General features: G+C 40.1%; 1 protein-coding gene and 2 long non-coding RNA genes across 3 annotated transcripts; all 3 read left to right on the forward strand.

Moving 5' to 3' along the window:
* Positions 1 to 408: 408 nt before the first annotated feature.
* LOC149462717 (uncharacterized) lies at positions 409 to 5,191 on the forward strand. Its single transcript, XM_089676521.1, has 2 exons — positions 409 to 878; positions 5,070 to 5,191. The coding sequence occupies exons 1-2, from the start codon at positions 588 to 590 to the stop codon at positions 5,082 to 5,084; spliced, it is 306 nt and encodes a 101-aa protein (XP_089532647.1). The 5' UTR covers positions 409 to 587; the 3' UTR covers positions 5,085 to 5,191.
* A 10,656-nt stretch (positions 5,192 to 15,847) lies between these two features.
* LOC149462718 (uncharacterized) lies at positions 15,848 to 21,384 on the forward strand. The gene is made up of 3 exons (XR_016312605.1): positions 15,848 to 16,004; positions 16,886 to 16,945; positions 21,177 to 21,384. It is a non-coding gene; the product is annotated as an uncharacterized LOC149462718 (long non-coding RNA).
* Positions 21,385 to 55,966: 34,582 nt separating this feature from the next.
* Positions 55,967 to 61,760, forward strand: LOC149462719 (uncharacterized). Its single transcript, XR_016312606.1, has 3 exons — positions 55,967 to 56,116; positions 57,683 to 57,724; positions 61,516 to 61,760. It is a non-coding gene; the product is annotated as an uncharacterized LOC149462719 (long non-coding RNA).
* Positions 61,761 to 72,089: the final 10,329 nt, after the last annotated feature.

Raw genomic sequence — 72,089 nt, forward strand, 5'->3', positions numbered from 1 at the left:
CCTCAGCAATGCTATATTGCGTCTATGCACTATATAATTAAAAATCAAATCTTATGACCTTGGGTAAACACTATAACCACATAAAATTTACTGATTAACATAACCTCACCAGGATTCTTTTCAGTAAGAACATCAAAGTGTATATGGGCTATGTCATATATATGAGTTGTCTGTAGAATACTTCTTAATGGATTAACCTTTCATGACAAGCTTAGTAATACTAACAGATAAACATCAAAGAACGCTTGATGAATGTAAAAGAAATCTTACAGTTTTCAAGCCTCTTAAAAGTGTATTGCTCATAGTTAATGTTTACATAAATACACTCAGTTTGGGTGCATCACACAGAAATTGTCTAATTAGCATACATTTCAGTGTCATAAAGTTCAGTGTATTGGTATAAAAAGCACAGTCTTTGGCTGCAAAGAAACAGATCACTTGTTAAAGCCTCTTGCAGACACTACCCTCAATAACTCAAAGAATAATCATGACTGGAGTAAAAGGAGGTCACAGCCAGCAGACCCAGCAGTGTCAGACTCAGCAATGCCAAACCCAAGCTCAACAATGTCAGACTCAGCAAGGAGGTCATGGTGACCAAAGCCATCAAGGTCAATCTGGGCAGCATGGCCACCAGGTTAGTCTTAGTGGTCATGGGGGTCAAGGAGGCCACGGAGGCCAATCATGCCAAGCAAGCCAAGGAGGCCATGGAGGCCAAGGAGGCCACGGAGGCCAATCATGCCAAGCAGGCCAAGGAGGCCACGGAGGCCAAGGAGGCCATGGAGGCCAAGGAGGCCACGGAGGCCAAGGAGGCCACGGAGGCCATGGAGGGCAAAGCCAGGGACAACATGGTGATCAGCATCAAGGAGGACAATGCCATTGTAAGTACCATTTGTTATAGCGTTAATAAAAAAAGAAAACAGTGATTTCAGTAGATTTTTGAAGGAGCAAAACACAGAACTTTACAGGACCTGTATCAGTATACAAAGGCAGTGAAACAGCTCTCAAAATAATAAATAGAGGAACAAGGAAACAAAAGTAGGTACTGTGGTGTGTGAAGGTAGGTGGGAATATCTTTTTTTTGCACTTGCAGTATTCATAGAACTATGACAAATATAGCAGAGAAAGACTTTACTATCTAAATAATGTACCATGTTGTCTTTTTGCTTCATGTAGGGAACAAAAGTCAACATCATACAAATAGATTATAAACCATAGCTATAAAAAGTCATAGGTATCTAAAAAACAGTAGCTTTTAACACACAGATTAAGTTGTCTAAATCTACTACTATTTAAATAAAAAACCGAGAGTAAAATACAAAGTCCTGTCCAAAGATAAAGTAAATAGGGGCCTAAATGTGCCAGATTTTAAGAGATATTATTATTCTGTATTAATATCACAAATACTAGATTGGAAATATAATGCACAAGGGAAAAGATGGATTGAAATGGAAAAGACACTAAGTGAGACACAGTTAGATAGGACTATTTGGCTACCACAACAGTTTTGTATGTTTGCTGAACACACAAGCACTTTAACACGGAATGTATTTAGAATATGGGATGTAATGCATGAGAAAATGGCATGGGAAAATAATTCACAGATAATACCATTGGTGTGAACAAATTATTTCCCACCGTGGAAAGATAATATTTTTGGAAAATTAATTAAAGATAGAAATGCACAGTTAAAAGTTATTATGGAAAAAGAGAAAATATGTTCTTTTCAAGAATTAAAAAATAAAAAGGATTTGATTTTTTATAATAGATGAGTGGCGATATTTTCAATTAAGACATTTTGCTACAGCGTTTCCACAGCCATTAATATCAGTGGAAGATCTGTATCCATTCAAACTAATGTTAAGTTCAGGTATAATAACAAAACACGGTATTTCCCGTATTTATAAGATCCTTATTGCAATATCGGGACCCGCTTCTCCAATGTTTTTGGAGAAGTGGGAAAAAGAATTTGGAACACAATTGGATAAACAGCAAAAAAAGAAAACATTTCAATTAGCACATGGTGCCGTAGATATGACTACAATAGCAATTAACTATAAATGTCTAGCAAGATGGTATATCACTCCTAATGTGGCACATAGGCAACAAGTAGAGAAATCACATTTATGTTGGAGTGGGTGCGGGATATAGTGACTGCCCTAAAATACAGGAGTTTTGGCAGCAAATGATTCAGATAATACAAGAGATCTCGAGGACGAGCACTTTGAAAGACCCTTGGGTTTGTTTGTTTCATAGTACTGAGTTTACAGTGAAATAATATAAGAATACAATGGTATTTCACTTAATAAAAGCAGCAAAATGATTAGTTCCTAGATTTTGGCAGAAAATCCAGGAGATACCAAAAATAAAAGATTGGCTGTATAGGGTTGATGATATATATATAGGATGGAGGCATTATACCATACAGGAGAGAACAAAATGGAAAAATTCAGAATAACATGGGAAAGATGGAGTGAGTTTAAAATCTCAAAGAGATATGTAGAACTGGTAGGAGTTTAAATGGAAAGAAGAAAGAGGGATGGTGCAAAATGAAGGAAAAAGATAGAGAGGAGGAAAGGAGTGGGGAGAAGGATGGTAAAGGGAGTAATGAAGGAACAAGAAGAAAAAGGGAAAAGGTAATTAGGAGAAGAGTCAGGGGGTACATTTTGGGGTAGGGGGAAGGGGTACGGGGGGAAGGGAATGGGAAAAATATGTTTTGGAAAATGTATTTGTCCTGATTTATATAGTATTTTTGATTTTGTAATATGAAATTAATAAAAAGATAATAATCATAAAAAATAAATCTACTATTATTTAGAAAGCTACAGACTTTTACTACATTTGTTTTGGAGCATTATCTGAAATTACTACAGCCAAGAGCCATGATCTAAAAATACTCTACAGCCAATACAGGGCAATTACAAGCAGCAGCCAGGAAAGGAGAAATGGCCATTTCATTCACAGTTATGTATCTGTAACCTCCAATAAAAAGTTGAACTGTTTAACATTTTCATGACCAAAGGTCATTGATGCCTAGATGTCCAATCCAAATTAATTAGTGTCATCATGTGTCGGTTAACTTGACAATAATTGACTAATTTGCATACCTAAATGCATTTTTTAAAGCTGAACAAAATTGTCATTGATCAGCATCTGCAGCCAATCAGCTGCAGCCGCTAATCAATGTATTCTGGTGTTGCTGTCAGAGGACAATGTCCCAGCAGGGATCCTCCATCCACCTTGTTTGCTTCCTCCATCCACCACCTTCCTGCTGGCTGAATGAAAGAAAAAACCCTGCGTATGGCCAGATTTAGTACATGGTTGTGGGGGGCACTCAAAAACTAAGCTTTAACATGGGGACAAGGTGCATTGCTAGGGGGGTCCTCCCTGACAAGGCACCATCTCATATTGAAAGCATATAGGCTGGTGTGGATCAGGAGGGGAGTGCATGCTAGCCCCCTATTTCCTGGCCTGCCAGGCTGCCTAATCTTATAAAGGTCTGGTATGGAGTTTAGGGGGGCAGGCTCATGCAGCTTTTTGTTATGTGGTGTCAACCTTAAAATGTATACCAGACCAGAAAGGCATGGTATGAAATATAGAAGAACCATCATGCCATTTTATTTTATCCCTGGCTTATTTGCTTACATGACTGGATTTTTAGCCATGTAAGTGAATGGAGCCTGTGACATCACTGACTTGAATATTCTCACAGCTGCAGGTGTTGTCCCGGCAGGGATTATTCCATCCACCTTGTTTGCTTCCTCCATCCACCATCTTTCTGCTGGCTGAACGGAAAAAAAAACTAACTGTGTATGACCAGATTTAGTATATGGTTAGGGGGCATTCAAAACTTAAGCTTTAAAAACATATGACATTTGTATTAGGTATACTGTTTTAGTAAAAAATACTGCTTTTTTAGTATATGGTGACAGAAGTAAAAAAAAAAACCTTTAAAGGATAAGTTCACCTTTCCACCAACATAATAAACACACATTGTTTGGCAGTTAAATGGCTGATGCCGTGCAGGTCTCCTGCTGCACACTGTTAGATACTTGATGACAGGAAGACTTAATGAACTACCACAGCGCTCACAGCACCGTGGTAGTTCATTGAGGACTACAAGCCAACAGCCGCTAAGACTAACATTACTATTTTGACATAGTATCACAAGTCTGCGTTAACACTCAGGGTCAATGCCAAGGAGGCCCAAAAATGGCAGAGCAGTGATACTAATACATTTAAAAACATTAAATGAAATCCAATACAAAGAAATAGACTTTGAAGGACACATGCACACACATATGCATGCATCTAGGATATTGAACAGAGATCATGTAACACATATTGGGTATCAATGTGCACACCAAAGAGAGAATAATCATTCTAGGGCTGTTATTTACCACTCACTCTAAACCAATGAACTGTGAACATTTCTTTAAAGCATCACCTACTGACTATTCCTAGTTCCATGCTAAAGCTGGCCAGAAATGCTACAGTATGATTGTACAATTTGCTATAGACTTGCCCACACCTATGTAGTATTTAGGCTAACCTAAACAATGTTTTCATTTTACATTCCACATTTTAGGACATTGAACTACATAGTTGCTGTCCTCAATGAGATTTTAAATCACATTTTAATAGGAGTTGCCAGCTTCACAGCATGGATCATGGTTACTCCCTATTGTGGATTCAGTAGTTAACTAGTAGTCCAAAATATCTAATGTACTTTTAATAACAGTCTTTTTATTTAGAGAGCGGATTTACAAATAAGTATTCCAGTATTTAATTATAGATATACTCAATTTGTTTATTGTACCAACGCATGGTTTTTAACTTGTGTGACATGTAACACACTGCTGTACATATTTAGAAACAATAAAGATGTATACATGTATATACACAACTGATGGATCTAGCATTTTACTCTGCACAAGTAAGAAGATGTGAATTCAGATTTGATATTTTGAGCTTTTGAGAGAGTAAAAATGAACTGACTGATTCCTTGACAAAGCATTTTCAATCTATTCTATATTATTTAGTTTTCTGAATTGTTTGTTTTCTTGTTCTAGAATATGAAAAAATGAAAAAGAAGATTTCGGATGTCTTTGAGAAATGGAATCAAAACAAACCTATGAACGTCAGACAAATGATGTAACTTAGCTAAGACACAAATAAACCCTAATTTATTGCACATTTGTTGGCATTTTTTCTTTATCTTAAAAGTTGAACTCTGGACAAATATAACAAAACAAAAAAATCATTTAATTGCTTCTAATAATCCTTAAAAAATTATTACATTAATTTTTTCATAGAATTGGAATGTGACTTGTTGTCAGACTCCTTTACATGTAAACAGAAAGTAAGATTTCAAGTTGAATTTGTTTGTTCAAGGAAAGGTGAAAACAAGAGTGAAACTAATAATTTAAAAAATATAAATTGGGTTGATCATGCGTAAATGCCATATTATTGGCATAATATCACTGTATAAGTAAACCAAAACAGCCACAAGCAATCAATATATCTGGACAATGTATTTAACACTGTATACTGTATACAGAGGGTGGGCAGGTATCAAAAACATCAGTTGAAAAAGAAGAGGTGTGGAGAGAAATCAGACATAACTGATTGTTTAAGATCTCGGTGCAGCCAGGGGCGGACTGACAAATCATGGGGCCCCTGGGCAATAGGGGATGATGGGGCCCCTGTGTCCTTGCCCAAACTCAAAAAAGCCTATGAAAAAGGTACCAGGGGCATCTCATGGGGCCCCCCACTGACCCCGGGGCCTCGTGCAGTGCCTGTGTTTTCAAATGGTCAGTCCGCCCCTGGGTGCAGCATTGTCAGCTCACTGCAAAATGTCTGGTGAGATGAATAGGTATTTTTTGCACTTATGAAACCAATATAACAAAATGTGTTCAATGGTATACTTACCAAGACCAAAAGACCATTTTCTTTAATATTACATATAAAAAGCAAGTCACAAACCCATACAATGCAGTACAGGTCCCAGCTTTCCAAATCCAATGTTCAAATTGCTGCGGGGATGTGGGAGACAAGTCTCAGGGTGAAGAACAGCCAAGGGATCGTGCAGCTACCAGTGAAGATCTGGGGGAGATCCAAAGCAGCTTGGGAAGGCAAAAAGAACAGCAGTGCAGAATCCTCTTCAGCAATATGTGTAATTTTATTTGAACAAATTCAAATAGTACACTCACATGTGTGGCTCTTGACAAATGGCTCAGATACAAAATTCAGCATAGAAGTGACATCGATATATGTTTGGTACACGGCTGTTCCAAGTTACCCAGCTGGCATATCAGGGGACTAGATTTTGACAGATGTTATAGACCGCTGATGGCCGACACCACTAACTCTTCCTCTTGGACCTCTGTACTCTGACTTTCAGTGAGGACCAATTAAAGATCTGCACACATCCTGCTGGCCCTCATCAGAGCCCCATGGAGAAATTCCTCTGTGGGGGGGGGGGGGAGAGAGAGAGAGAGAGAGGTCAGCTGACCTCTAGTCTCCACCCTCCGGCTCTGACGGCCAAATGCAGTGAATTGAACGAAAGGCTGAAGAGAGGCCGGGTAAGCGGAGCAGGTTCAAAGAGCTCCAGCAGCTGCCTTGGTCATGCGGCCCCAGTGTGCCCGATGATCGGTCCGGGCCTGGGCTTGAACACTTCCTGCTGGATCTTACCAATGTCAGTGGGTGTAGCAGGGAATCAGTGCTTTGGGAAGGCACAGAGAGGGTAATATAGCTGGCTTGCCATGAACTCAGGATGGCATAAGCCAAGCCCACCATCCTCTTCTCGAGAATTGCCAAGCCTGCCTCCCTGCCTAAACCCTACCTCCCGTCTGAGCCCTGCCTCCTGTCCGAGCCCTGCCAAGCTCTCCTGAACTGCCAAGCCCTGGTCTTTTACCCCTTCTGCCTGGGGACAGCGCTACCCCCCTGAAAATGTCGCCCTAGGGAAACACCTTGTTTGCCTAGTGGCAGATATGCCCCTGTATACACATATAGTCAAACTAAATTATCTTCACCCTTTTTCAAGTATCTAACAAAGTAATATAATATTTATCTAGCCATTAATTTAATTTTAATTGACTTTGGTCCTAATACTGGATGCAAGCCATTGATTGAGTTTTTCTTCTTTGCCACCATGGTCAAGTGTGACTCTCCCATCCCCCCAAGTGATCTGACTGAACGTATTTCTCCTATGCATCCTCCACTACCTGTGTATCCAACTTGGGCATTTTAAATCCCATGTTCAGGCTAGTTCAAGAAAACGTATGGTTGCAAAAACTTCATTAGTGTTAAGACCCCTTACATGAAGAGCTGTGCCCAACTTCAGTTCTTCTCTCCCGTCTTCCTGGTCTCACAGACTTTGTTGATAGCAGCGGAAGCCATTGGCTCCTGAGGCTGTCAATCAAATGCAATGAGCAGAGAGCTGGGGTGGGGTCAAAACACATCCTGGCAAAGGAGTGATCTCAGGCGTCTGCCCTCAAAAGCTTGTGCCAAGATCACCAGCACTGGACCCCAGGAGAGAAGGTAAAGAGCTGCACTGTGCAATACTATTTCGCAGAGCAGATAAATATAAACCTGTTGATTATTTTAATTAAAAAAATAGACTTCATAATCACTTTAAATTGTCAGCAAAATGGCAGCCCCCCGGCTGCTTCTGTTTCTAAACAACATTGCCAGGGATTGCATTATTCTATACCAGACCCTTCTGCTAGATGAGTGTCTCACACAGATGTTAACAGAGAACCTCCACACAAGAAAAAAAAATATGGCATGGTGTTCCCCCTCTAGTTCATACAATGCCCTTCAGGTCTGCTATGAATTTTAGGGGCATTCTACAAAAAAAAACAACTGTGTGAAGTACCCATAAATTATATACTAGACCATTTGGCCCCTGTCCTGAACCTTACCAAGCCACTTGCTCTCTGTTGAGAAGGGTACTATGCCAGGGGTGGAGCCTCCTGGCAAAATGCGTTGTCCCTTTGTTGATGACAAGGACCTCCTAACTCACAATCCTAATCACGTGGATCCTAATTACATTATTGACCATTTATATGGTCAATGTATATATATGGTCAAAGATGTCACCTAAGAGACCCTGCCCATTTGTATATATCAATTGTCATCTGCCCAGGGGGCCCAGGGGGCAGGGTTTTTTGTTTTGGCGGGTTAGTGGATATTGGGCCTTGTGATTGATGCAGGTCTCTATCACTGGATGACATTAATGATGGTGGATGTACATTGTGGGATTTTACTTCTCAATAAATGACTATTCAGTCTGTCTCTTAGTTACATTTTTTTAACCATAAACACATTTATTGAGCAAAATCAATGTACAAAAAAGAGAGAGCAAACAGCCAAAATACACACTTCCAATACAAAGCAGAAACTGAGGAGGCTACCAGATATGGTATAAGCCAGTGTTCATCATAAAACACTCAGCACATTAGTTACATTTAAAATGTTTTTGATGACTGAGTAGGGGTACTATTGTACCCCTGACTTATTCACATAGGTGGGGCAGTATCTGGGGTCCCTTATTGTTAAAAGGGGCTTCCATATCCCAATATGCCTCCCACCTGCAGACCCCCACAACCCCCAAGCCAAGGCTGTAGAGAAGGGGCCCTTGTTTTCATCAACATGGGGAGAAACTGCCTTACCAGGGGTTCTCCTCAGAAAGGTACACCCCATGTTGAGTAAATGTTATCTGGTATGATTCAGGAGGGGAGTGTACATGTATGCCTTCCCTTTCTGGCCTGCCAGCCAGCATGCTTGGATAAAGGTCTGGTATGATTTTTTTTTTTTGGGGGGGGCCTCTTTTTTTTGTGTGGGGTTTCCCCTTTATTACAACACCGAACAGAATTTTAGGGGGACCTTGCACCATTTCTCTTAAAATTCATACTAGACCTGAAGAGCATGGTATGAATGATGGCACAACCCCCATGCCATTTGTATACATTGTTTGTTGTCCCCATCTTCTTTGCTTACATGGCTGGAAATTACTAGCCATGTTTGTGAGTGGGAAGGTGACTTCACTGATTGTTAAAGATGGACCTTAACAACCATTGACAGTGGGAAGCTGTCATGTATAATCATAATAGTAATACTGCTATATACATAATGATCAGCTCCCGCTGAACAGGTAAATGTTCAAGCATTTATTCGATTCTGAACCTTTCCCTCCTGCTTTAGCACATTTGGCTACTTTTTTTGGGGGGGGAGCGGCAAGTACCTTTTCCAGCAGATACTTGGTCCTCTTCTTTATTCCTCACCTAGATGAGCATGATGTCTGCTAGCTCCACCATACACCTTCAGCATCCTAACATATACATTACATATTACAGAAGGCTACAGGACCACTGTCTACACTGTCCATGTCTCACTAATGCGCATTGGGTAGGCAATGGAAAGTTGTGAAACATCAGGAAGTTACAGCTGGCTTACAAATTCTAGATGGCGAAGCAGGATCTGAAGGACCTGAGAAGACTTCACGTTGTATGAAGACACCACTGAACTTCTTGGTATGTAAATGTGTGCTACAGTGCTTGCAGCTTCTGACTTTCCTCTTCCAGTTTGGAGAATACACTATGTGTAACCGCTACTCCAATTTATTTACTTTTTACTAAAGCAATAAAAACATGACAAAGCCATGAATAATATTGTAACACCACACCTGTGCATGTGACATTATCAAAACATACAACATATTTATTGGGATACCTATGTCACATAATCTATAAAACATTATACTTATTACAACTTAGCACTAGGGAAGAGCAAACAAAGCAAAGTTTAGTTTGCTGAACGTTTGCCAAACCAAGCAGGAAATCCGCAAACTCCTAATATAGTGCTCAAACTTCATTGATATCTACAGAAGCTGAATATTGTCATTTGTAATGACCTTTAAGGCCAGTTTGCAAGCTTTTGTTTAAAAAAGGGCATGGGTCACTGGGCACTGCCATGGAGGACATGTACTAATGAAAAAAAAATACAGTTTAGCAAGAGGCAGGTATTTAATAAGGCTTAAAGGGCAACATTAAAAATACACAAATATTTTAAATATTATGTATGGGGGATGTGACGTTGTGCATCAGTATGATATACTCCTGAAAAAGTGGTGTGAAAAAAAATATTACTACTGCTAAATGCTGGATCCTTCCTGACCTGCTTCTGTTTGTAAAAATTACATGGGGTCCCGCTGAAAAATTCATACCGGACTCCTTATTCACTGAACCCCCTTATTCACTGTACAAGGGTGTAGTATGAATTTTGAGGTGGCTCTTATGCATTTTTTTCCTTTAAGGAAACATTACATGTACACATTGTTTTGAAAAATGTGAACTGTTCCTTTAGGAAAAAAACTGCATGGGGCTCTCTATAAAATATATACCAGACCCCCCCCCCCCCATCCTCCTTCCCCGAACTATACTGAAGATTATACTGGAGATGAAATGAAGATAAATCGGACTGACTGATGAGTATACATGTTATACCTTACTTTTAAACCATGTGGACTGCACTTTATTCATTATGTGATCTACTATACATGGGTCTTCTGGTAATACTTCTATGTGGTCACTGGTAATATTATCATATTGGTTTGTTCACTTTTTTTAATCATTTTATATTATGTAAAGGGTTGTACTAATTAACTTATTTGACTGTAGGAATTGTGTATTCTGGAGCACTGCACATTATTTATTTATAGCAGGCCACATGACCTTAACATTGGGAGGGCACTTTGCAGGATGGAGGGTATGGGGGCAAAACCTTCCCATGTCTAGAAAGCAGCTTGTGTACAGATGCATACAGCACCTTTTCTTGTATGCATTTGACCATAGGATTATAGAAGTCTATGGGCCCTTTCAGTCAACGGCTCCTAGAGCCATAATTTTGCATTCCACATAGAAGCATGAAAGAAAATGGAACAAAGATGTATTCAGGGATGTCCTTCCAGCAGTTTTTACACGTGTACATTTATTCCTGTGCTGTAAAAAAGAAAAAAAAATGAATATTAATGCAACAATCCAGGAAATCCTAATTAGGCACTGTCTTTACAGGAAATCTCCAGTCCTCTGCAGTGATTCCTGTGTGTATATATGCAATGAACATTCAGCCATGGCAAAGGACCTGACGCAGGCTGATCTTATTGCTGATGAAGAGTACATCAGCAGCCTACCCTGTGTAGCAGAGGAACGCATGGGTTGCAATCAGCAAGGAGCTGAAATGACTCAGCAAATGAGAGGAGATGTACAGTGAGTGCACATCTCTGTATGTTGTAATTTCATTTAAAAAAGTGTGGATATTAATGATATTTGAAAGTGAAGCTGGAAAACTGAATTAGCATTAAGTAGGGACACACACATAATATGTTCCTAGTTGCTTAACTGAATGCGGTTTACATTAGGAAATGTTTGATACAGCTTTGAGCTAGTATGTTCCACTGTCCCTTATAAAGCACATGAAATGTATTGCAGACTAAGTGCAAGGTGGGCTTTGGTAAGTAGAATGCCAAAACCACCTCTTCCAGTCCGGTTTGGATTTGGTAGTAATGGATGTGGTGTTCACTATCCCTTCTAGCACTAACAGTTCAAGAAATGTAAACTATGCCTTAAGAACTACAGTAGTTTGTAAGGTGTTAACCATTATATTCTTCAAAATTTTGCTATCGGGTGGAACTCTCTAATAGACATGTAATGGCGTATACTCACCACAGAGGAAAAAGAGGGCCACAGTGATGCACCACCAAAAGACACCACCACCATTCCAAAGAGTTTGCCTTTCCATGTAAAGAGGAAAGGATTGCTTCTACTGTCGACCAATCCAGGCCAATAAATGATAAGGAGCGACTTCAGCCTTCATGTCTCCATCAAACCACACACCCTGATGTATTTTTCCTGGCCCAACAGGGCTTCATGATCCTATGACTAAGCCCCAGTGGGCGGTGCGAAAGGCATCAGGGATGTAGGCTGAGGCAGCTCATTTTTACATTTACTAGCCCTCTGAATTGGTATCAGGATAAGCTTACACCCCATGTACTTTCACCTCTACTTTGACGAGCTCCAAAAGCAATATAACAAGTTGAAGTTTTCCCTTCTATGTTGGCCCATTAAGGCAAGCGAGTAAATACAGTATATTAAGCTATTTACAATATTAAGTTATGCATGCCTTTAAAAATTCTAAAACCAGGGTAAGAGACTATCCGCAAAAAGTTTGCACATCAATTGATAACGTAGTAATTACTAACTTTTGCAATTCATATGACAAGATCCAGTTGGGCTCAGGAGCAGGAGGGTGAACGTAGTGAGGCTGGTCCTTCCTGGAATCCACATCTTTGATGCCGGTAGCATCTAGAAACAACACTGATTGATGAAGACATCCTACAGATGCTCTTAGAACTTCATGAGAGGCAGGGAGATTACTACAACAATCATAAAAATAAGCAGGCAGTGTTTGGCTACAGTCTAATAAAGATGCTGGATGGCTTTTCCATAGAGAGGGAAAAGTACAAGAAAGGAATGGAGGGAAAGTATTATAAAACAATTGCACAATCATAACCCCTTACCATGAATCTGCTGCTGTTTGTGATTTGTAAATAATAAATGATTCACTAATTAATACCCCAAAGGAGTGTCTAAATATATACTTTGATTTTGGGCTACAGGATCTTTTTTCCACCTTTGTCGTGGACATTTGTATAAATGGCGATATGAATATTCCTAGATTGTAAGCTCCAATGAGCAGGGCCCTGTGTTTCCTCTTGTACCAAATTTTATTGTAACTGTAATGCCTACCTTCATTTTGTAAAGCGCTGCGAAAACTGTTGGAACTATATAAATCCTGAATAATAATAATATGGAATGAACTTGCAGAATATCTATGTTTGGACAACTGTATTGGAGCTGGGACCCACATTACAGGACGGATCAGTTTGGGAGCAGATTTTTCTGACCAACAGGTGGACCCAGGATTTATCATAGAGGGTCTCTTATGGGGTTTGTGCGATGACCATAGTTACTCATTTCATCAACTCTAAGTGCACATACACATTGCAATAAACATATCCATGAGTCAATAAATATTGTCCAAGCCGGGTTTGGTTTTATTTGAGGAAGTTAATTTCACAAGGTCACTACGTACTTTGAATGGACTTTAAAAAGTTTTCAGGACTGTAAAGAATACTATAAGAATGTGCACAGATTAAGGTCAATCATTACTTTGTGACAACAACCTACAAAAATGTTTTTATGTCAATTTAACCTCCTTGGCGGTGTTCCCGAGCGTGACTCGGGGTTAATTTTCATGTCCAGGAGCGGTAACCCCGAGTCACGCTCGGGGTAAACTGCAGAGCATGCAGCGGACTTCCCCTACCTTCTCCCCGCGATTCAGCGATGTTCCCCGCTGTGATTGCTGGCGAGAACGCTGTCCGGCATCTGACTTCCTGGTTCCCCTCTCTGCGAGCAGCCGCGGTGCACGAGAGCGGAACTGGGAGGGAATTTTAAAATTTAAAGTGACACACACACATACATATAAAAGAGATGATACATTGTAATCTGAGAGGATTACAATATATCACCTCAGATCACCTCAGATCTGACATTTTACTGGCATTTGTGCCCATAAAAATAAAACATGGCATCAAAAAAGTGCCCAATTATGTCCAAAGCACTTTTAGACCAACTGAGTGACATCGACAGCGATGTGGAGGTGCGTGCAAAACTGAGCGAAAGTGAATCGTGGGGAGATTTGTCGTCTGACACTGACACCGATCTGGCAAGTGACAGCGGTGATGATCCTGCTCCTGACCTCAGCAATGTGCGCACTTGGTGCCCTATTGCCTGCGATACGGACCATGTAGCTCCCCCCAAGATTCCCATTTATTGGATCACCTGGGATGAAGGTAGATGTTGAGCGTAACAACCCTCTGGCCTACCTGCAATTATTCCTCACTGAGGAGGTAATTCAAAAAATTGTCACGGAGACCAACCGCTACCAAGAGCAGCAACCCGCTACGCTGCAAGCCAGGTTTTCCAGAAACCGAAAGTGGGAACCGGTGAGCAGAGAGGACATCTGGAAATTTCTGGGACTCTGCAGGGCGTGGTAGGAAAACCGCTCCAGAAATGGTACTGGACCACCAATAAATTACTGGCCACTCCGGTTTTTGTCACCGTTATGTCCGAATATCGGTTTTCCCTCATCATGAAGTATTTACACTTCACTAACAATGAGGAATTTGATGAGGCCACGCATTCTCAGCCCAAACGTAAAACGTAAAAACCAAACATCTGGGAGGTGTACCAAAATATTGTGTTCAATTTCCAGCAGACCTACGTGCCAGATAGGGACGTCAGTGTGGATGAAAGCTTGATGGCCTACAAGGGTCGCCTAAGCTGGATCCAGTACATAGCGTCCAATGAGCACTGTGCATAATTTGTCCACTGGCATGGTCCACACAAGAGGTGGGAAAGATGTGCTGAAGCCGCAACTCGTGATAGACTATAATAACACCATTGGAGGTGTGGACAGAGCCTATCAGGCAATGACATTTTACCCGGCTATGCGCAAACAACAAAAAAAATATTATAAGAAGATATTCAGGTATCTTCTTGAACAATGCCTTTGGAACTCGTACATCCTTCACAGAGTAAAGAGTGACAAGCCTCTTATTCATTCTGAGTTTATCTGGAAGGTGGCTGAGCAGATTTTTATCAACTACCAAACGCCATCAGTAGCCATGAACAGATCTGGACGTTGTGCTGTTGGCGTTGTCAATCCAGAACGCCTGACTGGTCGCCATTTCATGGACTACATCCCGCCAACCACAAAAAAGGCAGCACCTACCAGGATGTGTGTGGTGTACTGCTCAAGGAGAGATGGCAATGGAAAGAAAGTTCGAAAAGAAACCAGATTCCATTGCCCTGACTGTGACGTTGGACTGTGTGCAGTGCCATGTTTCAAAATTTATCACACTCAGGATGTTTACTGAATTTTCTTTGTTTGACAAATTTCATTATTTTAATTACATTATTGAATAAAATTATATTATTTATTAGATTATAATTCATGATTCTGTGTTTCATACTTTATCACATCCGGGTTGTCTACTAGAGTCTTCTTTGCTCAGGTTTAAGTAAGTAATTACTAAGAATTGCAGGCCTACAATACATAACACCAAATTTCCATGCAAAAAAATGGTACCGCTTTTGGTACAAAATTCCTGACATAATCATACCGCCAGGGAGGTTAACATTTAGTAATAAAGTGCTGCTTTTTTTTAATTTTATCTGAGAACCTGGTTGGTATTTTGATAGTAATAAATGATCCATAAAATATTCGCTTTGTGGTAGCAACTATCAAAAATTATATTATCAGACTATGTTTTTGTTTGGTTTATACATTTAGCCATTGGTGACTATAGAAAATGTGACTCCTTTGAAACATATATAGAGTGTTTTGCTGATTGCTTACATTACAAATGTGTCCAGTATTCAAACCTATTTAATTTTTACTAGAAGCAATTACATTTTAAACAGACATGAAAAATAATGTCAGCATAAAACCTGTGCATGTGACATTGTCAAAATAAACAAGTTATTTATCAGGATACCCATGTCTCATAATCTATAAAACGTTCCACTTATTATAGCTTAGCACCAAAATACAACAAAAAGGCTAATAATACATTGTAGACTTTATTGCAGGAAAGAGTATATTTATTCTTCTTGTAAAACTAACCATGACCTAACCATTTGGTATAAGAATTTGCCCCAATTCTAACTCCACTATATAAAAAGACCAAACCCAGGTAAACTTAACAGCTTCAGAGAACTATCTCGGCTTCTCTTTTTTGTCCTGAGGGATAGACACAACCAAACTTGCACCTACAATGTCTGGAGTTAAAGGTGGATGCTGCAGCCAGAAGATCCAGTGTAAGGATCCCTGCAAAGACCCTTGCCAAAAGCCACCTGTCTGTTGCAATCCTTGCCAGGACCGTAAGTGACTTTCTAAGTTCATTATTTAATATAGTCAAAAGAAATGGTAAAACCATATATACAGTATATATATTTTTCTCATTTTTTTGTTATCAAACAGGTCAGTCTTGTCTTGTAGCTCTTCTCAAACCGGGGCAATTTTCCCCAATACTGATACTAAGGGGTTTATTTACTAAAGCTGGAGAGTGCAAAATCAGACTCACTTCTGCATAGAAACCAATCAGCTTCCAGGTTTCATTGCCAAATCTTCATTGAACAAGCTGAGGTTAGAAGCTGATTGGTTTCTATGCAGAAGGGAGTCTGATTTTGGACTCTCCAGCTTTAGTAAATAAACCCCTAAGTGTCCATTTAAGTAATCTATATATATGCCATTATTTGGCATCTTGTTAGTAAAGTAGTGAATGGCCAAAAAAGGGATTGTGAAGGCATCTGGCCTCTTGGCAATATATTTCAGTATGAGCAAAAGCAATATTCTTTATACTATTTAATGTCAGTTATCTTTCCTATCTGTATTTTTCACTTAACCAAGTAAAGAACTACATTTTCAGTTTGCTGTGATATACTGTATTATAAATGACAACACTAAAACTTGACTTTGATCTATGTTAGGTTTCAATCTCTATCTGATATTCCTAAATTAATCTCCACATTTTTCAAAATCTTTTTTTAGCTATTGTTGTATTAGGATTGAATGGTTCAAATAAAAATAAGACTTTGAGAACAAAGTTTATTCAGTGGAAAAAAAAAACATGAACTCCACTTTTTGATATAATTTTCTTTTTTTCAATTGTAATTTATCAGCTTCTTGTTGCTGGATGGCTTGCATTCATGAACACGTTTTCTTCAACCTGACTAAATGATCTAATCTGTTGTCTCTTTAGCATGTAAACCCAGTCAACAACATCATCAACATGGCCAGCATCACCATCATGTCCAAAGAGGTAAAGAGCATTACCAAGTCTTTAACAAAGTCCAATTTCATCTAATACAATAACTAAACTTAATTTCAGGTGCTGAGGTATATTTCTTTAATGTTATGTCATCTTTTTTAATGGCTTATACACTTAACTACTGCTGTACTGTAAAAAATGAAGGAAATAGCAGTCTTTTTCTAGAGTGCCCTTTATTAACTTCACTGCAGAAATAAGGCATGGGAAGCCAGGATGCCTGTGTAATGTCTCTGATCAAGCCATCATTAGATCTCAGACAAAAGACACAGAGATCCAAGTGGCTGTGTCTTGTGATCACTGTGATGGACAATCACAGTGATCACAAATGTAAATACAGCTTGTGTATACACATGAGAGCCTGCCCTTTCCTCCACTGCCACCAATCCTCCTAATTCTCTTCTTTCTTCCTCCTCTGATTGATTCTCCTTTGAATACTGTGAGTAACACTCTTCCCACTGACCAACAATGAAAGGGGGCACACTGACCACCACGGAAAGGAGGTTACGGGGGGAACCACCACTGACCACCAATGTTAGGGAGGAAACCATCACTGTTGACTGATGTTATGGGGGGGGGGGGGGGGAACACCACTAGCAGTCACAACTGATGACCAACATTTAAAGGGCACAAACCATTGACCACATACATTTAAAGGGTCACATACCACCAAGCACCACTATAAGGGACACTAACTCCTGACCACTGAAATCTTCAAGCTGTTCTGAGCATTACATACAGTTGCAAGAAAAAGTATGTGAACCCCTTGGGATTACGGGAGTTTTGCATGAATTGCTGAACATAATACTACACAAACATTAGATGCTGCCATGGTTTAACAGCACATAACATGTAAACATTCACAGTGCAGGGAGGAAAAAGTATGTGAACCTTTGGACTTAATAACTGGTTGACCCTCCTTTGGCAGCAATAACCTCAACCAAATGTTTCCTGTAGTTGCAGATCAGACCTGCACAATGATCTGGAGTAATTTTGGACCACTCCTCTTCACAAAACTGTTTCAGTGTAGCAATATTCTTGGGATGTCTGGTGTGAATCGCTCTCTTAAGGTCATGCCACAGCATTTCAATCGGGTTGAGGTCAGGACTCTGACTGGGCCACTCCAGAAGACGTATTCTGTGCTGTTGCAGCCATTGTTTTGTTGAATTACTTGTATGCTTTGGGTCATTGTCCTGTTGCATCACCCATCCTCTGCGAAGCTTCAGTTGGCGGACAGATGGTCGTACGTTTTCCTGCAAAATGTCTTGATAAACTCTGGAATTCATTTTCCCATCAATGACAACAATCCGTCCAGGCCCTGAGGCAGCAAAGCAACCCCAAACCATGATGCTCCCTCTGCCATGTTTTACAGTGGGGATGAGGTTTTGATGTTGGTGTGCTGTGCCTTTTTTTCTCCACACATAGTGTTGTGTGTTCTTCCCAAACAACTCAATCTTGGTTTCATCTGTCCACAGTATATTTTGCCAGTAGTGCTGTGGAACATCCAGGTGCTCTTTTGCAAACTTCAAATGTGCTGCAATATTCTTTTTGGACAGCAATGGCTTCCTCCGTGGTGTCCTCCCATGTACTCCATACTTGTTTAATGTTTTCCTTATTGTAGATGTGTCAACAAAAATGTTAGCATGTGCCAGAGATTTCTGTAGGTCTTTAGCTGACACTCTGGGATTCTTCTTTACCTCATGCAGCATTCTGCGCTGTGCTCTTGCAGTCGTTTTTACAGGACGACCACGCCTAGGGAGAGTAGCAACAGTGCTAAACTTTCTCCATTTGTAGACAGTCTGTCTTACTGTGGACACATGAACATCAAGGCTTTTGGAGATACTTTGGTAACCCTTTCCAGCTTCATGCAAGTCAACAATTCTTCATCGTAGGTCTTCTGAGAGCTCTTTTCTGCGAGGCATGGTTCACATCAGACACTGCTTCTTGAAACCAGTAAACCGAAAACAGGTGTGTGTTTTAAGGGCAGGACAGCTGTCAGCAACACATCCAATATCATCACACTGATTGGAGTCAAGGTTGGCTCACTCCTGGCTCCAATTAGCTCTGGGAGAAGTCATTAAGCTAGGGCCTCACATACTTTTTCCTCCCTGCACTGTGAATGTTTACATGTTATCTGCAATGAAACCATGGCAACATCTAATGTTTGTGTAGTATTATGTTCAGCAGACTGTGTTCTTCTATTGTTGTGACTTAGATGACATTCAGAGCACATTTTATGCCCAATTCAAGCAAAACTCCACGTAATCCCAAGGGGTTCACATACTTTTTCTTGCAACTGTAGTCCCAACCACTGCACCCTGACTGCTGTACTGTATATACTGTGCCTTAGGCTCAGTTTACATCTTTGCACTGTGGGAAAAGCACATATTAGTTTAAAGTGCAAAAAGATGTGTTGTGCATTGGTATGCCGTGGTGCAATTTATTCTTAATGCCACTCTAAGAAATGTGCATTGAGGCACACCACAGCACATAATAATGCACTACCATGACATGTGGTTTACTGCATTACGAATTTGCAATTTGGTGTGGTAGGAAACTCTTTCAAATGAATGGGCTGTCTTAACACAATGCATATTAATGCACTGAATTTTGAGTTCTTGCAATGTGAAAATAGCCTAAAGCTAAACAATTTTAGAAGGAATTTTAGGGCTACAAGAAATGCAAAAAAATAAGGTTTTTCAACAGTTTGGGTCTCTTCTCCTTTATTTAAAATGGTTGTAAAGGCAGATGATTTTTTTTTACCTCATGCATAAAGGTAAATAACCTTTTGCAAGCAGCTTCAACCCCAGCCCCCCCTAAATACTTACCATAACGCAATCTCAATCCAGCACTGTACACAAGAGCAAAGGCTCTCTCGCTCTTCATTGGCTCAGACATAGCAGTGGAAGACATTGGCGTTTACTGCTGTCAATCACAGCTACAGAGGAGAGAGTGGGAGGGGGCCAAGCTGTGCTCTGTGTGTTTTATGGACAGACAGAGCCGCCTCGGGAGCATGCATGTTTGAGTGCACCAGTAGCAAGAGGCTTGCTATGGGGGCACTCTGCAGAGGGAAATGGCCAGAAGCGCCAGTGGGGGACCCAAGAAGAGGAGGATCAGGGCTGCTCTGTGCCATTGAACAGAGCAGGTAAGTATGACATATTTGTTATTTCTAAAAAATAAAAACTGAGCCTTTAGAATCACGTTAATTAAAATGTAAAAACCCACTAGTTATTAAATACCACAAAAAGATAGCTCTGTCTATCTCCAAAAATGACATAACATTTATTTTTGGGTACAGTGTTGCATAACTGAATGATTGGCAGTCAAACTATACCAGCACTGAAAAATGAAAAATGGCATAGTAATGAAGTAGTATATGCATGCCAATACTCAAGTGGTTAAGATTTTTAAATCTCTGTGCACAAATCTAACATTAGACAATGGTGTTGACTATAAGAATGGCAGATGACTGCTTGAAGGAGGCACACTTGCCAACTACGGGCCCTACTGCATGTTGTTCTACTTCTCTTCTTCTGGTCAAAAGCATGGCAGCTTTTCTATCCAAGCTACCTACCGACATTACTTTTTCATCAAACCAATAATTGTTTAAAAGAAACTTGTAATGTGGTAGTATGGAGGATGCCATAGGTGACTCTTCCTTCCAAAATGCTAGTTGCTTGGCTCTCATGATAAATCAAAATGTTCAGTGCTTTCTGGGTTTGTGATTGATTACAATATGCAGATGAGGAAGTTTGACCACACAGCAATGGAGCAAGAATTTTCAGAAGGCAGTGTAGGCTGTGCGCACCCCATGTTTGTCTAACCTCAGATTTCCTTTTAAAAGCAGTGAATAAGCTATTTGTTGGAAAATGAAAATGCATCAGATTAGAGGCAAATGCTTATATAGATCTAATTGTTTCCCCATTGCACCTGAACACACATTTTCCAATATGACACAATCTTGTTTAATACTCAGAGGTGAAAAGCAAAACCACCTATAGCAACCATTCAAAATTCAATATATTGAAGCCATACAACGTCAGCATGGATGCTGATTGATTGTCATGGGTAGTGTAGAGTTTTATTGAAAAAGTGTGCAAATCCATGAACACTCCTAAACGTCAAACCAAGTCTGGGAACCTCTGCTAACTGTCTAAATGAATGCATATAAATGTCTAATACTTGGATGTATAGTATTCTAACATATAGTTTTTCCCGTCTGCAGATCCATGCAATCCTTGTTGCCCAAAACCCTGCTGCTGTAATAAGTGAAGATATCACATCTAATCCTATGCTGCCTGAAGACCTTTTACAAGCCTGTTTGCTAAGCCTTATCTATCAAAGCCTATGCATATGAATTGCTTCTCAAATCAAACTGCTGGTATATACCGTATATAAAAAAAGCATATAAAATACCAATTTTTGGAACCATATCTTTGCTCTCTCTCTTGTTTTCTTTGAGTCCAATGATGGTTATAAATATTTTTTACATGCCCAAGAGTAAGCTTAATTGGGGCCTATAGGAAGGTTGATTAGGTTCCCCTCTGAACACCCAACTCAGCCTCCTCTATATAAAAATTGAGAAGCTATCGCAAGGGTGTTCAGGATACATGCCCAGGACTCAGTCCCTTCCCAGGTGACATCACTAGTGAGATGGCAGCACCACCTGCTGGACTTGCTGGGACAGAGAAGACAGTATATTAATGTACCTACTACACTAAGGACAAGTTGGAATCATAGTCAGTCTGGTTATTAGAATGAATTTAATAACAGTTTATTTTATATTGTTATCATGAATGATAGGGCATCTATTTTTATATTAACCAATATATATGCTATATTAAGAATCCCTGTATAATATATAAAACATTAGGCTGTATGGTATGTAATATTAATTTCAAATTACATAAATAATAAGAAACTTGATATTTCTTTCTCAATATCACAATGATAAATACAATAGAATTTCCATTCCAATTACATTTTAGGCCAATGTAACTGTTTATAGGTTTATTGTGTAAAGTATTGCAGCTAGCATATACTGTGCTCCCACATGTAAACCATAAAAAAAAAAAAAAAAAAATGCAGCGCAGTACTATGAACTCAAATATAGTGCTAAATAAATCCAATGTGCATATGTGAATAGTGAAACATACAATAGTGCTTTGTGACAATAATATGTGCTACATCAAAATAAATATCAACACATATATATAAATAAACATATGCAGTTTATGTATGTATATGTGTTGATATTTATTTTGATTTATATTTGATTTATTTAGCATTATATTTGAGTTTATAGTACTGCGCTGCATTTTTTAAAAATGCCAATGAACCATTCCATCTCTTTCTAACATGATGGACTTGCACTATTATTGTGTATTTGTTCATTTCTCTGTATTCCCATTTTAAGAAGATGTTATGGCATTTCTGCTTTAAGGGCTAGTTGACACCATAGAAACACAGTCCAGATGCGTTCCTGCGTGCGTTTTATGCATTTTTGGTGTGTTTTTGATGCATTCCCGTGCATTTTATCCCCTTCTTTATTTCTTCACCTTAACAAAGGGTTTTTGGTGTGCATTTAGGTGTGTTTTTTATGCATTTTACCGCTTTCCACTAAAGTTCAGTGCAAAAAAAAATTGCAGAATGTTCTATTTTTTTCTGGAACTAACCACACTGGTGTGAACTATGCCATTTGAAATCATATACCCCACTATCCATTCATTTTTGATGCAGAAAAAAAAACACAATAGGCTGCATTTAGTGTGAACCGTCCCTAAGAGTTTAAGGAGAGAGTAGGAAGAGTTGGGGTGATTAATAAAGGTGGTGTCCTGTTAACAGTCTGAATTACTGAGATACAACAATGGCAACAAGGACACTTGAACCCTGTGTGCAGCCTCCAGTGAAATTTATACAGTATCCTGGTGAGCCTGCAGTGCCCTGGCATCTCTGGTATGAATTATTTTCCAACTACTTACTAGCATCTGGCCTAGAAGAGGCCTCACCAGAGGCCTTTGCTGCTTAGCTCATTAGGGTCAGAAGGCTATAGGATTTTCTCAACTCTGGAAGCTGATTCTTCATACACAGCTACTACAGTACAAGCCCTGGAACAGCAGCTTAAACCAGCTACACATGCTTTAGTGGCCAGAGTTCATTTTTGCAAACACTGTCAGAGTGAGGGAGAATTTATTCACCTCTATGTAGCTAAGCTGAGACAGCTAGCGGCACCCTGCAGATTTGTACCTTTACATGATGAAATGAATAGATATCAGCTTACGGAAACCACTACATACCTAAAACTGAGGGGAAGGTGGCCTATGGATCCAGAAACATTTACTTTTCTAAGAACTGTGGATTTGGGGTCTAAGATGAAAATGGCTGTGCAGGAAGCCAGTATTATACTGTGCCCCACAGCTGGTAATAAAGCGCCTTTTCAAGTACAAAACTGAATGACAGAACACCATATGCGCATTGCTTTAAAGTATACTGTATGTAAAACCTCACCTTGTAAAACAATCCATTCAGTTTAAAATTGAAATGAAAGGCAAAACATTATATATACAGTTGCAAAAAAAAGTATGTGAACCCCTTGGGATTATGTGGAGTTTTGCATGAATTGGGCATAAAATGTGCCCCAAACAATGATGCTCCCTCCGCCATGTTTTACAGTGGGGATGAGGTTTTGATGTTGGTGTGCTGTGCCTTTTTTTCTCCACACATAGTGTTGTGTGTTCTTCCCAAACAACTCAATCTTGGTTTCATCTGTCCACAGTATATTTTGCCAGTACTGCTGTGGAACATCCAGGTGCTCTTTTGCAAACTTCAAACGTGCTGCAATATTCTTTTTGGACAGCAATGGCTTCCTCCGTGGTGTCCTCCCATGTACTCCATTCTTGTTTAATGTTTTCCTTATTGTAGATGTGTCAACAAAAATGTTAGCATGTGCCAGAGATTTCTATAGGTCTTTAGCTGACACTCTGGGATTCTTCTTTACCTCATGCAGCATTCTGTGCTGTGCTCTTGCAGTCATTTTTACAGGACGACCACGCCTAGGGAGAGTAGCAACAGTGCTAAACTTTGTCCATTTGTAGATAGTCTGTCTTACCGTGGACACATGAACATCAAGGCTTTTGGAGATACTTTTGTAACCCTTTCCAGCTTCATGCAAGTCAACAATTCTTGATCGTAGGTCTTCTGAGAGCTCTTTTCTGCGAGGCATGGTTCACATCAGACAGTGCTTCTTGAAACCAGTAAACCCAAAACAGGTGTGTGTTTTTTAAGGGCAGGACAGCTGTCAGCAACACATCCAATATACTCACACTGATTGAAGTCAAGGTTGGCTCACTCCTGGCTCCAATTAGCTCTGGGAGAAGTCATTAAGATAAGGCCTCACATACTTTTACCTCCTTGCACTGTGAATGTTTACATGTTATGTGCAATTAAACCATGGCAACATCTAATGTTTGTGTAGTACTATGTTCAGCAGACTGTGTTCTTCTATTGTTGTGACTTAGATGACGTTCAGAGCACATTTTATGCCCAATTCATGCAAAACTCCACGTAATCTCAAGGGGTTCACATAATTTTTCTTGCAACTGTAGATATAAAAAAAAATTACAAATACATTTTCCCTCTTTTTATAAGTGATCACATACGCTCTGTTCTCAGCTACATAGGAAGCTCAGGGAAGAAAAACAGCAGACACTGAGCTTCCCAGTGAATGGCTGTGAGGGGGCAGCCTGTCAGAAGAAGTCTGATTATTGGAGGACAGCAGGCTAAGTACCAGCATAACCAGAAAACAGACCATCATCTCATGTTAAACAATATGTAGGGAATTTAGAGGCGCTACCACACACATAAACATAATGTAAAAAAAATTGTATTTTCTTTATAAAGTCCACCAAACCAAAGTGCAACAAATGTTGTGTTTCAAAGAAATTCTTGTGTCTGTGCCACCAATCTCCACACCACCGTGAGAAAAAAACTCCCTCACCTACACTCCAATGACCCTTATATTACTGAAGGTCAAACAGCGCTTGTGGATTTTTGTATCGTTATCCAACCATAATGATCATCTTTGTTCTTTTCTCTAAATTGTATTTATGTAGAATCACATCCCAATGGAAATGAACCGTGCTGCTAAAAAAATAGAAGAGGACTATAGTGTAGTATGTTTATTTTGCCATTAAAATATATAAAAGTAACAAAAATGTAAAATATTGCACCAACATACACTATGCCCGAACTGGCACAGTTGTATACAGCCTGGGTTTGTATTGCGATCCCTTCTGGGACCACTGGCTGGAAAGAGGGAAACCGGAAGTGACGCCACTGAAACAGGATATGAAAACTCTTGACGGACTAAACTAGTTTTGCTGGATCGCGAAAACTTTATGTATAGATACAGGTATAATAAAAGCATTATAAATACCTTTCCCCCTTGTTATAAGTGATCACATAGGCTCTGTTCTCAGCTACATAAGAAGCTCAGGGAAGAAAAACACACTGATCTTCCCAGGGGCGTATTTACCACAAGGCAAACAAGGCACTTGCCTATGGCAGCATTTTTTAGGGGGGCAGCACCTCCCCCCCCAGAAGAAGGGATGAAAGAAAAGACATGTACACCATAGGAACCAGGTGGGATCTGAGAGAGGCTGCAGGCTGATTGATGGTGTATGTAGAGCCTGACTCTCATTCCCAGGGACGTCCGGAGCTGTGATGATGAGTGTCTTTATCTCTATTGCTAGGGGAGGGGGGTAGTGGAAGGCTCTCCCAGGTGGGGGCAGGGCTGTTGTTGGTCAATGTCAGGCTCTCTCTGCGGGAGGAGGAAGGGGGGGGGGGTGGTGTTGGTCAGTGTCTATGGGGGCAGATGATTTTTGTGTTGCCTAGGGCAGCAAAAAATCTAAATACACCACTGGATCTTCCCAGTGAATAGCTGTGAGGAGGCAGCCTGTCAACAGAAGTCTGATTATTGGAGGACAGCAGGGTGAGTACCAGCACAACCAGAAAACTGACCATCATCTCATGCCTAGTGTGGTCGGCTTTTGATAGGAAAGCAGAGGGAATGGCAGGAACATCAGGTATGTCACACAAGGGAAGCAATACAAAGAGAACAGGATCCTTTTTTTATGCAAGTACATGGGATAGCAGTCACATATCAGGAATGTGAAATGTTGGGTTTACATATTTTCAACCGTGGAGGTAACTGCATAAAGCTGTACCCTGCACAAGGCAATTTCTGCAGGTGATGTGACAAACGGAATCACTTTGTTAAATGTTGCTGTCCTACCCCAAGTATATTTGTTCATTACGTAAAGCAGGCAGACCATGAGCTTGTTAACCAGCAGATTAACACATTTGAAAAGGATTAGACAACTTTTAACCTCTTCCATACAGGGCACTTTTACCCCCTTCCTGCCCAGGCCAATTTTCAGGTTTCAGCACTCTCACACTTTGAATGACAATTGCGCGGTCATACAACATTGTACCCAAACTAAAATGTTATCATTTTCTTCACACAACTAGAGCTTTCTTTTCGTGGTATTTAATCACCACTGGGGTTTTTATTTTTTGCTAAATTAACAAAAAATTTTGAAAAAAAAAACAAGTTTTTCTTTGTTTCTGTTATTAAAGTTTGCAAATAAATAATTGTTCTTCATATATTTAGGCCGAGATATATTCTGCTACATGTCTTTGGTGAAAATAACCCAAATTAGGATGTATTATTTAGTTTGTAGGAAAGTTATAGAGTTCACAAACTATGGTATAGATCTGAATATTGATCAGTCCTGAAGTACTGACAGCCAATCTAATTTCTTGAGGTCCGAGAATCTCAGAACAGTACAGATATCCTCCAAATGACCCCTTTTTGCAAAGTAGACAGTTCGACGTATTTCATAAGAGGCATGGCGAGTTTTTTGAAGTTGTATTTTTTTTGTCATAATTTTTATGAAAATGAAAAAATTTTAAAAATTATTTTCACTATTTATTTTTTACATACTGTCACCAGTGCAGTACAGCGTCATCATATAACTGGCATGGCGATGATCAGGGACACTGACTGGTGACAGTATGAAAAAAAAATTATAATTTTTTTTTTTTTTAATTATTTTTAATTTTTTATTAAATTTGTTTTCTTTTTTTTAAGATTGTTTTTTCATATTTCACTATGAACAAAGTAGTACAATGTTACCATAGTGACCAAGCTTGTAAAATCAGAAGAAAACAGCTGTTCCATTAAAAGTCAGACATTTTCCAAAAGGTCCATGGAATACAAACCAATTGTCTGTAGAAAAATCACAGTAGCACTGAAACATCAAAGATACTATATGGTAGCATATGATTTTTACTGGAAATGACCAGAGGTGGCTACTAGGGTTGCCACCTCATCCCTTTAAAACTGAACACATAGTAATTACACAGGTTCTGTAGCTGATTAAGGTGGTAATTAAATTCACTTAGTGTCTTATCTGAATTAAATTTGCCTCAGAACCTGCATAATTAATATCTGTTTGGGTTTAAAGGGATGAGGTTGTAAGCCGTGTACCGGGGTGGGCTCCCCAGGATACAGTGAAGTCACGAACGAGGAAAGCAACCCCAACACCAGCTTTTGCCACAACAGAATTTTACTTAGATGTGGCAAATAAACACAACCACAAATGCTAAAAACATACAATAAATTGACATACTCCCAGCCCAAAGGCTGAGACCCTTGTGCTGCACAGCACGGCGCCTTCTGATGGATGAAGGTAGAAAGTGAAGTAATTTACCTACTGGCGGGCACAACTAAGCTGCCACACCTTACCTGTTATTACCCTAAAAGAGCAGGAATCAGTGTATGGGTGTATGCCATAGGCTAGCCTGCGGTGCAGCACAACAGCTTACAATCTTACACAACTCTACAGTATTCCCCCTCCCATAACTGGTCCGATAGCATGTGCCTGAGTATTCCTTCTGAGCAAAACGCCAGTCTGGCTTGAGTTTGTGGGATTTTATCAGCTCTCCAATGTGAAATGTCACTTTAAGTTGTGGAGTCCTTCCAATAATCAATAACAACACTTGTGGCCTGACACAAACACAGACCCAGAGACACTGGCCTCAGTCTCTAGGCGCCAACACTGAAATGAGGTGCGTGCACGATCTTACCGACCCGGGTCTGCTTTGCATCCGCCGGTGAATCTGAACAGAAAAAATGTCTCTCCAACAAGCATGCGGTATTGCAGTATATGCTGCTTAGTTCCTCTGCTCTCATCAGCATTCCTGGCAGCAATCTTCCTTTCTTTGAACAGGATCAGGGTCTTGGACACAATCAGCTTCACTTAGCTGCAGCTCTGGTTACTAAGGGACGCTTTCACACCTGGATGTCATCAGATTCTCAGCTCACACGGCCCCTTATTCACCATGCTCCAAAACATGGCTTCTCTCTCTCCTTCCTGTTCTCTCCAACTCTGTGTGCAAAACCCCACCTCTTCATGAATATACAAATATCTATGCAGTATGAGGCTGTGTTAGAAAAACAGTGACATCTTGTGGCTAAACCGCAGAATGTCAGTCAAAACATTAATTTACTTCCACACAGTGTTCAAACAATGAAAGCTGTTTCCCCATCTCACAAGGTGGCAACCCTAGTGGCTACAGCAGAAGTCAGGACCAGAAAATTTGTCATTACTGCCTTGATGGGATGGTTCTCAAGGAGGAGACTACCACTGGAAATCAGTACCAACAATAGCATACAATTTATTTCAAGAGTTTGAGACTTTCCTTAAATAAAAGGGAATAAAGCACATCTTAACACCATGATACCATCCACAGGCCCATGGATGCGCAGAATGTTTTAACCAGACATTTCAAATTGGCCTTAAAGCGGTAGTAAACTGCAAAAAAACCACAAAAATTCCCCTGCAAAATAATAGCATAATGTGCTAGTATGCATCGCATACTAACACATTATGAAAGACTTACGTTAGAATGAAGCCCTCCAGCGGCGCGCTGTCACTGCTGTAAGCACATCCATCTTCACCTGATTTTCCATCTGGGTTCACGGGCTTCAGCTGTTTGACAGTCCGAACCACGATGACATCACTCCCACGCATGCACACTGTTCATTGAGAGCATAGTGCGCATAGGCCAGTGATGTCACCAGCTGCTAATATAGTAAATATCTCCTAAACGGTGCATGTTTAGGAGATATTTACTGTACCTACAGGTAAGCCTTATTTTAGGCTTACCTGTAGGTACAAGTAAACAGGTAGGCTTTACTACCAGTTTAAGACACATCTGCATGAGGGACTCCTCAGCAAAGCTATAACCAGCTCCTCATAGCACCACTGGGGAATCACCAACAAAACTGATGATAGGTTGTTGATGATAGGTTGTGATTAGAGATGAGCGAATCGAACCAGGCGAACCGGAATTCGAGTCGAATTTCAGGAAATATTCAATTCGCGTCGAATCCGAAATTTTGCCTACTTCAGGTGCGCGAATCGAACATTTCCCGATCAGCCGGCAAAAGTGTCCCTGCAGTGAGCTCCGCTATTTCTGACAGCTCTCTGACAGAAGGAACACATGTTTAGCGGTTGAAACATTGTATCTATTAGTTTCCATTTAGGATACAGATGTTTCAACCGCTGTACATGTGAAGAAGCTGTCAGAGAACTGTCAGAAATAGAGGAACTCTGCACATACACTTTTTGCCGGCTTGGAATTATTCTTCTTTTCATCCTACTTCTTCTTCTTCTTCTTCTTCTTCTTCTTCTTCATCCTCATCCTCATCCTCTTCTTCTGAGGATGAGGATGAGGATGAAGAAGAAGAAGAAGAAGAAGAAGAAGTAGGATGAAAAGACTATTTCTAACAGTTCTGTGACATTCCTTCCATACAGCGGTTGAAACATTGTATCTATTTGTTTCCATAAATGGATCCATTTATGGAAACAAATAGATACAATGTTTCAACCGCTGTATGGAAGGAATGTCCCATAACTGTCAGAAATAGACTATTTCTGACAGTTCTGGGACATTCACTCCATATATCGGTTTCAACCGCTGTATGGAGGGAATGTCATAGAACTGTCATAAATAGACTATTTATGACAGTTCTGGGACATTCACTCCATACAGCGGTTGAAACATTGTATCTATTTTTTTCCATAAATGACATTCTGCAAATACACTTAGAGGAGCGCTGCAGATACACTTTTTGCCGGCTTGGAATTAATCTTATTTTCATCCTACTTCTTCTTCTTCATCCTCATCTTCATAAGAAGAAGAAGAAGTAGGATGAAAATAAGAATAATTCCAAGCCGGCAAAAAGTGTATCTGCAGCGCTCCTCTAAGTGTATATGCAGAATGTCATTTATGGAAAAAAATAGATACAATGTTTCAACCGCTGTATGGAGGGAATGTCATAGAACTGTCAGAAATAGACTATTAATGACAGTTCTGGGACTGTCCTTCCATACAGCGGTTGAAACATTGTATCTATTTGTTTCCATAAATGGATCCATTTATAGAAACAAATAGATACAATGTTTCAACCGCTGTATGGAAGGAATGTCCCAGAACTGTTAGAAATAGTCTATTTCTGACAGTTCTATGACATTCCCTCCATACAGCGGTTGAAACCGCTGTATGGAGTGAATGTCCCAGAACTGTCAGAAATAGTCTATTTCTGACAGTTATGGGACATTCACTCCATACAGCGGTTGAAACATTGTATCTATTTTTTTCCATAAATGACATTCTGCAGATACACTTAGAGGAGCGCTGCAGATACACTTTTTGCCTACTTCTTCTTCTTCTTCTTCATCCTCATCCTCTTCTTCTTCTTATAAGGATGAGGATGAAGAAGAAGAAGAAGAAGTAGGATGAAAATAAGATTAATTCCAAGCCGGCAAAATGTGTATCTGCAGCGCTCCTCTAAGTGTATTTGCAGAATGTCATTTATGGAAAAAAATAGATACAATGTTTCAACCGCTGTATGGAGTGAATGTCCCATAACTGTCAGAAATAGACTATTTCTGACAGTTCTGGGACATTCACTCCATACAGCGGTTGCAACCGCTGTATGGAGGGAATGTCATAGAACTGTCAGAAATAGACTATTTCTAACAGTTCTGTGACATTCCTTCCATACAGCGGTTGAAACATTGTATCAATTTGTTTCCATAAATGGATCCATTTATGGAAACAAATAGATACAATGTTTCAACCGCTGTATGGAAGGAAAGTCCCAGAACTGTCATAAATAGTCTATTTCTGACAGTTCTGGGACATTCACTCCATACAGCGGTTTCAACCGCTGTATGGAGGGAATGTCCCAGAACTGTCAGAAATAGTCTATTTCTGACAGTTATGGGACATTCACTCCATACAGCGGTTGAAACCGCTGTATGGAGGGAATGTCATAGAACTGTCAGAAATAGACTATTTATGACAGTTCTGGGACATTCCTTCCATACAGCGGTTGAAACATTGTATCTATTTGTTTCCATAAATGAATCCATTTATGGAAACAAATAGATACAATGTTTCAACCGCTGTATGGAAGGAATGTCCCAGAACTGTTAGAAATAGTCTATTTCTGACAGTTCTATGACATTCCCTCCATACAGCGGTTGAAACCGCTGTATGGAGTGAATGTCCCAGAACTGTCAGAAATAGTCTATTTCTGACAGTTCTGGGACATTCCCTCCATACAGCGGTTGAAACCGCTGTATGGAGTGAATGTCCCAGAACTGTCAGAAATAGACAGAAACTGTCACAGAACTGTCCTTCTTCTCATCCTTCTCCTTCTTCTCATCCTTCTCCTTCTTCTCATCCTTCTCCTTCTTCTCATCCTTCTTCTCATCCTTCTCCTTCTTCTCATCCTTCTCCTTCTTCTCATCCTTCTCCTTCTCCTTCTTCTCATCCTTCTCCTTCTTCTCATCCTTCTCCTTCTCCTTCTTCTCATCCTTCTCCTTCTCCATCTTCTCATCCTTCTCCTTTTCCTTCTTCTCATCCTTCTCCTTCTGCTTCTCCTTCTCCTTCTTCTCATCCTTCTCCTTCTTCTCATCCTTCTCCTTCTTCTCATCCTTCTCCTTCTTCTCATCCTTCTCCTTCTCCTTCTTCTCATCCTTCTCCTTCTTCTCATCCTTCTCCTTCTCCTCATCCTTCTCCTTCTTCTCATCCTTCTCCTTCTTCTCATCCTTCTCCTTCTCCTTCTTCTCATCCTTCTCCTTCTCCATCTTCTCATCCTTCTCCTTCTTCTCATCCTTCTCCTTCTGCTTCTCCTTCTCCTTCTCCTTCTTCTCATCCTTCTCCTTCTTCTCATCCTTCTCCTTCTTCTCATCCTTCTCCTTCTTCTCATCCTTCTCCTTCTCCTTCTTCTCATCCTTCTCCTTCTTCTCATCCTTCTCCTTCTTCTCATCCTTCTCCTTCTCCTTCTTCTCATCCTTCTCCTTCTTCTCATCCTTCTCCTTCTCCTCATCCTTCTCCTTCTCCTTCTCCTTCTCCCCATCCTTCTCCTTCTTCTCATCCTTCTCCTTCTCCATATTCTCATCCTTCTCCTTCTTCTCATCCTTCTCCTTCTTCTCATCCTTCTCCTTCTCCTCATCCTTCTCCTTCTTCTCATCCTTCTCCTTCTTCTCATCCTTCTCCTTCTTCTCATCCTTCTCCTTCTTCTCATCCTTCTTCTCATCCTTCTCCTTCTTCTCATCCTTCTCCTTCTTCTCATCCTTCTCCTTCTCCTTCTTCTCATCCTTCTCCTTCTTCTCATCCTTCTCCTTCTTCTCATCCTTCTCCTTCTCCATCTTCTCATCCTTCTCCTTTTCCTTCTTCTCATCCTTCTCCTTCTGCTTCTCCTTCTCCTTCTTCTCATCCTTCTCCTTCTTCTCATCCTTCTCCTTCTTCTCATCCTTCTCCTTCTTCTCATCCTTCTCCTTCTCCTTCTTCTCATCCTTCTCCTTCTTCTCATCCTTCTCCTTCTCCTCATCCTTCTCCTTCTTCTCATCCTTCTCCTTCTTCTCATCCTTCTCCTTCTCCTTCTTCTCATCCTTCTCCTTCTCCATCTTCTCATCCTTCTCCTTCTTCTCATCCTTCTCCTTCTGCTTCTCCTTCTCCTTCTCCTTCTTCTCATCCTTCTCCTTCTTCTCATCCTTCTCCTTCTTCTCATCCTTCTCCTTCTTCTCATCCTTCTCCTTCTCCTTCTTCTCATCCTTCTCCTTCTTCTCATCCTTCTCCTTCTTCTCATCCTTCTCCTTCTCCTTCTTCTCATCCTTCTCCTTCTTCTCATCCTTCTCCTTCTCCTCATCCTTCTCCTTCTCCTTCTCCTTCTCCCCATCCTTCTCCTTCTTCTCATCCTTCTCCTTCTCCATATTCTCATCCTTCTCCTTCTTCTCATCCTTCTCCTTCTTCTCATCCTTCTCCTTCTCCTCATCCTTCTCCTTCTTCTCATCCTTCTCCTTCTTCTCATCCTTCTCCTTCTTCTCATCCTTCTCCTTCTCCATCTTCTCATCCTTCTCCTTCTCCTTCTTCTCATCCTTCTCCTTCTCCTTCTTCTCATCCTTCTCCTTCTCCTTCTTCTCATCCTTCTCCTTCTTCTCATCCTTCTCCTTCTCCTTCTTCTCATCCTTCTCCTTCTCCATCTTCTCATCCTTCTCCTTCTCCTTCTTCTCATCCTTCTCCTTCTCCTTCTTCTCATCCTTCTCCTTCTTCTCATCCTTCTCCTTCTCCTTCTCCTTCTCCTTCCTGATCTCCAAGGGCATTTAAATTAAAGGTACAGTGTTCTGCACTAATTTAAAGGCTCTCTGAAGCCTAGAAACCCTTTTTATAAGCCATCTTCGTAGCGAAGAAATTCGCATCGAATCGAATTTCATACTGGAATTCGCCGAATCAGCCGAATCGAATTTTTCAATACTTCGCTCATCTCTAGTTGTGATATATGAACCCCCCTCACAAGTTTGAAGCCACCAAATAAGGAATAAGAACCCTTCTACCTGTGAGCAAGTGTTGAGAGTTATCAAGTGAAAGTAAAAACTTACAGAAATGCCAAGACACTCATTCCTGGCCAGTGGGTGAGGATAAAGAAGCCACCAACAAGTCAAAGTTTAACTCCAGTCTTTCTAATCCTGCATGAATCCAAAACCAATTGGGACCAGTAGCATATAGGCTGGAGGATGGATCAATTTGGCACGTGAGCAGGTTGTGCCGGTTCAAGATCCTTTGGTCAGGCAGAACTCTGCTTTTAATTTGTTTACTTGAAATGATACCACACAGCAGCAAACTTCTGGAAGTCTGAACAACAACTCCCAGTCAAGTCTAATGAACTGAAGGGTGGGAGTGCTCAGAAACTCCACCCCCCAGCTGTCATTGGTTGTTAGTACTGCAGGAGTCCTAAGAACCAATGACATAACATGTTTGCCCCAACCCTAAGCTTTCAGAGAAGGAGAGAATCTTTCCCATTCTGACTTGCTCCACCAACTAGCTCCTGTCCTGCTTCTACATCTATGCTGTGTAACACATTGATGTTGGGGGGCACTGATGTAAGGGGGTACTCTGATGGATGTAAAATCGCTTCAGATGCAAGGAAAACAAATTGATGTAAAGGGGGCATTAATGAAAGGGGTACTGTAATTTAAGGGGGGCTCTGATGTAAGGGGAGCAGGGGCGGTCTGACCATTTGGAAACTCGGGCACTGCCTGAGGGCCCGGGGTCAGTAGGGGGCCCCATGAGATGACCCTGGTACCTTTTTCATAGGCTTTTTTGAGTTTGGGCAAGGACAAAGGGGCCCCATAATCCCCTATGGCACGGGGGCCCCATGAGTTGTCAGTCCGCCCCTGACAGCAAGGCAACATTTCGGAGTCTCGCAGGACCCCTTCAACATGCCTGATGAAAGGGTCCTGCAAGACTCCGAAATGTTGCCTTGCTGTAACTATGTGATCGTTTATTAAAACTTTTGGACCCATATTGGTGATCCTTGGTGTGCTGGTGACATTCTCCCTTGCTGATTCTGTTCAGTTCCAGCCAACGGTCACTGCAGCACCCACTTATACACACAGCCATTTTTAACGCAGGAACGTGTGCGTTTGGATTGTACACTTGCATTCTAATGTAGGGGGGGACTCTGATGTGAGGTAGGACACTGATGTAAAAGTGGGCACTGATATAAGATTGTACTCTGATATAAGAGGTGCACTGATGTAAGGGGACACTAATGTACAGGTGTGTTCTGATGTAAGGGGGCACTGATGTAAAGGCAGGTCTTTTTTACAGTAGGAACATGGGGGAACACAGTTCTGGCACCTCCAGCACTGAATGTATGTAATAGCAAGTGGTGACTGGGTAGGCTGGAAGTTCTATTGATGCTGGCTGCTGGGGGATCTATTGTTGCTGGCTGCTGAGAGATCTGTTGCTGCTAATGGGGGTCCAGGGGTGGACTGACAACTCATGGGGCCCCCGGGCAATAGAGGATCATGGGGCCCCTGTGTCCTTGCCCAAACTCAAAAAAGCCTATGAAAAATGTACCAGGGGCATCTCATGGTGCCCCCTACTGACCCCGGACCCTCGGGCAGTGCCCGAGTTTCCAAATGGCCAGTCTGCCCCTGTGGGTGTCTATTGTTGCTGGGGTGGTATTTAGTTGCGGGGGTCCATTTTTACTGGGGGAATCTATTATTGCTGCTGGCTGCAATCTATTTCACTGCTTTTCTTGTTATCATTAGTAAATTCTATACAAATTACTTAGCACCACAAAATGATACTTGGCTCTGTATTCTCTTAAAGGAGGGGTACTGGGAGGTTGGTAGGGGGTAGAGCCAAGGGGCAGTTCTTGGAGGTGGGTAGTGGGTGGAGACAAGAAATAACCCAGAAAGCGGGAGTTCCTGCACTGAAAAAAAAGCCCTGTGTTGGGGCTACTCTGATGTAAGGGGGGCACTGATGTAAGGGTGTACTTTGATATAAGGGAGGATATTGACATAAGGGGGTACTCTCATGTAAGGGGGACTCTGATGTAACTCTGATATAAGGGGGAACACTGATGTGAGGGAAAATTGATGTATAAGGGGTCCTTTGATGTTAGAGGAACTCTAATGTAAGGGAGGACACTGGTATAAAGGGGACTCTGATGTAAGAGTGGACTTCTTATATAAGGAGGGACAAGGGTGACTCCTGATATAAAGAGGGACTGTTGATGTGAAGGGGGTCTCCTGATGTAAAGGGAGCACTCTTGATGTAAAGGTGGGCTCCTGATGTGAACAGGGACATCAGATGTAAATGGGGGTTGCTGATGTGAAGGTTACTAAGTAGTTATTGACTGACTTCACAAAGTTCTGTAGATAGGCTTACAGGCATATTTAATGGGAAAAGTTTCATTGTTCTAAATGATTGTGCTGAGTGTTGTACATGTCTGTTAGACTGTTTTATTTAACTATGCCTATTTAAGAGCCTTCTGCTGAGCAATCTAGCTACACCCACCATATAGCACAGCGTGCTGAGTATCCTACTTTACTCCTTTAAGTTGGGGCCCAAATTATGATCTTGAACATAGGCCACCTGCCTTCCAAAAATGCCCTTCATTATCAAGTCTTGAAATGTGTGGCTAATAGAAGGGGTGGACTGACAACTCATGGGGCCCCCGGGCAATAGGGGATCATGGGGCCCCTGTGTCCTTGCCCAAACTCAAAAAAGCCTATAAAAAAGGTACCAGGGGCATCTCACGGGGCCCCCTACTGACACCGGGCCCTCAGGCATTGCCTGAGTTTCCAAATAGTCAGTCCGCCCCTGGCTAATAGCATCCTGCAGCTCAGCAAACTACTGTATATAGATATTCTTTACTTTCTAGGGGCAGGCAAACTTGGGCTCCCCAGCTGTTGTGGAACTACAAATCCCATGAGACATTGCAAAAGTCTGACATATGATTCCCAGACACATGATGAGACTTTTAGTTAGTTTCCAACAGCTGGAGAGCCACAGTTTGTCTAACACTGCCATAAACCAGTCTGAAGAGCCACTTCTGACCACGTCTGGCACTACAGTCTTACTCTCTACTCTAAATACTGTATATGGGCCTTTAATTGATGTGAAAGAAAAACATGTTCACACAGAGCTTTCTGATGATAGATATAACAATATTATGTCTTGAGAACAAATTAAGCAAGGTTAAATAATTATTTAGCACAATGCTGCAAAAATGGCAGTAGATGGCAGTAGATGGCAGCAAATGTGTTCAAATCACTTCCAGTGAAATGTGTCAGCTAGACTAAAGCAACATAAACATATTATTAGCAGTTGAAAACATGTATTACTATTTCTGATTAGTTTTTTTAAAATGCTAAAAGACACAGCCTAGTCCTGACTGTGTCACTGCAATAGACCCATAAGTATCGTGTCAGATACACAAACATAAAATCATATGTGAACAGGGGCAAACTGACAACTCATGGGGCCCCTGGGCAATAGGGGATCATGGGGCCCCTGTGTCCTTGCCCAAACTCAAAAAAGCCTATGAAAAAGGTACCAGGGGCATCTCATGGAGCCCCCTACTGACCCCAGGCCCTCAGGCAGTGCCCGAGTTTCCAAATGGTCAGTCCGCCCCTGTATGTGAACGTCTATAACAGTCCATATGTGAATAAATCTTCAATCAGAAACAACTTAATCCCACGTGAATGTGCAGGTATAACTATCTTCACAGAAAGATTGTGTGGAGAGGACCACATCTCATCTGTTGGCTAATATTGCATACTGAAATTTGAAAAGATTCCAGCACCATGTGTCACCATTGATAGAAGCCTCTTACCAGATCTGATGGACCATAAAATTATAAATGGTCAAACTCGCTTAGGCTGTATATCCTTTCAATGGCTCCCACCATAGGATCAGACACCGCAGCTTCACTTGCGGAGATTAGCATAAAAGGAAAAACACATACTCCCATAGTGTAGTATATTTAAAATCAGTATCTTTTATTACATTCACAAATGTGTTAATGCAATATCACAATTAGACCCTGCAGCTTCACTGCATATGAAGAGCATTTCAAGCAGTAGCATTACTAGGGTTGGTGTCACCTGGTGCAGTAAAGGATGGTGTCACCCCCCATGGACATGATACAAGAGATAGCCAGAGATAGTGGACATGATACAAGAGCTGGTCAGAGACTGCTGACATGATACAAGAGATGATCAGAGACTGCAGACATGCTACAGGAGATGGTCAGAGACTGCAGACATGCTACAGGAGATGGTCAGAGACTGCAGACATGCTACAGGAGGGAGTCAGAGACTGCAGACATACTACAGGAGAGGGTCAGAGACTGCAGACAAACTAGAGGAGAGGGTCAGAGACTGCAGACATACAACAGTAGAGGGTCAGAGACTTCAGACATACTACAGAAGAGGGTCAGAGACTGCAGGAATACTTCAGGAAATGGTCAGAGACTGCAGGCATACTACAGGAGAGGGTCAGAGACTGGAACACTCTACAGGAGATAGCCAGAGGTTATGGCCATAGCTGCGCCTCTACTCGGAACTGCAAAATCATGTATATATACGTGATTTTGTGCACCCGTGCCGCCCTGTAGCAGTATTTCTGCTACAGGGTGGATGGGAAGCAGTTAAGTAAATCAACCCCAATGATTCTGTGTTTTTCATATTTAGGTTTCTATGCATTATTGTTGAGGGAACTGATTCAAAAAGGTAGAGACTACTTAAGATTGGCTATTATATTTTTACGTTTCTGGAAAAAACGTATTTCTGGACCACTACTTAATTACTTCATGCATTTAGGTATTTATTTCCTCTTTGGGAATATACTTTAACCCCTTTTTTTGCTGTATTTAACAAGCATTTTGAGTGCTTTGTAGTAAATACCACAAAATGGTTTAGTGGATTTTATGAGATATTTAGGGAAAATGTGTCCAGACACCTAAATATGACATGTGATCTGTTTTAGTGAATGGAGCCCGATGTCCACTCCTTCTACCTGCAGGTGCCATTGACACAAACACACTTTTTTCTTCATTAAAGTGATATTAAATATACATTTAATTTAAAATAAAAACTGCGCCAGCATTGTCCACTCCTCCTTTCTGTTTGTGGCCCCTCAGCAAGCCATGTGCGAAGGGACACCCATGTGGGTGCATTCTCAAGTCAGGCTGTGTGCATCTATAGACACACAGCATGGCTTTGTCATGCCCCCCAATCTCTCCTTACAGGATTTGACTGACAGCAGCAGGAGCCAATGGTTCCAACTGGTCTCAGAGCTTCCTGTGAGAAGAGGAAGAGAGAGCAGCAGTGCTGCAGATGGGACAGCACTGGATCAGTGGAGGAGCCAGTTAAGTGTTTAGGGAAAGATGAGGGGAAACGTATTCGGGAGTTTTTATGTTAATACATGTTTAGCGTCAGGGCTTCTCTAAGTTACCTCAGGTCAGGAAAAATAATATTGTCTCTAGTCATGATTCATTTAATTGGGCTTTGATCACAGCCTTTTCCAATCAACATTGTGCCATAAACCATATTATTAAAAAACACTGTCCGGTGTTGAAAAATGATCCTATTGTGGGCCCACTTATCCCACATAGACCAGACATAGTATATAGAGAAGCACCCTCTTTAAGGAAAATGGTTGCTTTGAATGTCATAGATCCTCTTAGTAATCCAAAATTTGTCCATGATTTAAAGGGCTGTTGTCCATGCCATAAATGTGAGGTCTGTAAAATCAATCAACTGAAAGCTAGAGAGATCAGTACTTTTAGTTCTAACCAAACATCTGAGCAGGGGCGGGCTGACAACTCATGGGGCCCCCGGGCATTAGGGAATCATGGGGCCCCTGTGTCCTTGCCCAAACTCAAAAAAGCCTATGAAAAAGGTACCAGGCACATCTCATAGGGCCCCCTACTGACCCCGGGCCCTCGGGCAGTGCCAGAGTTTCCAAATGGTCAGTCCACCCCTGCATCTGAGGTATATGACATTGAAAAATTTATAACCTGTAATACTAAAAACGTATATATGTTGATTTGCCCATGTGATCAACAGTATGTTGGAAGAACTATTAGGACACTACAGACTAGATTAGTAAGTACCGTAAGTAACGTCAATGCAGGTTTTCCAGGACATAGTGTACCAAAGCATGGGACCATGAGAAGGACCCAACTGGTACTACATTTATAGTGATCAATGGCTTTTCCCCACAGAAAAGCTATTTGGGGAGGGAAATTTCACATTTGGAAACCAGATGGATTTATGATTTGAAAAAATATGTTCTGTTTGGGTTGAATATCGAATATTGAAAGCTTAATACCAGTTAGTCAGGTGTTTTAGAAATCCAGTATTTACATTTATTGTTGACGTGTTTTTGTGGTTTAATATTTATTTTAAAGATATATCCCTAATTATTGAGGTTTGATTCAAATATGCTATGTTTTTAAATTAATAGGAAAAAACATTATTGTGTTGCCATTTGATCTGTTTTCAGAGCTGATTGAATGCCCTTCTTAATGTTTTTTTGCCAATCAGGAAAAAGGGGAGAGACAATAACTTCTGGTGAGTGTGGTGACATATTTATACAATGGTGGAGGATTGGAAAATTGTACAAGTATTGGAATAAGAATATTGATTGGTCATGCTTATGAAGATACCACAGAATGATTTGTGTATGCACTTATAACCCTTATATGTTCTTTGTGGACTCCTCTGTTATAGACACTTTGTTCTGGGTGTTTTATGCACTTTCACATTTACTATATACTAAGTTTGGTTGTGCTACCAGAGAGTACATATAGTGGTTATATTCTCTCCCTCTTTATAAGCCAAAGATATTAACTGCAATTTAAAAAAATGTGAAAGTATGAAATAATACCTTCCTCATTTGATAGGTACAAAGGTAGTCATAGAAAGAAAATAAGGATGGCATTTTTGTTTACATAAGAATCATACTACCAAAAAAAGTAAGACAACTTCAAAATCCCTGTAAACATAATAATTAAAAAACACACTATATTAATAGTTAAATCACTAGTTCTTCTAAATAATATCACTCATTTGGTCAGTGGGGACTAAAAAAGCAAACCTATTAAATTAGCTCCATGTATAAAGGTGGTGCTGATGTACATTATGAGGAAGGTATAACAAAAATGTAAATGCACCATATTGGGTCAACATTGTTATAGTCTAGAAACAATTAGACAAAATAAATAGTAACAAAGCTGCTGGACCAAATGGCCTACACCCACAAGTCCTCAAAGAATTGAGCTCAGTTATTTCTAAGCCATTTTTTTCTAACTACAGAATGTTTTGATGATTGTTTACCACAGACCTACAAGTTAAACTTTTTATTACATTTAAAAAATTGGTAAAGGAAAATATACAAGGTCCTTAACCTTGTTACAATTACATATATCCCCAATGGATTGTCTCCAGAACTCTTTTGCCATAATGTCAGAATTGTCATCACCAGCCATACTTGGTACCAGTATGATTTCAGATAATGTCAGTAGACTTCAAATAATGTTCAGGCATGGATAGCTGGAAACTGAACAACTGAAAAGAATCATAATGATTTTTAATATATTTATATGAAAACAGCAATTGAAAACAAAACATAGAGTTTAGGTAAACTTACAGAAATGGTTAATCACATGTCATCTGACACATAGGTCTAGATGACATAGGTTTATAGGTTTATTTACTAAAGCTGGAGAGTGCAAAATCAGGCTCACTTCTGCATAGAAACCAATTGGCTTCCAGGTGTTAATGCCATAGCTTTATTGAACAAGCTGAGGTTAGAAGCTGAATAGTTTCTATACAGAAGTGAGCCTGATTTTGCACTCTCCAGCTTTAGTAAACAAACCCCATACAGTTAATTTTTCCACTTTGATTTCAGGTTAAAAAATGCAGAGAATCCAGTTTAAATGTTTTACATTATTCAGAGACCCAGTCCCGTACACCCATCACTTGGTTCCCATACCCCCAATGGGTATGTATAACCCCAAATAAAAACTCCTGTGCTCAAAAGTAGTCTCAGAAGATATTTTGCACATGCAAATCTACTTTCTTTTTTTGAGGAAGTAAGCAAAAACTTAGACAAAAAGGTTGTCTGTCTATGTTATATTTTTGGACTTTGCTGAAATACTTGACCTGATTCCACACATGACAAATGTGAAAGTTACAATCTACAGGCTGAAACAATTCAGTCTGGTCTGTAAATGGTGAGAAAATGACTGCACATAATTATTTATGTGGCTATTAACAGTCCTAGGAAATAACACTGTGGAATGTTAATTTAAGGAGTACCTGATTGTCTTTGGAGATTGGGAATGAAGATATTCCCTGTTAGAGAAAACTGAATCATACTTTATAAGTGTTTTATGCATTCCTCTGTCTCACCTGCAGATTTAAGATTCCGATTAAAGTTTTTGTTTCTTTTTTAATTTTCCTTTTCTCTGTTTATTGACTGCTGTGGACATTTATCTTTATTTCAACATGACAAAAGATGTAACTGGAAAAGATAACATTTATTGATGAATAATGTTTTTACACTCTGAACATAGTCTGGCTGAAAAAAGACAAAAGTCCATCCAGTTCAACCATAAAAAAAAAGTTATAATCCTTTACCCACAGTTGATCCAGAGGAAGGCAAAAAAACCCAGCAATGCATGATCCAATTTGCTCCTGCAGGGAAAAAAGTTCCTTCCAGCTCTCCCGAGAGGCAATTGGATATTTCCTGGATCAACTTTACCTATAAATGTTAGTATCCAGTTATATTCTGTGTATGTAAGAAAGAATCTAGGCCCTTTTTGAAGCAATCCACTGAGCTGGCCAGAACCAACTCTTGAGGGAGTCTATTCCACATTTTCACAGCTCTCACTGTGAAGAAACCTTTCCGTATTTGGAAATTAAATGTCTTTTCCTCCAGACGTAAAAAGAGTGCCCCCTTGTCCTCTGTGATGACCTCACGGTGAATAGCTCTACACTGAGTTCACTATATGAACCACTGATGTATTACTTATTTATGTTGATCCTATCCCCCCCTTCATCTCCTCTTCTCAAGAGAGAATAAGTTCAGTTCCTCTAATCTTTCCTCATAGCTGAGCTCCTCCATGCCTCTTATCAGTTTGGTTGCCATTCTCTGTACTTTCTTCAGTTCCCCAATGTTCTTTTTGTGAATTGGTGCCCAAAACTGAACTGCATATTCCAGATGAGGTCTTACCTATGATTTATACAGGGGTAATATGATATCTCACTCTCTGGAGTCTAACCTCTTTTAATACAAGAGAGGATTTTGCTCGCTTAAGAAGCCGCAGCTTGGCATTGTATGCCATTATTAAGCTTGTGATCTACCAGAACCCCCTGATCCTTCTCCACCATTGATTCCCCCAGTTGTACTCCCCCTAGTATGTATGATGCATGCATATTCTTAGCCCCCAAGTGCACAACCTTACATTTATCAACATTAAACCTCATTTGCCACATAGTTGCCCAATTAAACAGTGCATTGAGGTAAGCTTGTAAATTGAAGACATCCTGTAAGGACGTTATTCCACTGCAGAGCTTGGTGTCATCTGCAAAGACTGAAATGGGATTTTTAACCCCAGACCCTATATCGTTTCTAAATATATTAAAAAGTAAGGGTCCCAACACTGAACCTTGGGGTACACCACTGGCAACCCTAGACCATTCAGAGTTTGAATCATTAACCACTACTCTTTGAATACGATCTTTTAGCCAGTTTCCTATCCATTTACATATGGATTTTTCCAAGCCTGTAGACTTTACCTTACACATTAGCCGTGAGTGGGGAACTGTGTCAAACGCTTTTGCAAAATCCACGTATACCACGTCCACCACCACCCCTCTGTCCAAGGTTTGCTCACCCCCTCATAAAAAGAAATCAGATTTGTTTGACAACTTCTGTCTTTCATGAATCCATGCTGTCTGTTGCTTAAAATATTTTTCTCCAGCAAGAACTCATCTTTTATTAAACTCTCCAGTATCTTCCCAACTATAGAAGTTAAACTAACAGGCCTATAATTACTTGGTAAAGATTTTGACCCCTTTTTAAATATTGGCACCACATTGGCCTTACGCCAATCCAGTGGTACTATGCCAGTCATTAAAGAGTCCCTAAAAATTAGAAACAATGGATTTGAAATTTCAGAGCTCAATTCTTTAAGGACCCGTGGGTGTATGCCATCCGGTCCAGGTGCTCTATTCACCTTTATAATGTCTAAATATTTTTGGATCATATCAAATGTTAGCCAATATGGATCATCTGGAGCTGTGTCAATACCATGCCCATTATGGACAAGAGCTCCCCCATTCTCCTTTGTATACACAGAGCTGAAGTCACCCACTCTAAGTTATTTTGTAAAGGGCCTACATGCTCGGACTGGACCTTTTTACTATTAATATATTTGAAGAATATTTTGGGGGTTGGTCCTGCTATCTTTTGCAATCTGTCTTCATTTTCAATTTTTGCTGCCTTTATTTCCTTTTTGCATATTCTGTTATATTCTTTGTAATGTTTAAACGATGATAGTGTTCCTTCATTTTTATATTTAATTGATCTAAGATTTTAAGTGGTATACCTCAAAGTTATAATACATATATAAAATGATGTAGCGCTACTCACATCCCTAAATAAACACATACACATGAATGTAAATAATGAATTACTAAAAATCCGTGACAAACTGTGTAAACAAACACAATAGTGAAATGAAACTGGAGCTGAAACTCCAAACATGTGCTGCAATCTTAATTAAATCAATAAGTGAAAAAACAGTGAAACAACGCACATTCATATAATGTGACACATAAACTGAATGACAAAAGTGATTATATCCTAAGCAGGATATGATGGTGATAGTGAATAGTAGTCCAAATGGAACTAACATGTGATGGGTCTATACCACTATAGACTCAATAACAAACACATAAATATGCTCCTTTGTGTGCATGAAAAATAATAACTGCACCCACCATATATCTACTAGTGCCAAAACGTAAATCACAAATATATATACCACAAATAAAATACAATATTAAATGAACATATAAAATATACCAATGAATGAAAAAAATATATATAAAAAACAAAATTAAGGTGACAAATATGTGCTAATATTGTGAAAAACCACACACTCTGATCAAACTGAAAATGTCTGATCTGTGCAACAAAGTCCAATTCGGTGTTGGTAACACCACTTAATTCAAATCCATAAACACACTCGTGCTGATGTTACTGACTGTGGGTAACTGCTGCCAAAATCCAACAGGTGGCTAGATTAGCCTCTCACCTCAGAGCTTCGACCTGTAAGGGTTAAAGCATTTTATGGGATCACACCCTCAGATCCTCCAAGCATACAGTCTCTCCGCTTGTCTGCTCTCCCCGCAAATAGATCTCCCTCTCTGGGGTCAGCGCAATGATGGAGGCTCCTCTCCAAACACAGGTATGGGGTATGTGCCAATATCTCATTTAGAAAAGATAAATACAGCTTCCCATAGTGTAATATTGTTTATTCCAAAGAAGTAAAAGAAGTATAATCAAATTTGCACTCACATGTATCCTTTGGAAACAAATAGATACAATGTTTCAACCGCTGTAAATGTGAATGTCAGAGAACTGTCAGAAATAGCGAAGCTCTGCAGATACACTTAGCGGAGCTCTGCAGATACACTTTTTGCCGGCTTGGAATTCTTCTTATTTTCATCCTACTTCTTCTTCTTCTTCTTCTTCTTCATCCTCATCCTCAGAAGAAGAAGAAGAGGATGAGGATGAAGAAGAAGAAGAAGTAGGATGAAAATAAGAAGAATTCCAAGCCGGCAAAAAGTGTATCTGCAGAGCTCCGCTAAGTGTATCTGCAGAGCTCCGCTATTTCTGACAGTTCTCTGACATTCACTCCATACAGCGGTTGAAACATTGTATCTATTTGTTTCCATTTATGGAAACAAATAGATACAATGTTTCAACCGCTGTATGGAGTGAATGTCAGAGAACTGTCAGAAATAGCCTATTTCTGACAGTTCTCTGACATTCACTCCATACAGCGGTTGAAACATTGTATCTATTTGTTTCCATAAATAAATCTATTTGTTTCCAAAAAATTCTTCTTTTCATTCTTCTTCTTCTTTTCATTCTTCTTTTCATTCTTCTCATTCTTCTTTTCTTCTTCATGAAAAGAAGAATGAGAAGAAGAATGAAAAGAATGAAAAGAAGAATGAAAAGAAGAGGAAGAATGAAAAGAAGAATGAGAAGAAGAATGAAAAGAAGAATGAGAAGAAGAATGAGAAGAATGAAAAGAAGAATGAGAAGAATGAAAAGAAGAATGAAAAGAAGAAGAATGAAAAGAATGAAAAGAAGAAGAAGAATGAAAAGAAGAATGAGAAGAAGAATGAAAAGAAGAATGAAAAGAAGAATGAGAAGAATGAAAAGAAGAATGAAAAGAAGAAGAAGAATGAAAAGAAGAATGAGAAGAAGAATGAGAAGAAGAATGAGAAGAATGAAAAGAAGAATGAGAAGAATGAAAAGAAGAATGAAAAGAAGAAGAATGAAAAGAAGAAGAAGAATGAAAAGAAGAATGAAAAGAAGAAGAAGAATCTTTTCATTCTTCTCATTCTTCTTCTCATTCTTCTTTTCATTCTTCTTCTTCTTCTTTTCATTCTTCTTCTTCTTTTCATTCTTCTTTTCATTCTTCTTCTTCTTCTTTTCATTCTTCTTCTTCTTTTCATTCTTCTTTTCATTCTTCTTCTCCTTCTTTTCATTCTTCTCATTCTTCTTTTCATTCTTCTCATTCTTCTTTTCATTCTTCTTCTTCTTCTTTTCATTCTTCTTCTTCTTTTCATTCTTCTTTTCATTCTTCTTCTTCTTCTTTTCATTCTTCTTCTTCTTTTTATTCTTCTTTTCATTCTTCTTCTTCTTTTCATTCTTCTTCTTTTCATTCTTCTTTTCATTCTTCTCATTCTTCTTTTCATTCTTCTCATTCTTCTTTTCATTCTTCTTTTCATTCTTCTTCTTTTCATTCTTCTTTTCATTCTTCTCATTCTTCTTCATGAAAAGAAGAATGAGAAGAAGAATGAAAAGAAGAATGAAAAGAAGAAGAAGAATGAAAAGAAGAAGAAGAATGAGAAGAAGAATGAAAAGAAGAATGAGAAGAATGAAAAGAAGAATGAAAAGAAGAAGAAGAATGAAAAGAAGAATGAGAAGAAGAATGAAAAGAAGAATGAGAAGAAGAATGAGAAAAATGAAAAGAAGAATGAGAAGAATGAAAAGAAGAATGAAAAGAAGAAGAAGAAGAAGAATGAAAAGAAGAATAAGAATGAAAAGAAGAATGAAAAGAAGAAGAAGAATCTTTTCATTCTTCTCATTCTTCTTTTCATTCTTCTTTTCATTCTTCTTCTTCTTTTCATTCTTCTTCTTCTTTTCATTCTTCTTTTCATTCTTCTTCTTCTTCTTTTCATTCTTCTTCTTCTTTTCATTCTTCTTTTCATTCTTCTTCTTCTTCTTTTCATTCTTCTCATTCTTCTTTTCATTCTTCTTCTTCTTCTTCTTTTCATTCTTCTTCTTCTTCTTTTCATTCTTCTTCTTTTTCTTTTCATTCTTCTTCTTCTTCTTTTCATTCTTCTTCTTCTTTTCATTCTTCTTTTCATTCTTCTTCTTCTTCTTTTCATTCTTCTTCTTCTTTTCATTCTTCTTTTCATTCTTCTTCTTCTTTTCATTCTTCTTTTCCTTCTTCTTTTCATTCTTCTTTTCCTTCTTCTTTTCATTCTTCTTTTCCTTCTTCTTTTCATTCTTCTCATTCTTCTTTTCATTCTTCTTTTCATTCTTCTTCTCATTCTTCTTTTCATTCTTCTTCTTCTTTTCATTCTTCTTTTCTTCTCATTCTTCTTTTCTTCTTCATGAAAAGAAGAATGAGAAGAAGAATGAAAAGAAGAATGAGAAGAATGAAAAGAAGAATGAAAAGAAGAAGAAGAATGAAAAGAAGAATGAGAAGAAGAATGAAAAGAAGAATGAGAAGAAGAATGAGAAGAAGAATGAGAAGAATGAAAAGAAGAATGAGAAGAATGAAAAGAAGAATGAAAAGAAGAAGAATGAAAAGAAGAAGAAGAAAAATGAAAAGAAGAATGAAAAGAAGAAGAATGAAAAGAAGAATGAGAAGAAGAATGAAAAGAAGAATGAGAAGAATGAAAAGAAGAATGAAAAGAAGAAGAAGAATGAAAAGAAGAATGAGAAGAAGAATGAAAAGAAGAATGAGAAGAATGAAAAGAAGAATGAAAAGAAGAAGAAGAGGAATGAAAAGAAGAAGAAGAATGAAAAGAAGAATGAAAAGAAGAAGAAGAATCTTTTCATTCTTCTCATTCTTCTTTTCATTCTTCTTCTTCTTCTTTTCATTCCTCTTCTTCTTTTCATTCTTTTTCTTCTTATTTTCATTCTTCTTCTTCTTCTGAGGATGAGGATGAAGAAGAAGAAGAAGAAGAAGAAGTAGGATGAAAATAAGAAGAATTCCAAGCCGGCAAAAAGTGTATCTGCAGAGCTCCTCTATTTCTGACAGTTCTCTGACATTCACATTTACAGCGGTTGAAACATTGTATCTATTTGTTTCCATAAATGGAAACAAATAGATACAATGTTTCAACCGCTGTAAATGTGAATGTCAGAGAACTGTCAGAAATAGCGAAGCTCTTTCATCCTACTGGAACCAAATAGATACAATGTTTCAACCGCTGTATGGAGTGAATGTCAGAGAACTGTCAGAAATAGCCTATAGCCATAAATAGCCATAAATGGAAACAAATAGATACAATGTTTCAACCGCTGTATGGAGTGAATGTCAGAGAACTGTCAGAAATAGCGGAGCTCTGCAGATACACTTAGCGGAGCTCTGCAGATACACTTTTTGCCGGCTTGGAATTCTTCTTATTTTCATCCTACTTCTTCTTCATCCTCATCCTCATCCTCAGAAGAAGAAGAAGAGGATGAGGATGAGGATGAAGAAGAAGAAGTAGGATGAAAATAAGAAGAATTCCAAGCCGGCAAAAAGTGTATCTGCAGAGCTCCGCTAAGTGTATCTGCAGAGCTCCGCTAAGAAATAGCGGAGCTCTGCAGATACACTTTTTGCCGGTTTGGAATTCTCCTTCTTCTCATCCTTCTTCTTCTTCTCATCCTTCTTCTTCTCATCCTTCTTCTTCTTCTTCTCATCCTTCTTCTTCTTCTCATCCTTCTCCTTCTTCTCATCCTTCTTCTTCTTCTCATCCTTCTTCTTCTTCTCATCCTTCTTTCTCTTCTCATCCTTCTCCTTCTTCTCATCCTTCTTCTTCTTCTCATCCTTCTTCTTCTTCTCATCCTTCTCCTTCTTCTCATCCTTCTTCTTCTTCTCATCCTTCTCCTTCTTCTCATCCTTCTTCTTCTTCTCATCCTTCTTCTTCTCATCCTTCTCCTTCTTCTCATCCTTCTTCTCATCCTTCTCCTTCTTCTCATCCTTCTTCTCATCCTTCTCCTTCTTCTCATCCTTCTCCTTCTTCTCATCCTTCTCCTTCTCCTTCTTCTCATCCTTCTCCTTCTTCTCATCCTTCTCCTTCTCCTTCTTCTCATCCTTCTCCTTCTTCTCATCCTTCTCCTTCTTCTCATCCTTCTCCTTCTCCTTCTTCTCATCCTTCTCCTTCTTCTCATCCTTCTCCTTCTTCTCATCCTTCTCCTTCTCCTTCTTCTTCTTCTCATCCTTCTTCTTCTTCTCATCCTTCTCCTTCTTCTCATCCTTCTTCTCATCCTTCTCCTTCTTCTCATCCTTCTTCTCATCCTTCTCCTTCTTCTCATCCTTCTCCTTCTTCTCATCCTTCTCCTTCTCCTTCTTCTCATCCTTCTCCTTCTTCTCATCCTTCTCCTTCTCCTTCTTCTCATCCTTCTCCTTCTCCTTCTTCTCATCCTTCTCCTTCTCCTTCTTCTCATCCTTCTCCTTCTTCTCATCCTTCTCCTTCTTCTCATCCTTCTCCTTCTCCTTCTTCTCATCCTTCTCCTTCTTCTCATCCTTCTCCTTCTCCTTCTCCTTCCTCATCTCCAAGGGCATTTAAATTAAAGGTACAGTGTTCTGCACTAATATAAAGGCTCTCTGAAGCCTAGAAACCCTTTTTATAAGTTGAATTCGTAGCGAATAAATTCGCATCGAATCGAATTTCTTCCTCAAATTCGGCGAATCAGCCGAATCGAATTTTTGAATAATTCGCTCATCTCTAATACTAATCACTACTAATTATTTATGAGCATTAGGTTATTTTTATTTATGGGGGATCATTTAAATGCGTTTTAGTTGAGGGTTATTAGTTGGTTTACTATTTTTATTATATTAAATGAGGGTATTATGAATATAAATGAAATTGAGGGTATTAGTAAGTACATCATGTCACTAATAGATGATTTATGAGCACTTGGTAAAATATTTGTTTTAGAGAAGTATTTCATGTGGAATTATTTTGATATTTATTTGGAGGAGATTGATTAGTTGAAACTATCTATTTAAATATTTTTTGGTATTTATACACTTTTATTAGTTATTTGTATCATAATTTGAATTAATTTAATTATAATAATTTAATTATTATTTATTGAGAAGTATTTAGGAGCGCAACATATATTTGTAGATATTTAACCCCTTAGCATTGTAGGTCGCAATATTAACCTCCTCCATCATTTCTAATACGTTTTTCTACTCCCTCCCCCAGGATTTTTCCTGACTAGCATACACCATCCTTCACGAGGAGCACAGAGCTTACCCCTGCCCCCCTACTTATTCCTCTCCCTTCCCCCCACCCATAGCCCTCCCTAACCCCCCTTAGTTTTTAAATTTGCCTGCAAATCATTTGTAGTCCTAGCCCCACCATCGATTCAGCCATAAGGTGGGGCTTTGACCATGCACACCTTTCAGGTTTGCATGTCCCGCCCCCCCATGTCCCGCCTTTCAAAGGGAGCCGAGGGAGACGCAATGTGACGTGTTTCGGAGCATGCACGAGGCCAATGAAAGGCAAAGGCATGCTCCCTTCTCAAGTATAAGCTGGAACAGAGGACATGAGTGTATACATACGTAGAGAGGGTTAATCATCATTAAGCCTTCCCCTCTCTATATATGTATACATTTATGTCCTCCGTTCCAGCTTGTGCTTGAGAAGGGAGAGCACCTTTGCCTTTCATTGGCCTTGCACATGCTCTGAAATGCATCGCATTATATGCTGGACATCCCTACGTCATCATGTTGACGCTTCAGGTTGGATTCCGGATGCCATCTTTGTCTCTCACATGCCGGCCGGCTCCCTGTGATACATCCCGAGCCTCCTCCAGCGCTGACTATGGTGCACACATCGAGGATGCCGCTTTGTCCCTCGTCTCCACCACATATGCCTAAGCCTGTTGTTTTCTCTCATCATGTGAGCGGTTCTCATTATGTTACTCAATAAATATACAACATATTGCACTTAGAGGTCCTGCTCACCTAAATTGTAGCTACAGCGAGCAGTTCTCCTCTCCCACTCACCTAAATTGTAGCTACAGCAGCAGTTCTCCTCTCCCACCCACCTAAACTGCAAGTACAGCAGCAGTTCTCCTCTCCCACTCACCTAAACTACAACTACAGCAGCACACCTCCTATCCCACTCACCTAAACTGTGACAACAGCAGCAGTTCTCCTCTCCCACCTACCTAAATTGTAACTACTGCGGCAGTTCTACTCTCTCACTCACTTAAACTGTAACTACAGCAGCAGTTCTTCTCTCCCACTCACCTAAACTGTAACTACAACAGCAGTTCTCCTCTTCCACCCACCTAAACTGTCACTACAGCAACACTTCCCATCTCCCACTCACCTAAACTGTAACAAGAGCAGCACTTCTCTTCTCCCACTCCCCTAAACTGTAGCAACCGTAGCAGTTCTCCTCTTCCACTCACCTACACTGTAACTAAAGCAGCAGTTCTCCTCTTCCACCTACCTAAACTGTAACTACAGCGGCAGTTCTCCTCTTCCACTCATCTAAACTGAACCTACAGCAGCAGTTCTCCTCTCTTACTCACTCAAACTGTAAACACAGTGGCAGTTCTCTCCCACTTACCTAAACGGTACCTACAGCAGCGGTTCTCCTCTCCCACTCACCTAAACGACAACTAAAGAGGCAGTTCTCCTCTCCCAGTCACCTAAATTATAACTGCATTGGCAGTTCTCCTCTTCCACTCACCCAAACTGTAATTACAGCAACAGTTCTCCTCTCCCACTCACCTAAAATGCGACTACAGAAGCATTTCTCCTCTCCCACTCACTTTTAGTTGTAACTCAAAGACTAAAAGGTCATTCTTAATAAATCTTCAGTAAGCCTAAAAAGAGGTCATGCAGTGTCTAAACAGTCTGTCTAAACAAATTGTAGTTGATTGGCTTTGATGGGTTAAGGTCGACTTCAGAAGTATATATTGTGGTTACTTGAGCGGTGCATTGCAGTATCATTCATCCTGAATAGCACCCCAACACATTAACCCAATGGACCTTTGTTGCAATACACCTCGACACACAGTAATGCACTACTATGCACTAACATGCTTTGTGATGCATTGGGGTGGAAATAAATTGTGAAGATCTGATTTTAGTTCTATTTTGTGTGTTGATATTTCATTCAAATGAATGAGCTGCCTTAAGACAAAATGGCTGCATTGATGAACCACACTGAAGAAGTCCTTAACTGGTGATATCCTGCAGCATGTGCCCAAGACTATGCTGGCTGAAGCAGCATTTTGTTTTTTGGTCTACTCTCAATCTTTGACCTTTTCACAATACACATAAAACAGTCCCAGGAATCTGGTGCATATGAGATGGGCTCAGCTACAGCTCTGGCCACGGCTGACGTGTTTCGGCCTGTCCATCCTAGCTTGATCACAGAGGCAGTCTCCACCTGCCTATTGTGGTTTTAATCTGGCGAAGACCCATTAATTTCACTACTGCTGACTTGCTGTTGCAGAGAGAGGGAAAGCTATTTCCTGGGTCCCAGGGGATGCTAGAATTGATAAGAAACCAATATTACAAAAAAGCATGTGTTTGACAACCAAACCACACGAATCACAGTGGTGCGCCATATTGATTATCTACCCCTGCCTGCCTCAAGTGAAGCAGCCCAGTTTCCCAAAAACTCTGACTTGTGCAGGTCACTATTCAACAATTTTACATTATGGCATAAAACATACCACAGTATTAAAAGAATTGATGATCAAGATGCAGTGCAGATAATCCATGCATTTCGTATGAAGCTCAGTGGAATACAGTTGCAAGAAAAAGTATGTGAAGCCCTTGGGATTACGTGGAGTTTTGCATGAATTGGGCATAAAATGTGCTCTGAACATCATCTAAGTCACAATAGAAGAACACAGTCTGCTGAACATAATACTACAAAAACATTAGATGTTGCCATGGTTTAATTGCACATAACATGTAAACATTCACAGTGCAGGGAGGAAAAAGTATGTGAGGCCCTAGCTTAATGACTTCTCCCAGAGCTAATTGGAGCCAGGAGTGAGCCAACCTTGACTCCAATCAGTGTGATGATATTGGATGTGTTGCTGACAGCTGTCCTGCCCTTAAAAAACACACACCTGTGTTGGGTTTACTGGTTTTAAGAAGCACTGTCTGATGTGAACCATGCCTCGCAGAAAAGAGCTCTCAGAAGACCTACGATCAAGAATTGTTGACTTGCATGAAGCTGGAAAGGGTTACAAAAGTATCTCCAAAAGCCTTGATGTTCATGTGTCCACAGTAAGACAGACTATCTACAAATGGAGAAAGTTTAGCACTGTTGCTACTCTCCCTAGGCGTTGTCGTCCTGTAAAAATGACTGCAAGAGCACAGCGCAGAATGCTGCATGAGGTAAAGAAGAATACCAGAGTGTCAGCTAAAGACCTACAGAAATCTCCGGCACATGCTAACATTTTTGTTGACACATCTACAAAAGGAAAACATTAAACAAGAATGGAGTACATGGGAGGACACCACGAAGGAAGCCATTACTGTCCAAAAAGAATATTGCAGCACGTTTGAAGTTTGCAAAAGAGCACCTGGATGTTCCACAGCACTACTGGCAAAATATACTGTGGACAGATGAAACCAAGATTGATTTGTTTGGGAAGAACACACAACACTATGTGTGGAGAAAAAAAGGCACAGCACACGAACATCAAAACCTCATCCCCACTGTAAAACATGGCAGAGGGAGCATCATGGTTTGAGGCTGTTTTGCTGCCCCAGGGCCTGGGCGGATTGTTGGCATTGATCGGAAAATGAATTCCAGAGTTTATCAAGACATTTTGCAGGAAAACGTACTACCATCTGTCCGCCAACTGAAGCTCCGCAGAGGATGGGTGATGCAACAGGAAAATGACCCAAAGCATACCAGTAATTCAACAAAACAATGGCTGCAAAAGCACAGAATACGCCTTCTGGAGTGGCCCAGTTAGAGTCCTGACCTCAACCCGATTGAAATGCTGTGGCATGACCTTAAGAGAGCGATTCACACCAGACATCCCAAGAATATTGCTACACTGAAACAGTTTTGTGAAGAGGAGTGGTCAAAAATTACTCCAGATCGTTGTGCAGGTCTGATCTGCAACTACAGGAAACGTTTGGTTGAGGTTATTGCTGCCAAAGGAGGGTCAATGAGTTATTAAGTTCAAAGGTTCGCATACTTTTTCCTCCCTGCACTGTGAATGTTTATATGTTATGTGCAATTAAACCATGGCAACATCTAATGTTTGTGTAGTATTATGTTCAGCAGACTGTGTTTTTCTATTGTGACTTAGATAACGTTCAGAGAACATTTTATGACGAATTCATGCAAAACTCCACGTAATCCCAAGGGGTTCACATACTTTTTCTTGCAACTGTATGCTATGCATAAAGAAAACCAGACACTGCATATATAACAAAACAATAGCAAACATTTTACTCTATTAACAAAGCGCACACCCAGCTAATTGGAGGAGTTTTAATCTAAATGTACATTACATATCTGAGGTTAACCTAAATTACACTAAGGGGTCATATTTCTTACCACAACTCGATATAAATGATCCTAGCAATAAATTCCTATATTGAAGTTAAGATGAACTAAAGTACTGTTTGTGACCACACTTATGGATCTGTTTTTTTTTTTCCTGTTCCTGCACGTGTAGTCATATGTGCCTACAGATAATCATCTCTGCATATAAACACTATCTAATTATTTATGCATATAACTATAAATTGGTATGATTCATAGATTCCAGTTGCACTTTATTTCCATAATCTTTTAAGGAAAGGAATTAAACAAAGGCTTCGTTTACAGTAATGATTTAATGTATAATGCAGTTTTAATTGTGATCAATCCTGGTTACAAATAGTTGTCCTCTTTACTATGATACATCTAAATGGATTTTTGGGCACCATGCTCACATGGAAGAAAAATATATTTGAAATATATTTCAAAAATATTCTTCCCAAATATATTGCCATATATTTGAAATGCTACAATTTTGGCCGTATTCAATATATTTCAAAATATATTTCAATAAATAAATATATATATATATACACTGAATGATGAAATGCGTTTTTATTAAAAATATATGAAAAATATTTTTAAAAATAAATTTCAAATATAATGTATGTCTTTAAACATACAAAGCTGCATTTTTGGAATGCATTTGCAAATATATGTTAAAATTACTTTTTTTATATGTTAAAAAAAAATCTGAAGAATACATTTAAAGCAATATATTTTCAAATATATATATATTTTTTTATATATAAGTACAGCTGTATTATATCTTAACAAACATCACAATAAACAATTTTAAATTATAGATAATAAAGGAATAAATAGCACTGAGCAAGGAACACTAATTAACAAATAATAAACAAGTGGATGTCATGCGTTGAAACAACTTATAAATTTGCTGTGACCAGCCAGGGGAAGAATGTTTCCTCATTCCATTTCCTCCTACAGTTAATACAAATAGGCCCCACTAAAAGATATTCAAACAATCAAAGATTCTCTTCAAGCTTCCAATTTTCTCCAGAAGGCAAACCAACTCTAAGAGCAGATATGTCTGGAACCAAAAAGTGTGGTAGCCAGAAGATCCAATGCCAAGACCCATGCAAGAACCCTTGCCAAAGGACAGCAGTCTGCAAAGATCCATGTCAAGACCGTAAGTGATTTGTTTATAAATACTATATAATTTTTATACCCGTGACTGAACCTTATCTTTAAAATGACTAACAACCTTACACTCAATTTTAGTAGCTTTTTTTACAACTCATGGCGTTTGATTTTAAGTGCAGATAATTGCTTGGGAATGGAGGTAGGGGGCGCTGTACTGGACATACTACACAGGCTATGTGTACTTTGATTAATTCTATTTTTGTATGTGTAGCATGTCCAGTGTCTTCAACTGGTTAAGCATGTTAAAGCAGCCAGACATTCCAACTTCACGTATAATAGACTTCTTGCTGTCTCCCAAAACACAAAAAAGGGTTAGTTGAAAACACAGAATAATATTGTGGTGATAGTAGTACCACTTAAGCACAGGCAAAAGGCTTTGTGAATATACATTAAGCCCCCGGTCACACCAGCGCAAATTGTCATGTGATTTGAAATGATCAAATCAAGTTGCACCCTATTTCCACAATGGAAACGGTCCAAAGGAGTCGCACTGATTTTGAGAGTAGTTCATGCACTACTTTTTGCAAGTTCAGGTGCGACTTGCATAGACATCTATGCATGAAGTCGCACATATGTCTTCCAAGTCGCACCTGAAGTCACACTGACATCCGACTTTGAAATTGTGCGAATTCAAGTGAATTTGAACGATTTCAAAGTTGGATTCGGTGTGACTGAAGACTAAAGGAACTATGCCACTGTTGCAATATTTTTTTCATTTAAAAGCTTGATAAACTCTAGGTGTTGTGGGTTAAAAAACACAGACAAATGTTACATTTAAAGAGGTATTAAACCCAAAAGCAAACATTTATTAAATTGAAGCTAGATATGGTGGCTGAATTTGTTTTCCTTTTTAGGGTTGCTGACTTTTATTTTCACTTGGTGCACCAATTCACAAAAAGAACATTGGGGAACTGGAGAAAGTACAGAGAAGGGCAACCAAACTGATAAGAGGCATAGAGGAGATCAGCTATGAGGAAAGATTAGAGGAACTGAATTTATTCTCTCTTGAGAAAAGGAGATTAAGGGGGGATATGATCAATATGTATAAATACATCAATGGTTCATATAGTGAGCTCGGTGTAGAGTTATTCACCCTGAGGTCATCATAGAAGACAAGGGGGCACTCTTTATGTCTGGAGGAAAAGAGATTTATTCTCCAAATATGGAAAGGTTTCTTCACAGTGAGAGCTGTGAAAATGTGGAATAGACTCCCTCAAGTGTTGGTTCTGGCCAGCTCAGTGGATTGCTTTTAAAAAGGCCTGGATTCTTTCTTAGATACACAGAATATAACTGGATACTAACATTTAGAGGTAAAGTTGATCCAGGGAATATTCGATTGCCTCTCGGGGGATTAGGAAGGAACTTTTTTCCCAGAAGGAGCAAATTGGATCATGCTTTGCTGGGTATTTTTGCCTTCCTCTGGATCAACTGTAGGTATAGGATTATATGTTTTTTTTTTTTAATGGTTGAACTGGATGAACTTTTGTCTTTTTTCAGCCAGACTAACTATGTAACTGAAGTTCTTTATTAATACATGTTTGTATTTTTTCAGAATGTAAACCTCAACATGGCAACTACTATGTTCGTCAACAAGGTAGGAGAAGGAGAAATGCATGACTGCCTTTAAAATTAGTAAACAATGCATTCTCTAATATAAGTAATTCTCACAATATTTAGAACAGTGTTTTCTAAACCAAGAATCAGGACCCAAATTGGGTCGCAGATGTGTTTATGATGGGTCACCATATGACTATATAGGAAACATAGCCTAGTTTGTCCAAAATCAGTGGCAAGTGATACAGCACACTTTATTCATGTTTTAAGTCATACACTTCTGTGATATGAGACATAGCTCATAAACAATGCAGGTATTATATTTCAGAAAGGGTACATTTTTATAGAATGAAAATTTGATAAATATCCCCCTCTCACAATACACCCCCTCAAAACCTCTGAAATGATGAGCTGTGCAGACTATGTATGGGAGAATGTCACTAGGGCATGTGCAAGACAAAGAGCATAGAGAATTGGAAAAGCAAAGTGAGGAAGTGAAGAGGCCCCTGCACTAGATGTAAATTAAAAAAAAGAAAAATAATTTATTGCACTCTGCTTTTCTAAAGCTTAAATAAATAGTGGAGAGCATCCAAAAGGTGTTATATTGCCATTGTTATTTGTTTTTCTATGGCTTTGCTGGCATTTCGGTAACAAGTCTCTTCTTGAATACCACTACAGTAATGTTTTTCTTATTTGGATCCTTGCATTTAAAGTTTAAGAATTCAAGCTTTAGATGCTCTGCTCTGGTTTACATGGGCCACTAGTAGAGCATCTTTTCAAGTGTTTGACATTTATGTCTTGTTTTTGATTTTTCTAATCTATTGCTAAGGCCACTTTCACACTGCCAGTCCAATCAGGTCTGCCTGTCAGTTTTTCAGGCAGACATGACTGGACTATCCAAAGACCTCTGTGGACAGGCGGGTGTCAGCGGACAAGTGTCCACTGACAGCTACTGGCATCCAATCCGATCCTGTACACCAAAAACAGATGGATAGGGATCCGTTCCCCATCCGTCTGGTGGATTGGGGTTGACAGTCGGGTTGACAGTCCAGGTTGAAACGGACAAGGTGTCCATCCTTCCACCCTATAGAAGTCGGCGGGCTGTGTGTGTGTCCGCTCTGCAGCAGTGGAGTGGACATAGACCTGTCATCCTTCTGCTAAGTGGGGATCAGTGGAGAGATCCCCTGCTGAGCAGGTAGATCCGCTGATGGTCCTTTCCATCTGAAAGGGGCCTAACACAGTACAATACTCTACCATTGTCTTTGCTTGGTACAACTTCAAGGACCAGAGTTAAAACAGCCATTTTTTTAACAGCTCATTTGTTATTGGTTGGCTGCTGCTGAAATTTTATTTTAAATAGATAGCTTCCATTTAGGATCATTAGTGCTCAACAAGTATTTTACTACACTAGCCAATGCAAGAACTGTTCTGCCTAACTGTGTGCAAGAATGACAATTTTGCCTTTTAAAATATAGATGCCACTGTTTTTTCCACAAATTCTCTAAAAACATAATACAATAAAACACACCATGCTATAGAAAAATATAAAATACTACAATTTCCATATAAAATAAATATATAAATAATTGCAAATGCTGCATGAGCTCCTAAGTGGAGTGCTAACGTGAAATTGTTTGAGAACCTCCGCTCTTACATAATATGAAACTTTTGTTTCATATTGCAAGGGTAAAAACCTGATTGTTGTCAGTTTCCTGTTTGCTGAGAATTCCCACCACTTTAGGCTGATGGACATTTGCTTGCATTAAATGGATTTTGCATTCCTAAATAAATATATAGAAATGCAGACCTGGCTGAAGCAGGTAAAAAGAAAGTCAACCTCTGGTCAAAAGCACCTGCCAAATTTTGAATGATCCTAGAAGCTCTCGAACTGATGCCATTAACACAGCCCAAAACACACCAACACAGGCCCTTATGCAGGCCATACATGGGTCGAATTCTGAACGATTTTTCATTCGAAAATCGAAAACGTTGTTCGCTTGGTAATCCGATGGTGCCATCAATGATTTCGAAAGTCAGGCCAACCAAGTCATAAAGTTCACCCCATATAAAAGGCAAAACTTTTGTTCCTTCCAGGTCACAGGTCAAGCGCATATTCTTTTCGGAACAACGATTGTACGATTTGACCATCATTGAGTCGAAAATCAGTTGTTTTTCCTGAATTTTTCCAACATGCCCGATCACCGAAAAAGGGAAGAACCACGAAAATCAGCCGGAGCCATTGACCCACTAACAGAGTGAAAATCGGCCGATTATTCTTAGATCCGATTTTCGGACGAAAAATCGGTCGAATTTCAACCCATGTATGGCCAGCATTACACAGGATTTAACGCTTTCACCATCTATCCAAAACTAGAAAAAACATCTTTGCTGGACTTTAAGGTGGAAGCTAGTCATTTAGGTAAACTCACCTACAGCTCCTCTTTCTGAAATGAAAAATGTTAAAATAAAACAGTGCAATTTACCAAAGATATACGGCACAGAATTGATACACAATGGCATTTTAAGAAATGTAAACTACATTTGGTGGGTGGATTGCCCAGCTCCTGTGAACCATAGATCTCATGTATTCTATTGCAATCAGCATAAAAAAAATAGAAAATCAGATTAAATATTGCATTCAAAGTAATCATCTGTGCATTGGTAGATAGTAGCCATGTATCATTTGTTAACAGTTATCCTACAGCATGAGTTCTTCAACCAGTTCACTACTAAAATCTACAGTTGTAGTATCGCTACTACAGTTACAGCAGAAACAGAAAAATATAAATCAGGCATATTACATTATTTATTTATGGTACTTATATAGCGTCGTCAATTTACACAGAGCTTTATATATATTGTACATTCACATCAGTCCATAACCCTCAAGGGGTGTACAATCTAAGGTCCCTAACTCACATTCATATACATACTAGGGCCAATTTGGACAGGAACCAATTCACCTACCAGCATGTCTTTGGAGTATGGGAGGAAATCAACGACCCTAGTACTACCAGGCGGACGTGCTAACCATTTAGCCACTGTGCTGCCCATATTACATTATAACTGATCTGTGGAATACCAGTCTCACCTTGTGTGTCAGAGTTATATCAAAATTATTTTGACTTGAATAAGTCACACAAGACAAAATATAAAACACTAAGTGTTGGGTACTTATTAAAGCCACACATTTTGGTAAACCCTTCTTCTACTGCCGTGCATTGAAATGTTCTTCTCTCTGTCCTGAAAAGGCTCTGAACTAATTAAATTTAATTTAATTTTGAGGAGTTCTCCATTCCTTTAATAAATTAATTTGCATCTGTTAAGCTTCATGTTTAACTGTTTTATTGAACCTTTCTGGTATTATCAGCTTGCCGCTGGCTTGGATGAAAAACATGAAACTGCTGCTGGAGACAGGCAATTGACAAGGATACATTTACTAAAACTGGAGCACTCAGAATCTGGTGCAGCTGCACATGGTAGCCAATCAGCTTCTAACTTCAGCTTTTTCAATTGAGCTTTGACAATAAAACCTGGAAGCTGGTTGGTTTCTATGCAGATCAGTTTTAGTAAATCTTCCCTTTAGTGTTTATTTCATCCCAGAGATGTTTCCACAACAGAAAATTGATTAACACACGTTTCCGCTGGCTGAATAATGAATACACTCGTGGAAAAAGAATCAATGGCTAAATTTAATGCACTAGACTTAAATCTCATATCTATTGCTTAACAGCTGCTAGATTAAAAATAAATTTTGACTTTGGTCAATTGTGAAATTATATTATGAAGTAAGAAGTAGCATGTTACTAATGAATGATTCCTTCTTTGCAGATCCATGCAACCCATGCAATATTAGCGTTCTCCCCATCTCCTGCTGTCCTGATCCCTGTGATCCCTGCCAGGGCCAAGGAAGTTTTTGCTGTGATAAATGAAGACATTTTGGCAAAAAGTCTGAGATAATAGTTTTCATTGATGCAAATTAAACACCATCCATACTATTTTAATGTGTTAAATCATACATCTTGTATCACTTGTTAATTAACCCTGCTGAATTAAAATATATTACTTGCTCTAAATATATTTATTGGTCTTATCTTGCAAACTGTAGAAAAATATGACAAATATTTTCAAATATACCAGAGCATTCCTGATGTTCTATTCAATGCTGTAGCAGTTCACATTCATAATATTATGGTCAGGGCTGGTGCAAGGATTTTTGTCTACACAGGCGATTGGGCATTAAACAGAAGTGGGCTGCACAGTTATTGATCACTGTGATAGCCAATCAAAGGCTATCACAGCAATCAGGTGACCAGAAACCAGAAGTCCTGGGTCCCATCATTAGTACGAGACCCAGATCTCACAGTGAGCACAAACCCAGGCACGCATATACTGCACGTTGCACTTCTTTATTGATGTGATCTTTTTGCAATAAAAATCTTTTTTGGACCATATTGAAGATCCATGGTGTGCTGGTGAATATGTACGTTTGGACCCAGTGTCACTCTTGTTGCCACTCTCGTAGTGAAGTCATCATGCTACTGCAGTTGTCTGAAGCATGAGAGGACCCTACAACAATAAGCCAAATGGGAATGTCCACGTTAACCAGGCAGTGACATGGACATCCAAAGAAGGCCCCACCCAGTCTGAAGTCCAGCAGAGAGAAGACTCAGTACACAGTGTTTCACATGTCAATGGATTTATATTAGTTAAAATAGTTTTTTGGTGGCTCTTTTTTTTAACGCATTATTCAATTTGGGACACCTAGGTCTATATATATTGGGGAGAGCAGAGGTTCCAGACACTATGTTTAAGCAAACCTGAGAGAAATCTTCAATAACTCTTTACATAGTAAACATCACAAAAAGTAAAATGCTCTGATTTAGCACAGAGTTTGCTTATTGTCCAGCTTTGTAATAGGTTTAGTAGTAGTAATGTTTTTATCTAGATTTCATATGATATTAAGTTTCTTAAATACTAGCAATTATATAAGCATACTGTATAATGTATGGCATAAATCATGTATAAACTGAAATTGTGGTTCAAATCAAATTCATCTGTCATCTGTTTAGAGCAGTAGACCCAACTTTAAAGGGCCTAAAAGTTACATTTTCATCCACAAGTTTGGTGGAGGGCTGTATCTAATTTGTTTTTTTTACTTTTCAATTTAAAAATATTAGGCGACAGCCTAAACAGTGAAAGTCATGTATATAACAGTGAAAGCCCTTTTCAGGTAGCTCCATCCTCAGGGCCTGATCACCTGATACTGCTGCTGTCTTCTCCTTTCACATTAACCTGTATTGAAGTGACACCCTGCCCACACAGCCACAGACCACACAACGGTTTTTGGAAAGTTGTATTTATCTCAGAGACAGCAATAATAGAACCCCCTTTATTAGTTTCAGTATGAATGAACATCCCTATATAGTTGACAGTAACAGCAATAAAAATTCACCCTTTCATTTGTGTCAGTGACAGCAACTATAGACCTCTCATCAGTAGTAGCAATAATAACTCCCCCTTCATTGGTGCTCGATGGCAGCGTCAGCAATTAATACCTTCCCATGACTAATGACCAGATCACTCTGGCCATCAGGCAGTGGCAGGTGTGGAACACAGACAGTGTTTCAGTACTCAGCACACCACTGACAATCTGCATTGGTGATGGTCTAGCTGGGACTTTGTGGGCCAAAAAAGAAGGCCACTGATTGCAAAGCCTTGGTCTAGGGAGTTTATTTACATACTATCACATACCTGGTGTTGGAGGCCAGTAGAGAGAGGGCTTCCCCTGAGGCTAAGTTCCAGGCCCCCCTGGAGATGGGACAGAAGGAGTCAGGCCCAAAGTATCACAGGTAGTCTGTAGGAGTGCTTGTCAGAGGTACACCCAGGAGCACAGCTGATTCACTGGATTGGTGTCTGCAGACAGATGGTGCCCATGAGAGGTAAGCAGGCCTTCACAGTAGAAGAAGACCACAGAGTAGTCGGTTCAGAGCCAAGGTCAGATGCCGGGTGGGGATTGGACCAGACGTAGTCAATAGGATAGCCAGGGTCGTACACAGGAGAGCAAGTGAGAATATCTGTTAGCCAAGCCGGGTTCATACACAGGAGAGCGGATGCGAATATCTGTTAGCCAAGCTGGGATCATACACAGGAGAGTGGATGTGAATATCTGTTAGCCAAGCCGAGGTCAGATCAGGAGACAGGCAGAGAAGACAGGTCCAGGAACAAGCCAAGTTGATAACAGCAGGGAACATGGACAAAGGTACTGGGGAGCCAGAGATCAACCAGCAATTTGAGGAAGTGAGGGGCTTCCTTATAAAGGCTGTCTGGTGCCAAACTTGGCTAATGCGTGCGTAACTGTGTGCCAGTGCGCATGAGTGTTCCAGCTCATATCCGTGTGCCAATGTGCATAGATTTTCACCAGTGTGCATTTCTGCAGCCATGCAAGGTACTGGCAGGAATGCCAGGTCTCCGAGTACCTCTGCTGTGGACAGAGTCCTGACATATACATTATATTGCCAGAAGTATTGGGACACCTGCCTTTACATGCACATGAACTTTAATGGCTTCCCAGTCTTAGTCTGTAAGGTTAAATACTGAGTTGGCCCTCCCTTTGCAGCTATAACAGCTTCAACTCTTCTGAGTAGGCTGTCCACAAGGTTTAGGAGTGTGTCAATGGGAATGTTTGACTATTCTTCAAGATGCCTATTTGTGAGGTCAGGCACTGATGTCGGACCAGAAGGTCTGGCTTGCGGTCTCCATTCTAATTCATCCCAAAGGTGTTCTATCAGGTTGAGGTCAGGACTCTCTGCAGGCCAGTCAAGTTTCTCCACCCCAGACTTGCTCATCCATGTCTTTATAGACCTTGCTTTGTGTACTGGTGCTCTGTCATGTTGGAACAGGAAGGGGTCATCCACAAACTGTTCCCACAAACTTGGGAGCATGAACTTGCCCAAAATGTCTTGGTATGCTGACGACTTAAGAGTTCCCTTCACTGGAACTAAGGGGCCAAGCCCAACCCCTGAAACACAACCCCACACCATAACCCCCCTCCACCAAACTTTACACTTGGCACAATGCAGTCAGTCAAGTACTGTTCTCCTGGTAACCGCCAAACCCAGACACTTCCATCGAATTTCCAGACAGAGAAGCGTGATTCATCACTCCAGAGAACATGTCTCTACTGCTCTAGAATCCAGTGGTGGCATGCTTTACACCACACTACATATAACACTTTACATTCCACTTGGTGATGTAAGACTTGGATGCAGCTACTTGGCCATGGAAACCTATTCCATGAAGCTCTCTAAACACTGTTGTTGTGCTAATCGGAAGGCCACACATGAAGTTTGGAGGTCTTTAGCTATTGACTCTTCAGACAATTGCTGACTTCTGCGCACTATGCTCTTCAGCATGCGTTGACCATGCTCTGTCATTTTACGTGGCCTACCACTTCGTGGCTGAGTTGCTATTGTTCGCAATTGCTTCCACTTTGTTATAATACCACTAACAGTTGACCGTGGAATATTTAGAAGCAAGGAAACCTCACAGATGCGCTTATTGCACAGGTGACAACCGATCACGGTACCACTCTTGAATTCACTGAACTCCTGAGAGCAAGACATTCTTTAATAAATGTTTGTAGAAGCAGTCTGCATGCCTAGGTGCTAAATTTTATACACCTGTGGCCATGGAGGTGATTGGAACGCCTGAATCCAATGATTTGGAGAGGTGTCCCAATACTTTTGGCAATATAGTGTATCTTTTTTAGTATTGTAGAGAGGTTATTGTTGTATTCTTGAGGGATTTCTAAATATACACAGCCATTGACATGTAGTTTTTTGCCATTAGATGCAAAAACATTGATTGTTTGGTCATTGTGGCATATGCACTGCAAATCTGGGATTGTAAACATCACCTGCAGCAATTGGAAAACTTCTACTTCAACACCTTATTCAGACCTCTTGAATATACAGAGCTGATTTAAGCCAAAACAACGTGCAGCAACTGGTTGGAATATCGCATTCTTTGCCAACTACAAAATTGTTTGTAGCTTACACAGTGTAGCAATTGATGATCCATTCTTTGTCTTAGCTCCTATTCCTCTCACAAGATTGAAATATTCCTGAGTAGCTAGACAATAGTGCCGAACCGAATAACTTGTCATGCTTAATCTGCCAAACTGTTTCCCACAGCAATTAGCTGTTTAGCAACATTAAAGAGGAATTTATGGGTAGCAGGGCAGCATCACTGCAAAATAACCCAATTTTCACAGTTCAGAGATTTACAACACCCTTTTTAAATACATCTACCATATACATAGATTATACTGCAAATTTACCAGTTAGAAACATCCTTTTGAAACTAATTATATACAGTATGACTAATTTACTACCATAGCAACCTCCAGAAATAGTAAGGAGCTGTAGATATAGACACATCCAGTCAACAGCTAAAATATCATGCACATGCTCTAAATCAACAGGTTTTACTGCTTGCCAGTGGCAACCATCCAACCATCCAACCATCACTAAGCATAAGCATGTTAAAAAAAATAAACACTTTAGTCACACTATGTAACTCATAATAACACAGAGTATGAAGTGCAGAGGTAAGGTCTATGTGACATACTACAAAGCATCTGAAACAATCAAATTTTGGAGTGGTATTATCTCAGAGAATGGTGGTGTCCTGTAAAAAGACAAAAGTCTCTCACAGCGTCCAAACAGTGAATAACCCCTACAGTGATGTAAAATTTCTCCTTCTTATTCAATAGCCTTCCATGCGTGATTCTTACTTCATCCTCAGCTTGTTACCCTCAAAAGAAATATATATAGACACACATAGTGCATTATACACTCACAGCTATCTAAAAAGAATCACACGCACAAAAAAGTGTAAAAATTTGTGCTTGTCCACTTCACCATGTGTTCACTTCTATACATCTGTGTCAGGAATGGACTCAGCACTGGTGGTGGGACTCACCTGTTGTGTGGGCTGCAGTACCAGGGCTGGCCAGTGGGTGCTCTCAGCAACCAGAAGCTCACTCCTGCAGTCAGCCATCACCTGAAGCTGATTGCAGGAGGTGTATTTAAGCAGGACCAGGCCTGTGATCAGGGCCTTGGTGTATTGTTTCCCATGAGCCCCTGTACCTGGTATCCTGTGTTCCTGTTCTGCTGACTATCTGATTTGTTGCCGACCCTGCCTGATCCTGACCTCTGCTGACTTCTCCTGCTTGATCCCTGGCTTGCCTGACCATCCTTCTGCATTATCCTCTGTACCGCGCTGCCCATGAGTTACTGAACCCGGCTTGTGACCCTGACTATACTCTGCCTGCTCCTCCGGTACCTCGCTGCCCGCACGTTGCTGACCTGGCCTGCCTGACTACGCCTGACGCTACCCAGACAATCTATCCATCCATCCCGCACGGATATGTCCCTGTTACCAGGTCTGCCAGCCTCTTCACGTCAGGCTTTCCCCCGGTACATACCCACAGTTGGGTGCACTCAGGGGCCACGACCTGGTCTCAGTCCTGCGCCAAGTCCATCCCCACCATCAGGGGCTCTGGTGAAAAGGCAGACTGGGGCTTAGACTCCGTGCCCTGGGGAATCCCATTCTGTGGGTAGTAGAGATCCCGCCAGGCGGTGCCTGACGGTACCTGACGGCCTGCCTGACCATTCCACCTCTCCAGCCCTGACTACGCCTGTGTTCCTGAAGCCTGCTACTTCCCTGTGTCAGTCCACACATTTCAGGTCACACCCGGATCCCTAACAGTCTGTAATTCTTACTCTTACCCTCTATCTACTTGAAAACCACTTATAACAAGTTCCACCAACCAAATTCTTTAAATTTTCAGCCTCCTTTTCCGTCCTCCCCTTCATAAGAGATATACCCTCCGGAGAAAGTTATATAATATGGTGTAATATTGTCAATAACTCAGTAGTGTGTTCTCTCGTGCTCCCCTCAATCATCAATGGTGACCACCAGTGATAAGTGATATAACACTCCACCACCTCACAGACCATGCACCTTACCGAACTAAGTCAGTCAAAAAGCATAGGATGGAAACAGCTCTTCCCGACCAGTAATATTCCCGGTTTCCAATGTGTGTCTATATATATTTCTTTTGAGGGTAACAAGTGGAGGATGAAGTAAGAATCATGCATGGAAGGCTATTGAATAAGAAGAAGGAGACATTTTACATCACTTTAGAGGTTATTCACTGTATGGACGCTGAGAGAGACTTTTGATTTGAATTCTCAGGGGAAAAAGTAATATCCTTGCTTCTAGGGATTGAACACGTATTTGATTGTGCATGAGCAGGGGATACCGGTTGTAAAGAATTTAATCTGTAAAAAGACAATTGCAATGTGTTCTGCATGACTGGTATTCACACAAATCAGGACAGTTTTTGCAGTGCATGCCTTTTCTAAGAGCTAACAAGAGGTCCCAGCTGTATAAAAAGCAAGCGTTATTTAAACTTTTTATAAACTAATCAACTTACAAAAATAAGGACTTTTGAATTACCTGTAAAATCCTACAAAAATTTTAATACACACATTTTTGCAGGTTAAATGTGCATTTATTAGTTTTTTTGACTGGAGCCTGCATGCTCAACCAGCAAATTGTGGGTGCAGTGTCAGGCTCCTGCACAGTCTTCCTCTATCTTTGTGACCGTATCCCACTTTGGGCTTTCAGTTGCAAAACTAGAGGAAGACTGAATGAACTATGAATGTGCTGAGCAGCACGCTTGCAGCCAATGCAAACTAAAAGTACATTTGTCTGTGTTGGCTAGCAGTTTTTTCTTTCACAAGAATCTGAGAATGAATAATACGGCTGTGTGAGCGGAGCCCTGCTGTGCTATTTTCAGAAATGACAGTGGGGAGAGGCTTCAACGTCTGCTGTCACAGAGAGGGGAGTGCTGGTGGTGGAAGCATAGGAGCATGTTACATAGTACAATCTATTTATGAGTTTGGCATGTAACATGCGCCTAAAGGTGAACATTTCCTTTAAACCTAGAGTCTAGACCATAGGTTATATGCTGCCATTGAGGACACTGGCAAAAAAAAGTTGTTGCGACTGCCTATTAAACCCCTCCTGCTCCTAACAATCCTTAGTTTTTCTTTCAGCAAGCAATCAGAGTAAAATGAGGATGGGAGGGTGTCCTGTACTGTACCCCAAGAATTATATTTTACAGGTAAGTCAGATATCCTTTTTTTATTCTTCACCATGGCATTTCACAAGCAATACAACTAAGGATGGCATCAGCAGAGGCCTGTACATCCACTATATAAAAACTTGACAAACATGTAAACAGAAGACCAGATGGCTTTGCTATTCTACAAAACAGAAGCCTAGTGCTTAAAAGCCCAAGAGGAACTGACTGAACAACTTGGGGGAGCCTTAGGAGGGAAGAGAGGGTCACTATTTTTCAAAGCACAAGCTTACAGATGACCTGCCCTATAAGATGCTGGATATCCCTCGCAAGTCCACAGACATTACAAACAGAGAAGCCAAAGTTCAGATGAAAGCAGTGGCTAGAAATAAACCTTTACAGCATGGGCTACATCAAAACCATATAGAAAGATATCTTTGGGGTGCTTTGCGACAGGACAAAGAGAAGGCAGGAAGGTGTGCTGATTAAGGTAACAGGAGGAAACCACCTTGAGGCTAGGGCAGCAATGGGCAAACTACGGCCCGGCGGACCTTTTAATCCAGCCCGCGGAGCTAGGCTCCCGCTAGGCTCCTCTCACAGTCCGCCCTGAAGACCGGTGTAGCATGAAAATCTGTCTCCTATGAGGATCTGTCCCCCTCGACGCATCTGCGCATGTGCCGGAGATCGCCGATCGGCTGCTAATGCCTGAAACTGGCACATGCGCAGATACGTCGAGGGGGACAGATCCTCATAGGAGACAGATTTTCATGCTACACCGGAACGGCGCGGGAACACGGCGAGAGGAACGTGCGGAGCAAAGGTAAGTGAATTGACACAGGGGGGACTTGGGGACTTAATATGGGGATGAATTAATATGGGGGATGAATTACTATAGGGGGGATGAATTACTATGGGGGATGAATTACTATATGGGGGATGAATTACTATAGGGGGATGAATTACTATATGGGGGATGAATTACTATGGGGGATGAATTACTATGGGGGATGAATTACTATAGGGGGGATGAATTACTATGGGGGATGAATTACTATGGGGGATGAATTACTATATGGGGGATGAATTACTATGGGGGATGAATTACTATATGGGGGGTGAATTACTATAGGGGGGGTGAATTACTATATGGGGGATGAATTACTATATGGGGGATGAATTACTATGGGGGATGAATTACTATATGGGGGATGAATTACTATGGGGGATGAATTACTATATGGGGGATGAATTACTATGGGGGATGAATTACTATGGGGGATGAATTACTATATGGGTGATGAATTACTATGGGGGATGAATTACTATGGGGGATGAATTACTATATGGGGGACGAATTACTATATGGGGGATGAATTACTATAGGGGGATGAATTACTATATGGGGGATGAATTACTATGGGGGATGAATTACTATATGGGGGATGAATTACTATGGGGGATGAATTACTATGGGGGATGAATTACTATAGGGGGGATGAATTACTATGGGGGATGAATTACTATATGGGGGATGAATTACTATATGGGGGATGAATTACTATGGGGGATGAATTACTATATGGGGGATGAATTACTATAGGGGGGATGAATTACTATATGGGGGATAAATTACTATATGGGGGATGAATTACTATGGGGGATGAATTACTATATGGGGGATGAATTACTATGGGGGATGAATTACTATATGGGGGATGAATTACTATGGGGGATGAATTACTATGGGGGATGAATTACTATATGGGTGATGAATTACTATGGGGGATGAATTACTATGGGGGATGAATTACTATATGGGGGATGAATTACTATATGGGGGATGAATTACTATGGGGGATGATTTACTATATGGGGGATGAATTACTATGGGGGATTAATTACTATAGGGGGGATGAATTACTATATGGGGGATGAATTACTATGGGGGATGAATTACTATATGGGGGATGAATTACTATAGGGGGGATGAATTACTATAGGGGGATGAATTACTATATGGGGGATGAATTACTATAGGGGGGATGAATTACTATATGGGGGGGTGAATTACTATATGGGGGGTGAATTACTATGGGGGATGAATTACTATATGGGGGATGAATTACTATGGGGGATGAATTACTATATGGGGGATGAATTACTATAGGGGGGATGAATTACTATATGGGGGATAAATTACTATATGGGGGATGAATTACTATGGGGGATGAATTACTATATGGGGGATGAATTACTATGGGGGATGAATTACTATATGGGGGATGAATTACTATGGGGGATGAATTACTATGGGGGATGAATTACTATATGGGTGATGAATTACTAAGGGGGATGAATTACTATGGGGGATGAATTACTATATGGGGGATGAATTACTATATGGGGATGAATTACTATGGGGGATGATTTACTATATGGGGGATGAATTACTATGGGGGATTAATTACTATAGGGGGGATGAATTACTATATGGGGGATGAATTACTATGGGGGATGAATTACTATATGGGGGATGAATTACTATATGGGGGATGAATTACTATAGGGGGATGAATTACTATATGGGGGATGAATTACTATAGGGGGGGTGAATTACTATATGGGGGGTGAATTACTATGGGGGATGAATTACTATATGGGGGATGAATTACTATATGGGGGATGAATTACTATATGGGGGGTGAATTACTACGGGGGATGAATTACTATATGGGGGATGAATTACTATAGGGGGGATGAATTACTATAGGGGGGATGAATTACTATATGGGGGATGAATTACTATGGGGGATGAATTACTATGGGGGATGAATTACTATGGGGGATGAATTACTATATGGGGGATGAATTACTATGGGGGATGATTTACTATGGGGGATGAATTACTATATGGGGGATGAATTACTATGGGGGATGAATTACTATATGGGGGATTAATTACTATGCTTACTATGGGGGAATATTACTATACTTACTATGGATGACACATACACATCATTCATCTACTCTTGGTCCGGCCCCCGGGTCCAATATATGAACCCATTGCGGCCCTCAAGTCAAAAAGTTTGCCCACCCCTGGGCTAGGGGCTTCAAAACCTTTTTGTCTTTATAAAGAACAAGGAAGGGTTTTTTTACAGGATAAGACTACCAATTCCAAAGCCTATCTCACTTATGTGAAAGCCACAAGAAAAACTGTCCTATGAGTAAGGCTGGCCAAGGAAATATCCAA

This window comes from Staurois parvus, unplaced genomic scaffold (genome assembly GCF_062004578.1).
Source record: "Staurois parvus isolate SC_StPar_1 unplaced genomic scaffold, SC_StPar_1.0 ptg000170l, whole genome shotgun sequence".
Classification (NCBI taxonomy): domain Eukaryota; kingdom Metazoa; phylum Chordata; class Amphibia; order Anura; family Ranidae; genus Staurois; species Staurois parvus.

Coding starts and splice junctions, on each gene's coding strand:
- LOC149462717 (XM_089676521.1), top strand. CDS start 588: ATGGTGACCAAAGCCATCAAGGTCAATCTGGGCAGCATGGCCACCAGG.